This window comes from Quercus robur, chromosome 4 (assembly GCF_932294415.1).
Source record: "Quercus robur chromosome 4, dhQueRobu3.1, whole genome shotgun sequence".
Taxonomy (NCBI): domain Eukaryota; kingdom Viridiplantae; phylum Streptophyta; class Magnoliopsida; order Fagales; family Fagaceae; genus Quercus; species Quercus robur.
Window position 1 is genome coordinate 44,027,716 of NC_065537.1, and position 72,089 is coordinate 44,099,804.

Sequence of the window (72,089 nt, forward strand, 5' to 3'; positions counted from 1 at the left end):
TAAGAACTCTAATTTAACATTGAAACAACTTACAATGATCACAAGGTAAACTAGGCAAAATCATACACACATAAAAGATATGGTACAGACTACACAGTACACAGCCATACACATAAAATACAACACTTAGTTTACTATGCAGCGTCATAGACTCATGGCATAGCTACATGCATACAAGGCATAGCTACATGCATACAAGAAACAATTTATTAAAAACAAAGCCAGATTAGGCAAAAGCATAACATCTGGTAACTAGTCCAACAAGATGATGCGTCCCAATTTGCATCTTATTTATTCAAGATACATAGTTTCATGGATTTATTCATTTCCTTTCCATTGAAATTACGATGTTGAAATTCTTTGTCTTCTCCATGGAAAGATGCTCACTGATACATTCTGCGTACCTCTCAAATAAATCATCTATAATTGCCTCTCCAAAGTGATCAACAAGCAAGGATTCTAAAACCGCTTTATAGCAACGTGACACATTTTGTCCACATGTAAACTTGTCGAACCCGTAATTTTTGTTTTCCTCGTTGTTATTGGCATCCAAATTGACTTCAAATGTTTCCAGTTGATCAATAACAAAGGATCCCTCTTTTTCAACAATGGTTTTTACTTCTTCGATGAAAGGTGTGTAGTGAGGCAAATTGAACGTGTCGATATCAGCCTCTTCAATTAGCCCCTATACACATAAAATTGTGGCCATTATTTTACTTTTTAAGTGAGATAACAAAACAAAAAATTATCACTTAATTAGAAGAATTAATTTTAAATTTTAATTATCAAAAGGTTAAAGAACTAACTTCAGCAGCCATGTCAAGGAGACACTTTGCTAGCAGCTCCAAAACGAGGCAACAATCTCTACTAGTGGGATCTTTGATACTCCTACCAATAAAGGTTAGAATCATTTGCCCTCCAAGTTTTATTTCATCAGCACGAGAGCGAAGTAAAAGAGAGAAATCACTCTAAAATTGCTCCAAGTATGCCTCGAATACATTGTGAGGGCTTGTCTTCCCCATGTATATGTTCCCCTTATTATTGTTTATCCCTTGAGGTACCTAATAATTACAAAATAAAAATAAATTTAAAGAAAAGCGAGAAAATGCCATTACCAAAATGAATTATGAAAATTTGAGTATGAATTTTCTCACCTGTACATTTTGTGTGCTTTATGAAATTGATAATTATTTGTTTAAATGTGACAATTTATTCACATATTCTAGAAATAGTAAAAATTACTTTGCACTTCGTATGAGCGTCGCAAATCAAATCAAAATCCTCTCCTTTTCATGTAAAATGGAAGGGAAAATGAAGGAATGATTTATTTATTTTTTTCTGGATGAAATGAACAATAGAATACAGTCTGATTTTTGCCGAAATTATCCATTAAACAAAGAAATATTACCTTTTCTTTTCTACTTAATAAGTACATAACCACTGCGCACCCTTAGTGCAGTGGTTGCTTTATAAGTATTAGTGCTTGTGAGGTGTAGGGGGTAAGAATTGGGGTTCAAGTTTTCAGGAGGGAGTTTCACACACATATACCTTTAGATTAGGTTAGAGTAGAATTCTATCTTGTATTAAAAATAAAAAGTACATAATATAACCCCAAGAGGTTAGTTTAGTGGTTCTTAAAGCTCCATGATATCCATGAGATCTTGAGTTTGAAACCTCTTGCCAGCACCTTGAGGTCACCTCCAAGAAATTCCTCCCGATATACTTGAAAAGGTTTAGATATTCTCATTTGTAAAAAAGAAAAAAAAAGTACATAATATAAAATAGTAATTATGTTTTATTTTTCATTTATTTATAACATCCCTAATACAATCAAGGGGGAATATCACAATCCTTAATGTGCCACCATTTGCTGAAACCCTTTTGCATGATAGTATTTTAACCTATGATGTTTGCTGCATGCTAATTGTTATTTATTATTAGGTTAAGACGTTAATTGGATTTTGGTGAAAGCAAAAGTTGAACCCTAAATCTTTTGTTTAACAACAATGAACTTTACTAGTTGAACTAACTGAAATTCACAACTAGACTACTATGGTAGCGTTTGGATTCAGCGTTTATGAGCTGTGTTTGAGTTTTGGTTTTTTTTTTTTTTTTTTTTTTTTTTTTTTTTTTTTTTTGGGAGTCGTGATTGTTGACTTTTCTTTATGAACAGTGCACACCAGTGGATCCCGTGCACTATTCACGAGGCCCACAACTCTCACTTTTCAGTAACTTTTTCATTAAAAATGGGTCTCACGATACTATTCACACATTTAAAAATTATTTTGCTACAGTGTTTTTAATTTTCAGCTATATCTAAACGAATCTATATTGAATGAATTACCTGCTGGATGTAAACTCAGTAAGAAGTGTAGAGGGTGTTGTACAATAAAAACCAAGGTGGCTAAATATTGTTATTGTTAGTGCTCAAGGATGTGGAGCCTATTTTGAACCGTATCTTTTTGAAGCACGGCTTTTTTAAGCCACATTTTGTTAAGGTACATCTTTTCCTAACTAATCATTTTTGAAAAGTTAAAAAAAAAAAAAAAAAAAAAAAAAAAAAAGAGCCAAAATTGTACCAAACAAACACGTAATCCCATAAATGTTACTCAAGCATGGCAATTTGTGAATAAGTGGATCACTACGGGCTTATTTGGTTTGTGTTAAGATTGTATTCATTTTCTATTTATATTTTCTGTACTCATTTTCTATACTAAAATCTTGTACTCATATCTCCATAATAATATTGTGGATTATATAATTGAGTTAAATTAGTAATTAATCAATGCAATGTTTTTAGTTTTTGAAAAGTTTTTGATATATTTCAAGCGGGAAAGGGGATTCAATCTTTTGGATATCTCCATTGAACCTAAAGGTCATTGACCAATTGCAATGCAACGATATTTTTTAGTGTAAAGATGCTGACCTTAGAGAGCCAATGCACACCATAAGAAGAATGAACAAAATCCAGGCTTTTGCTAGGAAAGAGCCTGCCATAGAAGGACCCTGGCATTCCCGCTATGAAACATGGCACTACATCGTTGCCTTTCTCCCTCTTCAACATAGCATAAAAGTCTGGCAGTAATTTGAAATCAGTGTTGAAATCATTACTTGGAAGGTCATTTAGAAACACTGTGAGCTCAGGAGGAGACTGTCCAGTTTCTCGGCACAGTCCGACTATGGCATCAATCATTTCGTAGGTAACTATAAGTGTGTTGGGTCCTGAAGAGCAACCCAAGTCTGCTACAGAAAAATAACGAGGAAAGTTTTCCTTGCTATATAAAGCTCTGACAGTGCCCTCCAACACTGGTCTTACCTTGGATATCACTGTTTTCTGAGAGATATGCAAGATGGAAAATCATTTTTTTAACTACTACATAAACATAAAATCATAAATGTGAACATTTTTTTTCAGCTTTGGAAACAAGTTTCTGTTGTGTGTGTTGAAAAATGCTAGTAACACAACAAAACTCACAACTTGCTTACTTGGTGAATTGTGACAAAGGTTATGGATTTTGTTGTGATACTAGCATTCTTCTTAATGGTACGTACACTATAAATAATGATCATAATGGCTAGCTTTAACATGGATGGCTACATAGGAAACTCTCTCTAAATAGTTGATTCCATAAAAAGAGAGAGGTAAATTAAGTGAGAGTGAGAGAATTACTTGAAGTGCTGAGTTATGGGAATAGCTATTTTCTCCTACTCCCGATGTCATGTGAAAAACCTTCTCCACTTGCAAGACATGGCCATGTCCATGTTCATGGATTGAATTATGGGTGTTGCTATCCATGTCTTCCTTGGTGTAGTAATTGCTCTATTCAACCTGTATTTATAGGTGTAATACTTGGAAAAAAAAAAAATAAAATAAAAGGAGGGGTATTTAAGTAAGTCTATTTATGGGGTTAATTTTATAATTAATAATATTAAGGGGATGTTTAGAAAATAAGGTTGAAATATATATAAGTTAATTAAGTCAGCGTATAATGATAGATATTTTGAGAGAGGAGACTATCCAAAATACTCAAGTAGAGAAGGTTTTATTGCACACTTGATGTAGGAGCCTAAAAATCTCTTTCTTGTCAAATCTAAACTTTATTTGGAATTAAAGTATTTTTTTATGTGGATATTTTGGCCAATAGTGAAACTATTTAAATATTTATTTAAGAGTTTTAATGATGCAAACGAAGAAAAGTTTAGATTTATATTTCGGTTAGATTTATATTTCGGTAAATTGGACGCTAGGGACCTATAGATTTTTCTATGCTCAGTATTTTAATCAATTTTTAATATACACTTTGTTATGATAAGTGTAGTTCGAAGCTGCAAATTTTAGGCATAACGGGTCAAGGGTCATGTTTTTGCACAGTTTTTGTTTAAGAAACTGTACACGAATTGATAGAATTGGTGAAAAACTAAGGAAGTCAATACTGTATCGAAGGCTGTACCAATTTGACTAGTGGTACGATATGTTTCGAGCACCGGTCTATATCGATGTATCGTTTCGGATTTACCGCTATTTTATATATTTAATATATATATATATATATATATATATACACACACATAAAATCTCTATTTATTATAAAACATTACCTCAAAAATCCCCGTTTACCGTAAAACATTACTTCAATTGTTTATTGTATAAAAAAAAACACAATATAAAAAACATAAAACTTATTTATTTATTACATACAAAGAAAACTAAAAAATTGCTACTAAAAATTCCGGCCCATATAAAAAACATAAAACTTAATTATTTATCACATACAAAGAAAACTAAAAAATTGCTACTAAAAAAAAAACTAAAAATTGTTTTTTATTATTTAATACTCAAAAATCCCTGACTCTGTTCCACCTCGGCTCAAATTCCGGCCCATTTTGCCCAATTTCGGGTAATTTCAGCCCGAATGAATGAATTTTGTTCTCTTTTATTGTTACATGCAGCAATGTTTTGACTCTTCTGAGTTCCACCGTTTCTATTCTACCTCACGGCATCAAATATGATAATAAAAAAATTCTACAACAATGAGCAAAGAGAGAGAGGGGTAAAGAACAGAAAGTGACCTTTGATGATTCTTCTGACTTCTGAGGTGGATTACTCATGAAACTTCAACCTTCACACATTTGCATTTTGCACTTTGCAGCACAAAGCCACAAAGAGAGAGGCAGGGAGAGTAACAAGTTAAAATTTTAAAACACAGAGATTTGAGAAGAATTTGAAAGGATTTATACTTGTATTCCGGTAGAGGAGATGGTGTTCGGTGGGGGAGGTGGAATGAATAAATGTGCATGCAATGTAGAGTGCCACGTTTTTGGCCATTATTGCAAATAGTGCCACGTGACCATATTTTTTGGAAAATTTTTTAAATTATATATATATATATATATATATATTTATGGTAAACCGGTAACCCCTAAAACGGTATCCAAAAACAGGCCGGTACCGAAATATTTCATTCCAATAGACAAACTGAAATAGGGTCTGAAACGGTATTCATAACATTGTGACATAGTACTAGGAGTTATAGCCTTATAGCTAGGGCATTAATGGTGGGAGAAATATATATATATATATATATATATACACACACATATAAATATTATGATTATGTAGAATTTTGGTGTGAGATCACAGTGGACAGTTATCAGATTTTTTTGTAGTCTCTTTTTTGGTCGGGCACCATTATAAGTTTTTCTTGAATTATTTGATTATTGAGTAAATGGTGCTTGTAAATTATTTAGGTGTTATCTAAGGATTTTAGAGGAAGTGTTAGGGAGAAATTTTTTTGTTGTAAGCTAGCTGAGGTAAGCAATCTTATCCTAATTGATTTTATTTTTTTTATACTACTGTATTTTAACTACTGAATTTTGTTTATAATTGTTACAATTTTATTTAATTATTTTAGCTAAATTGATTTAAAGTAAAAAATAAAGAATTATCACAAATATATTTGATTAATGAATATATGATTTTATATATATATGTGTGTGTGTGTGTGTGTGTGTGTGTGTGTATTTGGATGAAATATATTTTTATTTGAATTTTGATTTAATATATATAATTTTAGACAATCTGACTATGTTTTGACTTTGATACACAGCCAATGGGGGTTATTCATTGGTATTCTGATACCCAGCCAATTGGGGTTATTCATTGGTACTAAAACTAGTTCTATCTGAGGCATCACGAGCCTATTGTGTTTCTGGACCCAACTAATGGGGGATATACATTAGCACGGGACTAGTTTCATTTGAATCTGATGCCTAGTCATGGAGATATAACGCGACCATAGTTATAAAGATTGTTAAGAATATGAATCATGTTTGAATATTTGAACTGTTTTAAGTCCTTGAAACTACTTATGTGTTTTTATAACCTATTATAAATTATAGCTTTCATATATGGAAAATTGATTATTTTCTAATCAATCTATGATATATTTTTAAGATTAAAATATTTGATCTATGTGCAACTTATTATTTTACAAATCTATTTGCTTGATAGAACTTCTTAGGACTTTGGTTACTTATTGAGTTGTCAACTCACTCTCCTCTTTCTCCTTTCAGATTCTGATCAGGAAGAGTAGCATGTGTTTGGGCTTCCGCTGGGATATGCGTATGAGTGAAGTTTAGGAATCATTGGAATCAAATTTGGACTTTTATGTTTAATATTATCTTTTGTTTAGACTTTAGTCTCAAAGATTTAGTTTATTTTCTTTATGATGTTGGAAGATTATTATTTTGGATGTCCTTTGAGATTTGCATTATTGAAGATATTTTTGGATTTATTGGTGAAATTTTCCTTGAGGATAATTCTTTAGTTGTTAAAAAAGTCTTTCACACTTGTAGAGTATAAACTTTATAAGTGTGTGGTTGTTGTCATCTGCCCTCTTACTGGGTTTGAGGCATAACAATAGGAGTTAGCAATGCTTCCATGGATTAAAATATATTTATATTAAAAAATAAAGTTCATTTTGCACGATTTCATTACAAAATGCATGTGCATAATATCTGGACAAACCCAAGAAGTGACCCAAAGGGGACCCGGCCCCCCTGGGCCTAATGGAAAAATACTCCGAAGTACTTATTGTTGTTGTTGTTGTTGCATTATCTAGTCCTTACCCAGACTATGGTATCATAACATGTTAGATATTGGAAGGCTTTGGGGCTGCACCATGTTCAACCCAGGGGTTCAAATGAACTCACGAGAACTGGCAATATATATATATATATATATATATATGTATATGTATATATAAAATTTCTTTTTACCCTTTAAAATAAAAATTTGAACACTCTTAACTCTAAATTATTTTCTAGGGGGTTAGTAAGAAACATAAATTATACAAAATCTATTGGAAAAATAGTATGCGGTGAATAAGAAATTGACATTTAATATGTTCAATTGAAGATGTTATTAAAAGTGATGAAAATTCTGAGTCTTACATAGGAAAGGAAAGAGATAGTATATGAGTTTATATGCTCATGGGCTAGACATTGAGTTGAGTTTTGGCATATGTGGACTAGGCCCTCTTGTTTAAATAATAATTATTTTATTATTTTATTTTTTATTTAGTCAGTTTGTGCATAGTAGTTATTATTTGAACCGTGTGTCTGTTCACTAACGTATATAAATTCATAGTCTCTTATTCATGAAAACTAACTTTTCTAGAAAAAACTTTTTCAAAAAGAGAAAATATTTTGTGCATTCATTTGAGTCAAAGAGAGAGAAAGAGACAGAGTACTTCGTAGAGCACGGACCCTGTGTGTTTCTTTATATGCTGTAGATCATTTTATCCTAGGAGGTAGACGTCTGTGAGTCTCAAAGTACCACAGATTGTGTGAGGAGCGAAATCTGCTTTAAAGAAATTGTGTCAAATACAAGACTTGATCTGAATCATTCATCTTTCACGCATTTAGTCTATGAGTTATTAATTATTTACAAATTTTTTTTATATATGTACCATATTTATTTATTATTTTTGCTATTACATCTATTTGTATTGTTATTTATTCTTAGATATGTACATTGTTCTTTTTTGTTAATTATAAAAGTAAATTGTTGAGATTTATCCAATAAATTTAAAGCAAATTTTATATATTTTAATTTATTTTTGTATTTGCTGTGTGAGTCGGTGTAAACGGTATGATCTGTTTGTAAACTTTCACGTGAACCTACAATCTCTTTTTTCGTGTTAACATCGTTTCACGCAATTTTCTGTCTATTCTATAAAAGCAATTTGCCGACCTTGGCTTGATTGTACGTTTTAATCTTTGTCTGAGTTTCTCTTCTTATTTGATTTTTTCTGCAGCATTCTGTGTTTTTACTGTGGGTGGAGTCTTGTCTAATAAGACTTCTAGACGGGGCCGTGGGCCTACTCAAGTGCTTGAGTTGTGGCTGGGGCCGCTGGAACTTGAAGTTTTAGTTTTAAATTCTTGCTTTTTTTTTTTTTTTTTTTGGTTATATGCAATAGGATCTATTTTGTTTTTTTGTGGGTGAGTCTTATCTAATAAGACTTGTGTGGCTAAGGGTGGAGTTGTACACTTGTACTTCTGGTTTGCTTGGGAATTTTTTTTTTTTTTTTTTTTAATTTAATTTTAGTCTTGCATTTATATATATATTGTTATTATCTATATTAGTATTTAAGGGGCTTTCTCTATTTAGATAAATTTTTTTTGGTTTTAAAATACTCTTACACTTCTAAGTTCAAGTAGAGACAAAACTAAAGGATAATTTGATAAAATTACGTTTTTTAACTCTCACTAAACCATTACCAACAAAATAGGACTACTTTTTTTTTTTGGTTATAAATAGGACCACTCTCTTGGTTAAAAGTTATCAATTTTTTTTTTTAGTAAAATTCTTTTTCCTTACTCCATGATCTCACGTTTGTTTGTTTTTTTTTTTTTTTTTTTTTTTTTTTTTTTTTTTTTTTTTTTCAAATATCTTCTTATTTATTTTGAATTTAAAGGAAAAAAAAAATCTCCTATTAATAAACTATTACTATAACTTCCCATTTATCTCTTTAAATTTAGCAAATTATTAACATATACCTCTCCTTATCTTTATCTTCGGTTACCACTTTTATTATTATTATTTTTTTGGTGGTAAATATTACCACTCTCTTGGTTAAACATTTTCAATTTTTTTTAATAGAATTTGTTTCCTTACTCCATGATTTTACTTTTTTTTTTTTTTTCCAAATATCTTCTTATTTATTTTTAATTTAAAGGAAAAAAAAAAAAAAAAAAAAAAAAAAAAAAAAAAAAAAACTCCTATTAAGAAACTATATTACTATAACTTCCCATCCATCTCCTTAAATTTAGCAAATTATTAACATATACCTCTCCTTCTCTTTATCTTTGGTTACCGTTTTTTTTTTTTCTTTTTTTGGAAGGGAATTATGTATGGTTAGCTGGTTACTTTAAAGAAAAGAAGCAAACTCTCCTAACAAAATCAAGAAAGTTTTATTATAAAAAAAAAAAAAAAATCAAACAAACGTGAGATCATGGAGTAAAAGGAGAGGACGGCTACCGCATTACCCAAAAAAGTGTGGGGAAAGAAAAGTGAAGTAAAAGGAGTTTTAATCAGATTTGATGGTTGGCAGAAAAATAAAGCACATTTTGTTATTTAAAAAAAAAAATCAAGCATTTGTTTTTGTGTTTTTAATCTCAAACAAAAAGAATCAAATTTAAAACAAAGTGATAAACTTCAAACTAAACAATTTTTAACAGTCTCCATCATGCACGCCTTTTACTAACTCACGTTCAATATTAAAACAACACAAACTTCTCCTCCCTCAAACCGTTTCCAACAACACAAAGCAGATGCTAATTGTAAATCCTTATCAACATCTCCCTTTGTTTACGTTTATTTACTTTTATCTCTATTTTTACTTAAATTTTTTTGCTTTTTCAACAGGAATCAACGAATCGTATTAGGATTTTCATACCAGTAGATCGAGCCTTGGCGTCTTCATCCACTCCATCAATGACTTAGTAGTCGACAACGTTAGAGAGAAGAAGCACTGACATGTTCATGCAAACCTCTTTCACACTTCAAAGTGGAGAAGAATCCTTCCCATCAAAAAGTAATAGTTTTTCTTCATAAATTTCAAGCCTAAAATAGGCATTCTTAATAAATACTAGCCTCTGAGCTATTTTTTTGGGTAAGGGTTAATTTAGAGCATTTGTTATACTTTGGGATTACTACATTTTCCAATCACAAAAAAAAATCTAAGAGTGTGATGAGTATTATGTGTGGTGAAATAATTTTTCATCACATCCCTAGGTTTTTTTTGTGATTGGAAAATGTAGTAATCACAAAGTATAATAAATGCTCTAAATTAACCTTTACTCAAAAAATAGAAGAGCCTCTGAGCACACGCGTGAGTGCGTGCTCAGCGGCTAGTAGGTAATATAATGAATATGTATTTATTTATATAGGTTGAGATTGCTAGACACTTGTTATCATTCGGTGAAACTACAATAGTACTTTTTATATACATTAGGTTCATTGTTTTACATTTAAAAGTTATTTTTTATTCCAATTATTATTAATATATTGTTTGATTAGAAATGTCTACTAGAAAATATGCATTTCATTTTTCAGTTTTCAGTTTCAGCAAAAATAAGTTCAATCTAAAGAAAATATGCATTTCTGTTTTCAGTTTCAGCAAAAATAAATTCAATCTAAACAGACCCTTTGTGTCCCTACCATCACCTTCATCCACACCTCATAGACTAGTTGTCCATCATTTATTTTTGTATTGCCACTTTGGGTAAATGGAAATTATGGAATTCTTAGGGGCTTTCTTATTTATTTTTTATTTTTAATAATCTTAGAGGCCATGTGTAATTTTAGGGGGGCAAAACTTTAAATGTTGATATAAATATATATCTTATAAAAAGTAAATTTGAGTGAGGGGGTTGTTGGGACACATAGGTCCCTACTTAAGCTGGCAATAAAAGTATGCCCTGGTATAGATTTGGAAACCAATTGAGCTCCGCTAAAGTTAATTTAGTATGACTAATGACTATGACACAAAAATGAAACTAAATTTTTTTTGCCAAAAGTACTATAGAAAAAAAATTTAAAGCTAGCTGAATAATAGTGGGACTCATGAATAATACAAAAATGTAATAAGACCCATAAAAAATAGCAAAAATAAGCTAAAAATTATTATAAGCTAAGAAATTCATGGTCAATGCCACTGTTTTCTACTTATTTCTGCATAAAATATTTTTTGAAATATAATTTTCCTATCTTTGATGTTTTTGGCAATAAAAAATTCATGGTCAGCAGAAACATATACATAAAATCATTTTTGTTCTACTATGAGATTGTGTTTGGTGCAATCATTTTTGCCAACAAAAACATGTTTGGTGGAATAAAAGATTCATCTTGTGTTTCATACACATTCTTGACCCCTTTCACTCCTCTGCATTTCCATTACTACCAATCTACCATAAACTCCCTCTCCCCAATGCTTCACTACTTTTATGCTGCTAATGCCACCTCCCTCCCCTTACTCCTTTGCATCGCTACTATACTCTTTGGTGTAAGTTGTATAGGTACATTGAAGCAGAATTAGTGTGGTTTGACTTGATGGCCTAGCTCCATAGCGAAAATCCCTAAGTGGCTACAACTTTGACATATAAAATTGTCTGTTTCAAGACCCCCATTGGGGGTATATATTGAGTGAGAGCCTAGGCTAATCATACACTAACCCTAGGATATTATACAAGTTAGAACGTGCAATATAAGTACTATTGTACATGTACAACTTGTAAATGGACATTGAACTTGGACTGATATCTCATACATTCTTAATTGTGATGCAAGTCTATCATAGATAAAGTATCACTTATTCCAAAAGGTTAAATTGATAGGAAATAATGAATTTAATCACTTAATTATTATTCTTAAACTTCCCTTTATGTGTGTGCGCTGACTATCAATCAGGCTGGGACTAGGCTTTTACATATTAAATAAAAATGTCGGACATTAAGGTAAAGAAACAAAAAAGAAAAGAAATTATCCATGTAACTGGATCAGGGATGCATTTTTTTAGTAGTTTTTAATTTGATTATGTGTTTTGCATCACTCATATGAACTATCATAATTCATTGCTCGGCATGATTTATTTGCAATATATTCATGCTAATATATCCTTTGTGTTCTTTTCAGCGTTGCCAATATCGTCTCTTTTTCCATTCCTTTATTTCATGGTGAGTCTATACATCTTACAATTTATTGTCGCCTTACAAATGGCTCTGAATGAAAATTTGGAGAAAATGTATGTTTGTTACATATTGGAGTTGCATGTTTAATTCTTTCCTAATGATTCTGAACATTGATGTATTTAATTCTACATACTCTATGGTTATGTCATTTCACTACTTTCAATCAAAATAGCAACGAAGATCTCTTCTAGAATGTCCTGAATAAATCATGGCCTTTCAGTTTTAAAGAGATGATGTTATCTCATTATCCTCAATGATTAATTGTAGGGAATTCCATATGTAAGAGATAATAAGGAACATCCTAAAGACATATCCTAACTATTGAAAGCCTCGCAACTCTTGAGGGCATTGGTAATTGTAAAGAATTACCAAAGAATTTAAGAAGATTTCTTCATCTATGAAGTAGATTTCTCATACCTATCAATTGAAGTTCCTAAGTATAGTTAACATTAAGACCCTTTAATGCAAAGTAAAGCTATAATATGCAAGTTTCATTCCTCTCCAACGAAATATTTGGCCTTTTATGCACTATTATCACTTTTCTTCCATGAGCTAATTACCTTACAACGACAAGTTCAAACTATATTTTATCTAATATTTCTTGTCATCTATTTCTTATTTGGTCTTTGTGATGGAAAATTTGGTTTTGCATCACATACAAAACACTGCGGAAGCAACAAACACGGATCTACTTCATTCATGAGAGATAACATGTAACTTTGAATTCTAGAACAAAGAATAGAAAGTGTACCTTGATGCAGTGAAATTCAAAAAAAAAAACTTGAGAATACCTTCAATCTTCATCCCAATTTCACATGGTGCCCAAGATGAGTGGTCTCTCAATCAGTTCTTGTGTACATTGATTTTCTTTTGAAAAAGTATATTTCCAAGATTCTGTAGAGAAAAACAGTTTTCTCTTCCTTTTAATCATATGTACGATTTGACTGCCTTGACGGTTACTTTATTTAATAACTCTTATTAAATAAATAACTGATTATCTAATTGGGTTAGCCTTTTTGGGCCAACCCAATTGGGCTTAAGGGTGTGGCTTGAGATGGAACCAAAGGGACTAATAAGACTCTAATTCCAATGGGCCTCAAACTTATTTGTCAACTCTTGATAAGTCCAAAGTTACTATTAATTATATAACGAGTACCAATATAGAAATATAATTGCACTCTAGGCCTTATTAATAAATTATTTCCCAAGACTCTAATATGATATTATTTGACCCCTCCATGAAATATCCATAGTGAACAAAGTCATAATAAACTGTCACTTTGTAAACAACTATTTTATTCCTTGAGTACCCAATTTAATCTCCTGTTATTCATATTTATGAAATCTAATTTCATAAATATAAACTTTAGTAACTCTTTACTAAAGTGGCTAGCCCTGAATAACCAGTTCCCATTAAACTTATCTCAAGGGGATATTTTGTGTCACTATAGAAAGAGATTATGGATTTCATCTTGAGAATATGTGTTCTCTCAACACTACGTGTAGCTACCCAACATACTGAGGTTTTGACCTTTAAACTAGATCTCACTCCTGATATATCAAAGTAATCTACATTTCATGATCAGGCCCACTATCTCTCAGGATTGAGAGTCTATGAAATTAGAAGTCGTGAGATTAATTATTCAGGTGACAGTTGTTGATTTAATAATTAATCTCATAGCGATCCAGTTCAATATGTCTTAACTCTTAAGACACATCAACTAGAAGTCTTTACTTCCATGATCAAGACAAATCATCTTAGTTGATGTGTTATAGTCTTCGCAGATGAAATGCCCAATTTCATCTCCGACTACAAACTACGTTTTGAGTTTACAAGGAACTTGTGATTTATATCTTGTGTGACTAAATCACATAAATTACATACAATGCATCTCAAGGACTATGACGATGTCCCATTAGTTCATTTATAAATAGTCTCATAAATTAAACAATTAATTATTTATGACATGCCAATAAATTGGATTTTAAGGCATAAACTCCAATACTTTGTTTTCATTTTTCTTCTCTAGAAATTTATCGAGTTGAATCTCTATGATTGTGTATTTGAAAGTCTGTCACAAATTTTGACCAAAAAAAAAGTCTGTCACAAATCAATCATAATTTGAGACGAAGAGAAAATAATTTTGTTTCAATCTTGTGTGCTTTTTCTTCCTCTATTTGGAACTCAAGAAATCAGACCTTTGATCATCAAAACTTGACAACCTTTTGAACTTCAATTGTTACACTCATTTGTATATGATAGAACTTCTTGAGCATTTTTATTTGTAATTTCTACTTGCAGATAAGGGATTTTAATATTGCAAAAACAGAGGAAGACATTGGCTACTATGCCGGTTATGTGGGTGAGAATAGTTTCATTACTTAATCTTCATTTGTAGTACATTAAAATCTTGATATTCTTGTGCCTCAAGAAGTAGTCCGAACAAACTGCTCAATATCTTGAAGGGTCTTCATTTATGCTTGGAAGAGCTTTGACATCTGTTCCCTGGGGAATGGTGGCTGATCGCTATGGTTGAAAACTTGTTATAATTATAGGGACTGTCGCAGTGTTAGTACACACCACTATTACCCAATTAATATATTTGCTAATAAAATTTGAATGTTTTCTCGAAAATGTCTAAAATGTCTGTTTCTTTGTTTTTTTTTTTTTTTTCCCTTATGGTAATTTTCAATTGGGATGCACGGACGCGGCTCCGGACCTAGCGCACCCGCGTCCGACGCGGCGACGCAGGAGGGACGCCGCAGACCGCGCGTCCGTGCCGCGTTGTGCCACATGGCTGTTCCCGACTCAGGCCGACGCGGCTGAAATCGACACTGACGCAGCTGAAATCGACGCCGACGCGACTGAAATCGGGCCGACTCGGTCCGTATCGGCCTGTATCGGCCGATACGACCGAGTCAGGCCGAAATTCAAAAAAAAAAAAAAAAGATGCAAAACGCACCGTTTGACTTAACCTAAATACCCAGACCCCCTCAGACCCTCACACTTCGTCCAAAACTCCCAAACACCCTCTCTCACTCCGTCTCTCATCTCCCTTCTCTGTGTGCTCCGTCCCTCATCTCTCTTCTCTGTGTTTTGAGCTCTCTGTGAGTGCTGTGTGCACACTGCACTGCTTCAGCCTTCAAGTGTGCTCTCTTTGCTCTTTTCTTGAATTTTTATTCTTTGTTCTTTACGATTTCTCTCTTTCAAATTGCTTAGAAATGAATTTGTGAATCTGAAAATTTGTGTGCTTGACTGCTTGCTGTGTTTTTTTTACTTTTTTTGCTTGTTTTTTCAATTCTTGTGGGAGTTAAAGGGTTTTGTTAACCTGTTATTTGTGATTTGTGGTTTGTGGGAGTTAAAGGGTTCTGTGTTTTTTTGCTGTGAACTTGGTTTGATTTATCATTAATTTATTTAGTTAGTTATTATTTGTAGGTTATTTGTGGGAGTTAAAGGGTTTTTTCGGTTCTGTGGTTTTGTGTTTTTTTGCTGTGAACCTGGCTGCTGTGTTTTGTTGCTGTGAACTTGGTTTGATTTATCATTAATTTATTTAGTTAATAGTTATTATTTGTAGGTTAAATTGAATCTATTGAATTTACAATGGACGAAGTTAATAGCATAGAAAGTTCACAAGAAGTGTCAAATGCTGAATCTCCTCTTTGGCAGTATGTGACTAAAGTAGAAAAACCAGCTGGTGCATCTGTTAAATCTGGTGGAAACACATATTTTAAGTGCAACTATTGTGATATAGTTTTTATGGGATCCTATTCTAGGGTTAAGGCTCATTTATTACAAATTTCTGGCAAAGGTATTAGAGCATGCCGTAATGTGTCAAAGAGCCATAGGTTGGAAATGCAGCGAATGCATGATCAAGTTGAGACTAATAAGTTAGAGCAAGAATAGAGAAGTCAAATTCCCTTACCCCCACCTCCCCCAGGCCGTGGGATACCTATTTCACCATTTCGGAGACAGGAAGGGAGTGATAGTAGTCATAGTACAAATCCGGTTGATGCTAAGAGAAGGAAGGTGACTATGAATACTACTTTGGAGAAAGCATTTCAGAATAATGCTAGACATGATTTGGATAGCAAAATTGCTAGGATGTTTTACACCGGTGGGCTTCCATTTAACTTTGCAAGGAACCCACATTATCGTAGTTCCTATGCATTTGCTGCTACTCATAGTATTCCGGGTTATCTTCCTCCTGGATACAATGCTTTGAGAACAACACTTTTGCAAAAGGAAAGAGCTCATGTTGAAAGACTTTTGAAACCAATTAAGGACTCTTGGCTTGAAAATGGTGTGAGTATAGTTTCTGATGGATGGTCAGATCCACAAAGGAGGCCTCTTATTAATATTATGGCTGTATCAGATGGGGGTCCAGTGTTTATAAAAGCAATTGATGGGTCAGGTGAGTTCAAAGACAAGCATTACATTGCTGGGGTGTTGAAGGATGCTATAAAAGAGATTGGACATGAAAAAGTTGTCCAAGTCATCACTGATAATGCTAACGTGATGAAGTCTACTGGAGCTCTTATTGAGGGTGAGTATCCTAAAATATTTTGGACACCTTGTGTTGTCCACACTCTCAATCTAGCTTTGAAGAATATTTGTGCAGCAAAAAACACTGAAAAGAATGAAGTTACATATGAGGAATGTAGTTGGATTACACGTGTTGCTGATGATGCATCCTTCATATGTGTTTTTATCATGAACCATTCTATGAGATTGGCAATGTTTAATGAATTTTGTCCATTAAAATTGCTCCAAGTTGCTGATACTAGATTTGCTTTGGTGGTTGTAACGTTGAAAAGGTTGAAGTTGATAAAAAGATGGCTTCAAGCCATGGCTATTAGTGACCAATGGGCTTCTTATAGGGAGGATGATGTTGGAAAAGCTCAAAAGGTGAAAGATATGATTCTAAGTGATCTTTGGTGGGATAATATTGATTATATCCTTGAATTCACAGCACCCATTTATGATATGCTACGAATAGCCGACACAAATAAGCCTTGTCTTCATCTTGTGTATGAGATGTGGGATTCCATGATAGAGAAGGTGAAAGCAGTGATATATCGACATGAAGGCTTGGAAGATGATCAATATAGCTCATTTTGGGGTGTGGTGTATGATATACTCATTGATCGATGGACTAAAAATTGTACACCACTACATTGCTTGGCTCATTCCTTAAATCCTAAGTAAGTAAATTTATTATCTATTTTCCTTAGTTCACCCTTTTAGTAAAACACACGTTTCATCTATATTTGTTTTTTAATCTTTAACTAGGTATTACTCCATTGAATGGCTTTCGGAGAATCCAAAACGCATCCCTCCACATCGGGATCATGAAATTTCTATGGAAAGAAGCAAGTGTTTGGAGCGATACTTTGAAGATGAGAATGACTTAATGGTGGTGAAGTTTGAGTTTGCTAAATTTTCAGGAGGGAGGTTTCCTTCACCAAGTGACTTGACGGATAGGTGGACCTTACTACCTTTGGTTTGGTGGCAATACCATGGCTCCACATTTCCAACTCTTCAAACCCTTGCCCTTAAACTTCTTGGACAACCTTGCTCATCCTCATGTGCTGAGAGAAATTGGAGCACGTACAAATTCATTCATTCCTTAAAAAGAAACAAAATGTCTCCTGCACGTGCTGAGGATTTGGTGTATGTGCATTCTAATCTTCGACTCTTGTCAAGGCACAATGAAGAGTACATACATACCGCAACAAAGATGTGGGATATTGCAGGAGACTCTTGGAATGAGAGCGACATGCATGGAGGAGCTGGAATTCTTGAGAATGCAGCTCTTACACTTGATGAGCCAGAGTTGGAGGCCATAGTTATTGGGAATGTTAACACTAGTGCTACTACTAGTGAAAGTGAAGTTCGAAGTGAAGCTATTGATCTTGAGGATGATGATATTTGTGTTTGATTGTCTTGTTGATTATCTTTTATTTTGTTTTAGTTTCAAACTTATGAGTTGTATTCTAATTTCCAAACATCATGGAATGTTTTAGTTTCAATCTTGTGGATTATATTTAATTTATGAACATCATGTTTTAGTTATTACCTACTATTGCTCTTAAATTTGGTATTTGTTTATATAATGTGAAAAAGTATGCTTAGCAATATATTAAACATATATTGTAAAAATATTTTTAATAATTTTTTAATCGCCGAGTCCTGCCGCACCCGCACCCACCTTTTTCAAAAATTGCCGAGTCCCGCTCCCGCACCCGCACCTGCACCCGAGTCTCGAAACGCACCCGTGCTTCATTGATTTTCAACGCTCTCTTTGGCCTTTGTGTAAATTTTTGGATGGCTGTTACTACAAAGTTTCTTCTTGGAAGTTTGAACGGCTTACTTGGACCAATAAAGGTACAATTTCAATATTGTATATTTCTTTCATGTGGTAAGGAAGTACTAGAAAGTTGATTGTGTTCTCAAATTTTAACTTTATTTGTTGGTTCGCTTAATTCAGTTTTCCAATATGTGCATACATTAACTTCCTTCATGTTACCAGGCATATGTAACAAAAATTTTCCGTGATGAATACCAAGCTTTAGGAGTATCAACAGTGAGTCTTACTTACGTGTATAATGTATGTTGAGTTCCTGAAAGTGGATCATATCAACAAAACTATGAATTATGACTAACTGCAGGTTAGTACAGCATGGGGCATAGGATTGATCATTGGCCAGCTTTGGGAGGATTTCTTGCATAGGTACGTTTATGTCTTGTGCTATTGTAGACGTCCCTTTTTTTCACCTAGTTACTATGCTGAATGAATAAATAAAGTTTTCATTTGACCAACAAGAAAGAGAGGTTTCTATTTTGTTTTGTTTTTTGTAACATGAAAACGAGTAAAATCAATGAGAATTAATAGCTTACCCTATCAGAAATCAAAGAAACTAGAGCAGTAAAGTGATCCAGATAGTTGCAGAGCTGAAGCAAAAAGTCCAGATCAATGAAATACTTTTCTTAGTAAATTTCATATGGTATCAGAGCCTTCCTTCTCTATTTTCCCCTAAAATTTCTAGGGTTTGTTCTTGAGAGCTTTGAAGCTTCTTCAAAGGTTGAAGCAACTAATACTTCATCTTCTTCCTCTGTGCAGGATCCTGCACTCGTAGAGGATATCTCAAATCCTCTATTTCTTCATCACACTAAAAATCCTGGAGCCATGCTTGTGTTTGAACCGTTGATTGGTGAGAATTACCATGCTTGGGTTCATTCAATGAAGAAAGCATTGGTTGCTAAGAATAAGTTTGGCTTTGTCAATGGTAGCATTACCCTCTCTTCACCATTGATAAAGACTCCAGCAGCAGTTGATGCTTGGATTCGCTGTGACAACATGGTAGGTTCTTGGTTGATGAAGGCTGTGTCACCTCAAATTCAAGTGAGTATTACCTACAGAGACATTGCTCTAGAAATCTGGAATGATCTCCAAGATACACATTTTCAAGGGAATGGACCTAGAGTTTTCCAGCTTCAGAAAGACATAGTTTCAATGTGTCAAGGTGAGTCTTCCGTTACCAATTATTTCACTCAGTTGAAGTTCTTTTAGGATCAACTTCAGAATTTTAGGCCTATTCCTACCTGTTCTTGTGGAAAGTGTACCTGTAATCTGTCTCAAAAGGTTGAAGATCTTTGTCTTCAAGAATCAGTGATGCAATTTCTAATGGGGCTCAATGAGTCATACTTTCAGATCAAAGGGCAGATCTTGTTAATAGAACCATTGCCAACCATTAACAAAGTCTATTCCTTGTTGATTTAAGAAGAGAGGCAAAGGAGTGTAGGGCTTGGCAATTCTGTCCACATAGAGTTTACTACTCTAGCAGTGAAGGGTTCTAATGTCAATTCCAATTCCAATTTTCCTGGATTCTTTGGTAATTCTGGTGTTTATGGAGGAACGAATTCCAAAGGCAAAGACAGACCTATATGTACTCACTGTGGGAAGCTTGGACATGTCATGGAGAAATGCTTCAAGCCACACGGTTTTCCTCCAGGCTTCAAACCTAAAGGCAAGAACTTTATGGTGAATCAAGTCAATGTTCAAGAAGCATGTGCAGACAATGGTCCTTCATCTGCTATTTTTCCTTTCACTCAAGAGCATTGTCAGCAGTTTTTGACCATGTTGGGGACTCAAATGCAAGTTGTTCATCTCAACTCTGGGGGCAAGGAGACTCAGTTCAATATGGGCAATAAGGAAGCACACATGGCCAATAATGTGATTAAGCCTAATCTAGTTGTTCCTTCTTCTTCTAGTACCACAGATGCTCTTACCATGGCAGGTATGTTAAGTTTTACTTGTCTTGATTTGAGGCATTCAATCTTTTCTGCCCAAATTGTGCATAGAACAGCTTTTGGTGGTAATACTTGGGTCATTGACACTGGTGCAACAGATCATATAGTGTATTTTGTTCATCTATTGACTGATTTTACTGCTGTTAATTGTGTGGTTGAACTTCCTAATGGTGAGACTGCTTTGGTAACTCATATTGGTTCTATATGTCTTTCTGAAAATCTGATCTTAACCAATGTGCTTTATGTTCCATCTTTCTCTTTCAACCTTTTATCAGTCAACCAACTCACCAAGAAAATGCATTGTTGTCTCATTTTCTTGTCTACCTTCTATTTCATTCAGGACCTCAATTGCTGGAGGATGATTGGTGTGGGTGAAGTTCATGATGGATTGTATCTCCTTCAACATAGCCCTTCTGATACTTGTGCCATTCCAACTCAGTCCCATGCTACTCCATCATTCCAATTTGTTTTTAATTTTTTTTTTCATTCCATTTTTAGTACAAATAAGTTTCATGTAATCAATAATGTCAAGATTCCAGCTTCTGTCTGGCATTCCAGACTTGGGCATCCCTCTGATGCTGAGATTTCTGTTTTGAAGAGTGTACTTCCTGATCTCACTTCTATCTCTAATGAAATTTGTGAAATTTTCCCTCTAGCTAAGCATAAAAGGCTTCCTTTTCCTTTTCATAATCATGTTTCTGAATTTCCTTTTGATTTGATACATTGTAACATTTGGGGGCCTTATGTGGTACCTACTGTTGTAGGACACAAGTATTTCCTTACCATTGTTGGTGATTGTACTAGATCAACTTGGGTTTATCTTATGAAATCTAAGTCTGAAACTAGATCTCTATTACAATCTTTTTATACCATGATTAAAAACTCAATTTGGTAAGTCTATTAAGGTCTTTAGGACAGACAATGGGCTTGAGTCTCAAATGATTGACTTCTTTAAGCTTCATGGCATCATTCATCAATATAGGTGTTGCCACTCCACAACAGAATTTTGTTGTGGAGAGGAAACATCAACATATACTTTGTGTTGTAAGAGCTTTAAGGCTTCAATCAAACATTCCTATTGCTTATTGGGGTGACTGTATTCTCACTGCTGTGCATCTTATAAACAGACTTCCTTACCCTCTTTTGAACAACAAATCTCCTTTTGAGCTTCTTTACAATCAAATTCCAGATTATTCACATCTCTAGGTGTTTGGTTGTCTATGTTTTGCTTCTACTCTTTCTCATAATAGAGGCAAGTTTGATCCTATTCCTGATCTTACTCCTTCTTCTTTGTCCATTGAATTTGACCATGCTTCTGATTCTCTTCCAGCTAGTCATGTTCTTTGTGATCCTCTCCCTAGGAGGTTTACTAGAGTTTCTAGACCACCTGCTTATCTTCAAGCCTATAAGTGCAATGCTACTTCCACAAAATACCCCATTGCCAATTATATTTCTAATCACAAACTCTCTCCTTCTTACTCTCATTTCTGCAATAGTATCTCTACTCTTCAGGAAACACAGTTTTACCATTAAGCAGTTGGTGATCCTAATTGGGATGCTACCATGGCAGTTGAACTTCAGGCTTTAGAACTTAATAACACTTGGTCTCTTGTTTGTTCATTGTAAGTGGGTCTTCAAAATCAAGTACAAGTCTGATGGTAGTGTAGAGAGATACAAAGCAAGGTTGGTTGCCAAAGGTTATACTCAACAGGAAGGTTTGGATTATACTGAGACCTTCTCTCTTGTTGCCAACATGGTGACTGTCAAGCTTTTCTTATCTTTGGTTGTTGTGCAAGGCTAGACTCTTCACCAATTGGATGTAAATAATGTGTTTCTTCATGGTGATTTGCATGAAGAAGTGTATATTTGTCTTCCTCCAGGCCTGTCCAGCAAGGGGGAGCTTGTGTGCAAATTGAATAAGTCCTTGTATGGCCTTAAACAAGCCTCAAGGCAATGGTATTCCAAGTTTTCAACCACTCTACTGCAACATGGTTTTCTACAGTCTAAGGTAGATTATTCTTTGTTCATCAAGCAATTCAGAGCTTCTTTCATGGCACTTTTGGTATATGTTGATGATATACTCATTGCTAGCAATGATGCTCAATCTGTTGCAGACTTGAAGGTTGTCTTAGATAAGCAATTCAAATTGAAGGATTTGGGCAGTTTGAAGTACTTCTTGGGTTTGGAAGTGGCTAGGTCTGAGAAAGGCATTTCATTATGCCAGAGAAAGTATGCCCTTGAAATTATCAATGATGTGGGAATGCTTGGATGTAAGCCTGTTAAAACTCTCATGGAGGTCAATCTTGAACTAAGCAAAGATGAAGGCAAGTTATTGGCTGAGGCTAGTATGTACAGAAGATTGATAGGGAGGTTGCTATTTCTTACTATTTCTAGGCCAAATATCACTTACTCGGTACATAGGTTGAGCCAATTTATGTCTAAGCCTAGAGAGCCTCACCTCAAGGCAGCCTATAGGGTAATTCAATATCTTAAAGGTACATCAGGGCAAGGCTTGTTCTTTTCAAGTCAATCCTCCTTACACATCAAAGCCTTTGCAGATGCAGATTGGGCTATATGCATTGATTCTAGGAGGTCCATCATAGATTACTGTGTATTTCTTGGTGACTCTTTGATTTCTTGGAAATCTAAGAAGCAAAACACAGTTTCAAGGTCCATGGCAGAAGCAGAGTACCGAGCAATGGCTGTTACGGTGTGTGAAGTGACATGGATTCTGTATTTACTTAAGGATTTGAATGTTAAACACAACCAAGCTGCCTTATTGTTCAGTGATTCTCAAGCAGCAATCCACATAGGTACTAATCCAGTATTCCATTAGCGTACAAAGCATATTGAGATAGACTGTCACATTGTGAGGGATAAGGTGCAAGCAGCAGTTATAAAGTTAATGGATATTAGAACTCAATATTAGTTAGCTGATTTACTGAAAAAAGCTTTAAGTTGGAATCAGTTTTATGGTCTTCTTACCAGGATGGGCATCTCCAACATTCATTCTCATGATGTCCATCCTGAGGGGGAGTATCAAAAATCAAAGAAACTAGAGCAGCAAAGTGATCCAGATAGTTGCAGAGCTGAAGTAGAGCTCAACGACAAGTAGCTTAAGCATAAAAACTACATGTAGTATAGTATTGGTTAGTGAACATGTGAGCTACACGTGATTGACTTAAGTTTACACCTCTGGTAGTTAGTTACAAAGTTTGTTAGATCAATTAAGTTAGTTTTTGGCTTGAGTTAGTTGCTTAGTGTTGTATATAAACACTTGTAATTATCTGTTTTTACTCAGATCAATGAAATACTTTTCTCAGTAAATTTCATATACCCAGTCGACATTGTGTAAAGAAGTGAGAGAGAGGACCAACTACATTTTCAATTTTTTTGTGTTCTAGTATTTATAAAAAAAAATCATTTGGGAAACAAAAAAAAAAAGACTGCCTTTAAATGGAAAAATGAGAATGGAAGTATAATGTATGAAAAATGGAAAAAACAATTCAAATATGTGGTTAAAGTTCCACAAATTTGGGTGTACATATCATATTAACACCCAGCTTGTAAGAAGATTCTTCAAAAAGATTGTTATATGCTAGAAGACTTTAATATACGTGATAGCTAGTTGTGTAATCAAATTTCTCTGTCTTCGAAGATAACTTATTTACTCCATTGTTGTTGTTACACAATTTTGTCATTCAGCTAGCACAGAAGTATCCCAACATATTTTCCAAAGAATCTTTTTTTGGGAGGTAAGTGTATTTTTTTCAGTTGAACATTTTAAAAAAGATGCAATTGAAACTTCTCACTTCAACATTTTTACTGTTCCTTGACGTTTTATTTATGTGGTTATGATGCAAATTTCCGTACTTCTTGCCTTGCCTTTGTATATCAGTTTGGCAAAAAAGAAAAAAAGAAAAAAGAAAAACAAGAGGCGAAAAAGAAGTGGTTTATGGTTAGCAAGGTATATCACCATTCATAGAAAAGAATCTTTTAAGTCACTTTGGATGGGTTCACGATACACACATTATTATTTTTACCGATATTACACCATTTGATAACTTTCTATTGGATGCAATATTTTGACTATCACTAAGCAACCGAGGAACAATTGAAGTTTCAATCTTATAGCATTCAATTTTAGTTCTCAACCCATGACCAATATGAGTTTGAAGTTTCCTTTTACTTATTCTTACAACTACCAAACTTGCAAAATTATCAAGTTGATTAGAGATAATTGAGTTTGTGAATCAAATAGTAAATAACATCTCATTAATATGAAATTTGGCATGACTTAATAAACAACAAAACATGGAATCAAATGGTGAGATTTCAAAATATTAATTATATAAAAAAAATTATTAATTGGTGCAACAGAGACAAAGAATTACATATGTGTAACTTCATTCTTTTTTCATTTGTACATTGCCATTTTATATTGATTTTTTTACTCCATAATCTCTTATGGAGGCATGATATTTTCTAATTACATCTTTCATTTGGATATCTTGGTCTGTAGATTTTCATGGGCACAAAAGCATCAAGATGCTGCTTTCCTCCCAGGTATTACTCAACTACAATTTTGATCCTTTTTTCTATACTTGTAAGCTGAACTGCAAATTTCAAAGGACAATTCTTTGTCTACACTTCACATTCTGAGGAGATTGTCATTAATTTCATAAGGATTTTAGAAAACTTATGCATGAATGCCCAAGGACGAGAGACTACAACTTTAGGAAGCATAGGGTTTATTTCCAAATGTAGACTCTCCTTTTAGAGGTAAATGATGGGGGTGGAGATGGGATTCAAACCACATACATGAGGCACCACAAAGGCTATCACTTGAACCCCAACTCCCCTTATTTATGCTCCAATAAATAAACATAGAAAAAAAAGATTTGGCATATTGAATATGTGAAAAGTTTAAGTGTGGAGTTCGATGAGAATAGTAATCATAGAGAGATCTTACTCGATCCTCACAATTTTTGATACTGAATAACTTCAAAATTTGTGTTGAAATATAGGTGACAATATGGTTTTCTTCGTTTTGAACGTGATTGAAGCAATTGGAGTGCTGATGACATTCAAACAATTTCTTATTGAAAGATGAATTCCATGATCAGAGAGAGATGGCTGTATTATATTTGAGAATAAGGGTAATCTTGAGCAATATCCATGTTCGGGCGGGGTTGGGGGGGGGGGGGGAGAATGAAAGAAACAACTCAATCCCCATTTATGTCATAGGTCACTGAAATATTTTAGACGTTTTCCTTCTACTATTTTTGTAATCTATGTATTGTAATTAAACAATTATATTATGATTTAATAAGAAATTGCAACATCAGATTTTTTTTATTGTTTTTTGATGCCTTGATCTCCAGTGGTTTCCTAAAGAAGTCATGAAGATAGTCTTGAAGTAGGGAAATGGTGACATAATTGCTGTCAATTAAAACACCAAGCAAAATGGTTTGACTAAAATTTGTGAGTCCATGTAGTAGTATCGATTATGAACATAGAACCAATCTAGGGTCCAGTCACTTAACAAAGGCACATGAGTTTTCGAGCTTTGGCGCAAATCACTTATGAGTTCCTTATAAATGGGTTCAAAAAATTAAGTAAATTTTATTTTCTTGATGTTGATGCTCATTTTGGAAGGTCCAGTAGAAGGAAGAAGCCCAGTAACATGGGCAGAAAAGAGTTAGTAAGTGGATAAAAAATTATTAGGCCCAAGTGGTAGGAATAATGGATCATAGGCCTATAAAATAAACAAATGGGCCTTGAGGAAGCAAACGGGCCTAAAGGAGCCCGGAGAGATAGAAGTAGCAAACCCATGGCCAGTATGTGATGTAGAAAAGTGAGAATGGGCTACAGCAAGCTTGAAGTAATGCAAGTAAAGAAAGTAAGGGGTTGATGGAAAGCCCATGAGCCCTAAGAATGAAGGATAAGGTAATTGGGCCAGAGAAGCCCAAAGGAGTTAGTAAAAGCCCATGGGAACACAGAATTAGAAAAAAGGTCTGAGGATGCCCAAGGAAAGCAAATGGGCCAAGGATGCCCAAGAGGAAAATAAATGGGATACAGGAACCCACAAGCAATGTAATAAAAAGCCCAATTATCATATTGAGTCATTGAAAGAAGAATAAGCAGCAGGCTCAAAGGGGCTCAGCAGGCTTGGGCCAAATAACATCACAGCCGGAATGATAGAGTGGCACGGTAGGAAATGGTAGCAAGAATGCAGAAATGAGCAAAAGAGTAGGTTGAAGGAAGAAGAGCCCATAATCAAGCAAAGCCCAGCCCCTAAAGGGAGCAAGCCATAATAGATGAAAAATCAGAAAATAGCTGACGCCGTAAGAAGTCAAAGAGGGGCGGCAAAATGTGCAGATGAGCCTCAAAACCACGGCAAACGCATGAATAGCAGGCAGGTTTTGGACATACACCGAAGTGGAGCACGCGTAAGGCTCAAATATCACCAGCTTGTACCTAGCCAATACAAGAGGTGGTGGGTCATGGGTCAGAGGTAAGAGAAGGCATGGTCTGGTGGTGTGGAGAGGGGAAAACCTATTCTAGGATTCCTGTTCAGGCTTTTTTGGGGGAAATGTCTTGCTGGGATGACATACCACCCAAAAGAAGTAAAGATAAGTTGGAACCACTAGGTGCATGCCATTAGGGATAAGGATGGAGAGAGCACCCACACCATAGCATGTAGGAATGCCACGACAAACAAAAAAAACAAAATAGTCTTCTTTGTCTGGTGATGGGGAGTGGCACAGCTAGCACAAGGGTGGCTGGACAACTGACAAACTAGTAGTGGCCGACAAGGACACCAAGACCAGACAAAAGCAGTTAAAGGCTAAAATGGTAAAAGTCAGTCAGGCAGGCATTATATAAAGGACTCTTGTCGTGCACAGCCAAGGGGATCACAGTAATGGTAACCTCTAGGAGAGAATCACAACATATAAGCAAGCACTAAGAAAGGGTAAAGGAAAAAGAAAAGAAAAGAAGAATTAGAAATAACAAAAAAACAGAGAGCATAGAATGGCAGACATGCACCAATAGGTTAATCCCCTCTCTCCCTCTAAAGCCCAGCTTTCTGTCAAAGGCAAAGGATTCTTCTGGGCACAGGCCATTTAGGCTCGTTCCCTTAAAGCAATTAATTTCTTTCTGGGGAGATTATTTGCATTGAGGAAATGGTTCCATTCTTGGTTTTGGTCCTGTAACATAACTTGGCATGACAGACTGGCATTTCCCTCTTTAATTCAACAACTCATTACTATTTCTTCCCCACTTATTTATGCTATTTCATGTACAGGGCGCTTCTTGTTGCTGCCCCTTATTTATTTTGTCTAAGTAGCGAGCGTATTTCTTTTGTTATTTTAATTACATCTGCCTGCCATAACTCTCCCACAGTAGCTTCACCTGTCATGGGCACGTGACCAAGGTTTTTTGGCAAACGGGACATAGTTTGTGCACAAGCCGGACTGAGGTGGGTTACAATTGGATCGGTCCCAACTCCCTCATCCAGAACACTTGGGCCCAGTACAGCAAGAGGCAACCCAGCCCAACACCACAAAAAGGCCCATCACACTTGATGCAAATGATGTGAGATCATTTTTAGACAAATTGAGATGAGCAAAAATATTGGATTTAGCAAGTTCCATAGTTAGTTCTTAGGATGTCCACCCATTGATACTATTGGAACTCGATAAAATTAAGATCAAGTTATGACTAAATCCACCTGACGTCAATGATTCCCCATCCCCTATTCCCTAGTCTACACCCGTTGGGTATTGATTACATCATAACTTTTTGCATGTGCAGCTGAAACTTCAGAAAATTATTTTCAAACAAACAACAAAACCAAATCATTTTTCTTGGAAATATTTTCTATTCCACCTAAACAAACAGAACCTAGAAGTGATTCCTAGGAACCTATAGGCATGGTGCTATAGTTATTTTGGGGAAAATGGGCTTTTACCCTTAATTTTTAAACTATGCAGTAATTTGTCCATGTTTTCAAACTATTTAGGTGTATGTCCCTGTTTTGGAACTTGATTTTCTGAAAATCGAGTTCCCCTTATAACTTGAGTTTTCTTATTACCGATTGGTATTTCGAGTTTTCTTATTAGTGCCGATCGGTATTAATTGGGAAATTATTAGTGCCGGTCAATATTAATTGGAACCTAAATAATACTGATCGGTATTAATATGATTTCCCTTTAGAAAATGCTCAAAAACCGTTACGATTTTTCAATAGCGACTTGAATCACATTTTTGTCCTTGCAAACATTTGCGATTAAGAAGTGCTAGCATACAAATGTATTTGAACATTGTTAAGGACTCGTTTTTCATGCCACATGGCATTACTTCATTGGCAACCCAAACCACATCAACATATTATTGATTTTTGGGTAAAACTCTTTAAATCCTAAAATAAGCTCATATTTTATTCAACTACATGGATTGGGTTCATATGGCCCACAAGATCATCACTTCAAGAGACAGATTCATGGTCCACATTTCCTCTTCATCAATTGGGCTTATGGCCCACGACATCATCAACATCAATATATGGATAGGGCTCAAGTAATGAATCAAAGCTCACGGCCCATATTACCTCTCTCATATTCATGGAAAGTGGCTTCTCCAACAAAAGCCCATACATACACAAAATGACAGCAAAGCCCAAGGTACATCATCTCATCTTTGGCTATGATCCAATCTCATGAGTCTCTTTGGGAAAACTTTGGAAGTCATGGTTTGGAGAGCCAAGAAGTATGTTTAGTAAAGTTCCAGCGGCTTAAAGTTGACAAAAGAAACATGTTGCTTGGCATGTCTTCTCCAACTCCTTGAACTTTGACAAGTCAATGTGTAGCACGTAACATTTGGTAAGCCTCTCTTATCACATGAACACTTAAAATGATAAAACTCCTCATTGTTCTTTGACAAAAACTTAATACTCATCGTATAACAAATACTCAAAAACTCTAGCCATCTAAATGCTAACCAAATAACTATTCATTCAATCTCCAGCTGTTCCTATATGAATTTGGAAACATAATCATATTATTTCGCATAAACTACATTTCTACTTTCAACTAAAATCCAACTCAAACACATGGCCAAATCTGATTGGCTATCTTTAAACTTCAAATATTCATAATATCTTTAAGGCCAAAACTCAAAACTCACCCTCTAAGTTGCACCACTTTTCATTTCAGTCTTCTAAGTTTGGTTTTTGTCATTTCAATCCTCTAAGTTTCATTTTTTCTCAATTAAGTCATCCATTAACAATCCGTTAGCTTTTGTTGTTATCCTACCCAAACAATGTTGTTTTTATCAATTATTTAATTTATTATTTATTTACTAATTTTAAGAAAAAGTTAATTTAATTAAAAAAAAACCAGAAATTGGATTAATCGACGTCATATTTGGTCCTTGGAGATAAAAATTGAAAGAACAAAGTTGAATCGCCAGCCCGACACTGAGAGACTAAGAGGGAGAAAGAATGGGAAAGCAAGAAAGAGAAAATAGCCTAGTCTAACACAACAAGAGTTAGATCTAGGCAACTACAAAACATGCAAGCTTTCTTGAGACTTGAGAGTTAAGAGTAAATAAGAAATTTAAATTACAATCACATATCATCATATCGCACAAATCATTAACCAAGCGATTGAAGGAGCAAAATCAACAATCAAATTGACAGCATTCCCAATAGCTCCACTTGAAATAAAATGTCAAATCTTCACTTCTAATGCCTAAAAGATACATAGATATTGTAGGGAATTTAATCAAAATCCCAACTTGTGAGAAACAAAACAAATAGAGAAAACACACATAAAAGAAAACAATCACACGCACAAGACAATATTTATGTGGTTCGGCAATTTGCCTACGTCCACGGAGTTGCAGGGATTTCACTATTATCAGGGAAAACACAATAGTGCATAAGAACACTCTCAAGAAACCCAAATCCCAATTACACCCTAGCACTCTCTCACAGAAAAAATAAGAATAGAAGCTGGCTGCCTCTCTTTTCTCTATTTTCTCTCATGCGGCTGCTAACTAGGTTAATTGGAATTTTTCTCTAAATCACTTCTCTTTTTCTAGCCGCATATATATAAAGCACATATATATATATATATATATATATATATTACTTTATAAAGTCAGCTGGATGGGATTCCTAATACAACTTGTATTAGGTCAATTTCTATGACCGGATTGGGCTTGTTGGGCCTTATGGGCTTGTGGCAAAATTCAAGCCACACTAACAAATCTCCACCTTGGCTTGAATTGATCAAGCTACACTAGCAAACTCCTCCATCAGCTCCACCTTAGCCCTTAAGGGCTTACAAGCTGCAAACATCAGCCACAATCCTCCATAACACAATCCCTCATCCCTGCAACTCATCCTCCTGTCCTCAAGCTAGAAGACCAGTTGAAGTTGCGCACAGCATCAACTTCTCAATAGTGACACCCTTAGTCAACATGTCTGCCGGGTTCTTAGATCCACAAATCTTCTCAAGCATTACTAGCTTATCTTCAACAAGGTAACGGATAAAGTGGTATTTTGTCTGTATGTGCTTCGACTTTGAATGAAAAGCTAAATTTTTGGCAAGAAATATTGCACTCTGACTGTCACTGTGTAGAATGCCCATCTCCTACTTCTTACCCAATTCATCTAAGAAACCATGTAGCCAAATCATCTCTTTTCCAGCTTTAGTTGCTGCAACATACTCAGCTTCTGTAGTAGACAAAGTGACAATCTTTTGCAGATTTGAAGCCCATGATATAGCTGTACCACCTAGAGTAAAAACAATCTCAGTAGTACTCTTTCTACTATCAATATCACCAGCAAAATCAGCATCTACATAAGCCTGCAGTTTCAAACTTGCACTTGTGAAGCAAAGACATGTATCTGATGAACCCTTCAGATATCTCAGAATCCACTTGACTGCCTCCCAATGCTGCTTTTCAGGCCTACTCATGAATCTGCTCACAACTCCCACTGCATGTGCAATGTCTGGCCTTGTACACACCATAGCGTAAATTAAGCTGCCAATAGCTGAGGCATAGGGCACCTTGCTCATGTGGTCCCTTTCTTCTTCTGTCTTCGGTGACTGTTCTTTGCTTAGTTTGAAATTACTACCCAAGGGTGTGCTCACTGGTTTAGCTTCATTCATGTTGAACCTGCTGAGAACTTTCTTCACATACTCTGACTGTGAAAGTTTCAATGTACCATTAGCCTTGTCTCTAATGATTCTCATACCAAGGATTTGCTTTGCAACTCCCAAATCCTTCATTGCAAACTATTTGGACAGTTGCTTCTTCAGATTATTAATCTCCTCAATGCTAGACCCTACAATAAGCATATCATCCACATACAACAGTAATATGATGTAAGAATTGTCAAAAGACTTAACATAGCAACAGTGATCAGCTTCACATCTCTTGAACCCAATTCTATGCATAAAACTGTCAAATTTCTTGTACCACTGTCTAGGAGCTTGTTTTAGGCCATACAAGCTCTTTCTCAGTTTGCAAACTAAATTCTCTTGTCCTTGAGCAATGAACCCTTCTGGCTGAATCATGTAAAGGTCTTCCTCCAAGTCACCATGAAGGAATGTTGTCTTCACATCTAACTGCTCAAGATGTAAGTTTTCTGCAGCCATCATTTCCAGTACCAGTCTGATTGTTGACATCTTCACAACTGGAGAAAATATCTCTGTGTAGTCAATGCCTTCCTTCTGCTGGAACCCTTTAACAACTAATCTGGCCTTGTAACGTTTGCTACCATCATGCTCATTCTTTATTCTGTATACCCACTTGTTGTGCAAAGCCTTCTTTCCTACTGGCAATTCAGTCAGTTCCCATGTCTGATTCCCCAACAAGGAATCCATCTCATCCTTCATGGCTAACTCCCACTTGCTTGAATTCTCATCTTGCAAAGCTTCATCATAACACTCTAGCTCACCACCATCAGTCAACAGGAGATAATTTAGAGTGGGTGAATAACGCTGTGGAGGTCTAATATTTCTGGAAGATTTGCGAACTTCAGCTACAGGTGTACTCAGATCTACCTGTGAATTTACATTCTCCTTATCTTCTTCACCCCTTTTTTGGACAATACCTTCAGTCAATTCATCTAAGTTGACAAACTCAGATTTCTTTTGATCTATCTCTGTAACATCTGACACTACAGTTGACCTGTCCTTATACATAACCTGTTCATTAAATATCACATTTCTACTTCTGATGATTTTCCTATTTTGTTCATCCCAAAACCTATAGCCAAATTTCTCATCACCATAGCCAATGAAAAAACATATTTTAGACTTTGCATCAAGTTTACTACGAACATCAAAATCAATATGAACATAAGAAACACAACCAAAAACTTTTAAGTGTGAAAACTTTACCTCTATACTGCTCCAAACCTCTTCAGGAAGTCTGAACTCCATGGGAACTGAGGGTCCTCAGTTTATCAGGTAAGCTGCAGTGTTAACAGCATCAGCCCAAAAAGTTTTTGGTAGTCCAGCATGCAACCTCATACTCCTAGCACGCTCATTGAGAGTTCTGTACATGCGCTCAGCCACACCATTCTGCTGTGGTGTCCCAGGAATGGTCTTCTCCATCCTAATTCCCTGTACAGCACAATACTCACTGAACCCTCCATCTATGTACTCTCCTCCATTATCTGACCTCAAACATTTTACTTTCAAACCTGTTTCTGTCTCAACCATGGCCTTCCACTTCTTAAAGGTTTCAAATACAACAGATTTATTTTTCAAAAAATAAACTCATACCTTTTTGCTTGAGTCATCAATGAAAGTGATGAAGTACCTTGAACCTCCAAGGGATGCAGCCGGGGAAGGCCCCCACAAATCAGTATGTACTAATTCCAATTTTTTAGCCTTCGGTGTCCTACCAGTTTTCAAGAAGCTCACATTTTTCTGCTTTCCTAAGATGCAACTTTCACACATGTCAAAATCAATGGACTTCAATTCTGGTAGTTTTTCTTTTGACAGCAGCATCTTCATCCCTTTCTCACTCATGTGACCAAGTCTGCGGTGCCATAGGCTTGTATCAGTACTTGCATCAGCAACTGCAATTGTGTCTCTTGGACTTGAGGTCATGTATAGAGTACCAGTTTTCTTTTCACGAGCTAATACCCTAGCTCTCTTTGTAACCTTCCAAGTACCACCAACAAATAGTATTGCATGTCCTTCATCATCAAGTTGTCCAACAGAAATCAGATTCCTCCTCAAGTCAGGAATATGTCGAACCTTCTCCAGTAACCAAACAGACCCATTGGGCAACAATATTCGGACATCTCCCATACCAACAACATCCAAGGCTGAACCATCAGCCAAATACACCTTACCAAAATCACCTGCAACATAATTTTGTATGATTTCTCGGTGTGGAGTGGTATGAAACGAAACTCCTGAATCCAAAACCCAATCATCAAGTGGACTGTCTACTGCAAGAAGTAATGCATCTTGTACCTCTTCTGTTACAGCATTAGTAGAATCATCTTCATTCTTCTTCTTAGGACTTTTGCATTGATTCCTAAAGTGACCTGTTTTCCCACAATTCCAGCATTGTACTTGTTGGCCTGATCTAGATTTACTTCTGTTCCGATTAGAATTTCTGGATTTTGATTTGCCCTGATTTGAATTTCTGTTATTAACTCTGCCTCTTGTCTCAAGGTTTAGGGCAGAACCAGATCCTGAGGTTTCACCTGCATCTCTTCTGCGAATCTCCTCAGCCAGAATTAAATCTTGTATATCATTGTACTTGAGTTTTTCCTTTCCTGTAGAATTACTTACTGCCATCCTCATTGCCTCCCAACTGTTTGGCAAAGAAGCCAAAACGATCAGTGCACGGATCTCATCATCAAAATTAATTTCTACAGACGACAATTGATTTATGATAGTGTTAAATTCATTCAGATGTTGTGCTACTGATGCATTCTCTGCCATCTTCAGATTGAACAGTTTCTTCATCAAGTGCACTTTATTGTTTGCTGACGGCTTTTCATACATACCAGACAAAGCCTTCATCAGATCTGCTGCGGTCTTCTCCTTTACAACATTGTGTGCAACAGACCTAGATAGAGTTAACCTGATAACTCCTAGTACCTGTCTGTCAAGAAGAGCCCATTCCTCAGCCTTTATAGCCTCAGGTTTTATCCCCAAAAGAGGCAGATGCAATTTCCTCCCATAAAGATAATCTTCAATCTGCATCCTCCAATACACAAAGTCTGTGCCGTCAAACTTTTCTATTCCAGACGCCTTTCTTGCTTCCTCTGCCATTGCTCCCACTCAAACCTAACCCTAGGCTCTGACACCAGTTGTAGGGAATTTAATCAAAATCCAAACCTATGAGAAACAAAACAAATAGAGAAAACACACGTCAAAGAAAACAATCACACGCACAAGACAATATTTACGTGGTTCGGCGATTTGCCTACGTCCACGGAGTTGCAGGGATTTCACTATTATCAGGGAAAACACAATAGTGCACAAGAACACTCTCAAGAAACCCAAATCCCAATTACACCCTAGCACTCTCTCACAGAAAAAATAAGAATAGAAGCTGGCTGCCTCTCTTTTCTCTATTTTCTCTCATGCGGCTGCTAACTAGGTTAATTGGAATTTTTCTCTAAATCACTTCTCTTTTTCTAGCCGCATATATATAAAGCACATATATATATATATATATATATTACTTTATAAAGTCGGCTGGATGGGATTCCTAATACAATTTGTATTAGGTCAATTTCTATGACCGGATTGGGCTTGTTGGGCCTTATGGGCTTGTGGCAAAATTCAAGCCACACTAACAGATACCACCTCACCGTGAGAAATTGCAACGTGAATCTGATGCCTAAGATACCGCCTCTACTACTACTAAATGAATTGAGAAAGCCATTTGAAACCATCTAGATACTGCTTAGAGTAGAATGATTCAGCCACAAAAACCTCAAGGGGACGGACATCTGCTGCCAGCTCTACATTACCCTTCTTGGTGGTGACAATGATCAGGTGGAGCAAGGAACAATAGTCGTTTTTTGAGCAAGTAGATACATCTCTTGTTGTGCCTAAAATAAGATGCCCTTTCTTCATCTAATTTTTGGGTTTTCTTAAAATTAAAGAATTAATTTTATTAATTTTTTTTTAATACAAGATAGAATTATACTCTAACCTAATCTAAATGTATATGTACGTGAAACTTCCTCCTAGAGACTTGAACCTCGGCCCTTACCTCCCACACCCCACAAGCATCTATACTTGTGAAGTGACTACCACACCAAGGGTGCATGGTGGTTTTTAATTTTAATTTTAATGGCAGTAGCTAACGGATAGTTAATGGAGGGCTTAATTAAGAAAAAATGAATCTTAGAGGACTGAAATGACGAAACCCAAATTTAGAGGACTGAAATGAAAAATTGTAAAACTTAGAGGGTGAGTTTTGCATTTTGGCCTATCTTTAATATCTATTTGCCATCTACCATAATCTGACCAAATATTCCCTTGTCAGCTGCTTGAGCAGAGCATTAAATGCTCTTCTTGCTCACCTAGATTAAGTCACAACATAATGAGACCTTGACTAGATCTCTAAAGCTTCATTAACTATCAACCAATCATTCTATTACTTACTAAAAATGTATGGCAATGAAATCTTGGACCAAAAATATAAATACCCAAAAGAGGAAACCTTTCCAGCAAAACACCAACAGTGTTTTTAACACTTGATACCTGGCTGAAAGTGACATTACTAGCCATTTAATGCTCAATCTTAGTAGCCAGCTGCTATATCCAAAACAGCAAGATATCCTTAAAAGAGATTTTACCACTTTCAGCTAAATCCAAGAAATAAATTTTGAATATTCTCTCCAGCAGCCTGACATCATTCAGTTGACCTCATCTACTTTAGCTCCAAGCAACAATTGTCTTATGACAGTTGTGACAGCTTTTTTCAGACAGTTGTTTCAGGACAAATGTGACAGTTGACTTAGCAGCCTTGGCATTACAGAATTTCCTTATTTGGATAAAAACCAAAACCAACTAAAGAAACTATATTTTTCTAACTAAAATCCCTTCCTTTTTTGCTGGTCTTTCCTACAGCTGAACTGATTTAGTTTTAGACTTGGTTCTATATAAAGAGGACCAAGCCACACATTATTATCACACCACAACAACACCACAACTCTTCCTACACACTATTACCCATCTTATACTCACTCCCTCACTCTCTAATTTTGAAACTTTATCATCTTGCTGCCCATATCTCCAAATACCTAAACACATCTCACTCTTCACATCTCTTATAAAACCTCTTCTCTTGGAAAGCAGCAAAGGCCATCACTATAATCTTTCTAGCAGCTATAATATCATTCCTTTACAATCTTACAAATCTCTCATACATCTTACAAGATACATCTCTCACAACTTATCCATACATATTTCTCATATATATTACAAACACATCTCTCACCAAGTATTCATACTTATTACCCATACATATTACAAATACTATATCCCACAAAACATCTATATCTTTTACCATCTCCATATATACTTCTCAAGAGATATCAAACGCTAATACTAAAAGCCCTTCTCATGGAAGGCATAAACTTCTAATACTAAAGCCCTTCTCATGGAAGGTATTGATTTCTAATACATAAAACCCTTCTTCTAGAAGGCACAAAGACCTTATACTAAAGCCCTTCTCATGGAAGACACAAACCTATCTTACAAAACCCCTTCTTATGGAAGGCAATACTATCCATAACTTCACAATAACTAAAAGAGCATTATCAAAGGAAAATTCATTTAAGTGCATGATAAAGGGAAAAAACTTCACCAGCCTCTACACACTGCTAGACATGCTCTCTCTCCCTCTAGTTGCACTCATTTTTTTCCCCTTCAATCTTGAAGGTATCATGGAAGGACATATCATGGCATATTATCTTTCCACCACTAGAGACATTCTGCCGGAATACTATCAACTCATTAATGCTATACAATTGGAGCTACAAACCATACAAAGATAAGTGACTGTTTCCATATCTCTAAATTTACATCATTGAGTACATGATTACTTCACCTTTAAATACAAATCACTTTACTATTACATTACTATACACTAATAATTTGATATGTCATTGCTGGACATATATCATTTCAACATAAACCTCTGCTGGATATATATTATTTGAACATAAACATCTGCTGGACATACTCCCTTGCTGAACATATCCTATTATCTTAAACATGAATCATACCACAGCTGGACATGGACTATCTTGGACCCATCCTATTGCTGGACATATGACAATTAATTATTCTCAAATATTGGACATCACCCAGTATACATCATTATAATCTTTAACTCATCATTCTATCAAAATATTTCATTAAATGGTAAATACATATTACTTTATTCAACTATTATTTCAACCATTATCATGATTCTTAGACTTTGGGTTTTACATATTTTGTAGGCCTAAAAATACGCCGGAAGCCATTGGACTACTTGGTCCAATGTTGAGTTCTGGACTCAACTCCCCAAAAAAATTCGGGTCTGACAAGGTCACCCTTTCAAAGGACAACACGTGGCTGCGCAACAAAAAAAAAAAGGCCACGAACAAACTCTAGGTTTTGTTGGAGTGTTCCATTCTCTTTTTCCTCTCTCCTTTACGCCCTTATTCTCATTCTCTCTCCTTTCTCCTCTAAGCAATTTGGCACAACTGTTGCTTCGTTTTACATCTCTCTTCATTTAGCTAAAAAACTCGGCACATGCACATAAAGTGTATAAATTCAGATTTTAGCAATATTTAGCCAAAGATTCAATTGGGCTTCCATAAGAATCCAGTAATATTCTAGGGACTCACATTGTCACCATTTACAACAAGAGAATCAGCAATCAGCAAGAGTTTGTGAAAGAGTATGAAGTTTGAACCACTGAATTGATATCAAGACACAACATTAAAGCCAAACCTCTCCCTTGACTTGATTTTGGCCCAACTAAACAATCCATAAAGGTCCAAACAATAATAAATGTGATCCATACAACTAGCTTTCTGTATAGTTTAAGTTTCAATTAAGAAAAAGATGCTGAGAACTTTGTTCTTCATAAGCTCATGAAGGGAACAATTTGACTGAGAGTTCCCAAGCCTGATAATTTTGAATCGTGGGCATTGACCTTTTCCTGGTGAGACAAAACGTTTTTATACAAGTATGTCACATTTTTGTGTGTGTATTTAGTTTTGTATGATTGAAGATGTTTATGTTTTACTAAGAGAGTCAATTTCGTATAGGAAGCTGTTTTGGTTTGGCAAGAGAAACAAAATATTTCGGTATTGGCTGATACCGATGTACAATTTCAGGATTATCGCTATTTATATATTTCTATGCATATGTATATGTTTGTATTTATTTATGTAAATATGAATTTATTAATAATTATGTTTATCAACATAAAATTTAAAATTCACATATTTTATAAGCCTAAAAATTAGCCTAAGTACATTAACCAATATATTAGGTTAAATAACATATCTTTTTTAATATAAACATTTAAAATTTTAGCCCTTTTTTTTAATTTTTATTTATTATAATTGTACTAGTTGAAAAACCTATACCAGCTAAAACACCTGAAATATGCCTGGTACAACTCGGTATATTTTTGGGTACATTTTAGAGGAGTATCATTATCGGTTTAATGGTCGGTATAGTATATTTTTCCGGTATGGCTGATACCAGTACAATATTGATTTCCATGTGTTTTATACTTTTGCTTATCTTAAAACATGTGTTAATGCTTTTAGATAGGGATAAGATATATAAATAATGAGTTGTTCAGATGGAAGTGAAAGAATGTCAAACTTTATTTAGCGTAGTAGGATGGAGTATTCCAATATGTTGTAGGTTCTAAGTCAAGCAATGTTTGTGGACTGTCTTAATCAACTTCAAAATTGACCCTTGGTGAGGTCTCGAGTTTAGAGGTGTGAGTTAAGTCTCTACCAATCATAAGATTTTTTGTGTGATTGGTCACCTAATATCTAATTGATTTTATTATTGACCGAGGTTTAGGTGATAAAGTAGCTATAAACCATTAAAGTCGGTTTCAGGATTCATTTATGCGCATGAAAAGTGTTAGGTACCTTGTAACATTCTTCTAACAATGATTACCGTATTAATATTTTTTAATTATTGATTATTCTAAGATCATTCGCATTAGTCTGTGCAAAAATTCATGATTATTTTAGTATAAGAACATACTTTAAAAAAAAAAAAAATTTACATAACCACTTTTCTAAAAAGCACTCACATCAGATTATTTATTTTATACTACATTTCATTATAATATTATTTCTTTATAATTTTTTTACTCTCTCAAATCATCTCTCTCTCTCTCTCTCTCTCTCTCTCTCTCTCTCTCTCTCTCTCTCTCTATATATATATATATATATATACACACACGGTTACTATAGCAACAATCTAAATTTACATGAACCAATGTTGGTTATTTTTGGAGTTAGATGTAAAAAATTTACCTTTTATGCTATTATACATTAACTGATATGAGTGCTCCAACAATCTATTACATAATGATAATAAAATCATCTATTTATGAATATTATTAAGATAGCATCATGTTCCTATCATGCCAATGTGATTTCGGTTAGGCGGGAGCCTCATCCAAGCCGAGGTCCAAAGTTCAAAAGGGTATAAAGATGTATTGGTGACTCAGATACATCTTTGGGCTAGAGTTTAGGAAATCTCCTTCTTGTAGCTTTTGAAAAGTTGGGAAACTCACTATAACTTTTTCTATAAAAAGAAAAAAAACATTCCATGTCTCTTTGGGAAGTTTCTTGGAGTTCTAGGTTGTATTCAAAATCTTATGAATGGTAACGAATGCTCTAAGAGCATTGGTTATGGTGCATTCAATACTTTATTAAATAATGTTTTTATACATTATTTCTATAAAAATAAAGTCAAACTATATAAATATATATATATATATATATATATGTATATCCAAAAAAGCACATACAAACACAATAAATTCGTGCCTATACAGGCCAATGATTTATTAACTCGCGTATTTTATTTTTTGAAAAGTGTGTGCACATTATAGCTCATAACTCAACATTTTTTAGTTTTTAACCTTCTTCCTTAGGACACTCGTTAACATGACCCATTTATTTATAGTATTTGTACATTTTGTTGTTTGCTTATTGTTCCAACAAAGCATCAAATGTAGGTGGCTCTAAGTAATGGTATAGGATTCCCTCCAATTGAATGTCCCAAATATAAGACGTGGTATTTTAAAATAAAATAAATAACACATGTCTCACATCCTTCTAAAAATGAGAAGTAATTAGAGGGGATACTTTCTCAGAAGTAATAATTATTTTTGCAAGCTTTTAACCTCAACAAATACTAACTAGTTGTTCAATAGACAAGTAAATTTATACTAGATTAGTCCACCCAACTATGCAAGATATTCAATGTTCTGATGTCCACAAGCTAGACTAATTTTGATTGAGTTGGGGAAAATGACCTCGGTTTGGTGACAGTTTTAAAAACCAGAATGTTCAAATAATAAAAAAATGGGTATAGTTCTCGATTTTTACTATTTTTACCAGATCGGTTGAGGGTTTGACTCCCAATTAAACCAATGAGTTTGATTCAATTTTAAAACCATGGACTCAGTGGATTCACTTTATTATTTAAAAAGCAAAAACTCTTCAATTTCTATATTTTGGTCATATTTTTAATTTGGCCTTTGATTTTCATACCTTTCATTTTGGTCCTTATATTTTAAACTTGCTATCATTTTAGTATCTGTTGTCATCTCACTTATAAAAAAGACTATCTTATATTAGTAATGTAGTACATTACTAATATAAGATTTTGTATAAATGAGATGGTAATAGAGACCAAAATGATAGCAAATTTAAAAATATAAGAACCAAAATGAATGTTATAGTCTCACTTCAACACTAAAGTTGATAATGTGTCGTCAATGTGTCTTTTCAAACGGTTTTTGTTTATTGTCCAACACTACAAAGATTCAGCATATTTATTATATGAAAAGTTTAAGAGTGGAGTTTGATGAGAATAGTAATCGTAGAGAGATCTTACTTGATCCTAACAAATTTTGAGACTAAACAACTTCAAATTTTAGGTTGAAATATAGGTGACAATTTGGTTTTCTTCATGAGGCAATTGGAGTGTTGATGACATTCAAACCATTTCTTACTGAAAGACGAATTCCATGGTCAGAGAGAGATGGCTGTATTATATTCGAGAGCAGGGGTAATCTTGATCAGCGTCAATATACTACTTGTCAATGTTTTTAGACAAAAAGAAAAAAAAAGAAAAAAGAATCATAGAAACCATTCAATCCCAATTTATGTCTTGGGTCACTGAAATATTGTAGATGATTTCCTTCTAATTGTTTGTAATCCATGCATTGTTATTAAACAATTATATTATAATTTATTAGAGCAATTGCAGCATCAAATTTTTGTGATGCCTCGATTTCCAGTGGTTTGCTGTCAATTAAAACACCAAGCAAAAAAACTTGTGAGTCCAAGTAGTAGTCAGATTATGTACATGGAACTAGTCCAGCCACTTATCAAAGGCACATGAGTTTTCGAGCTGTCGCACAGTTCACTTAAATGGGTTCATAAAATTACAAGTAAATATTATTTGCTTGATGCAAATGATGTGAGATCATTTTAAGTCAAATTGAGATGAGCTACAATATTGGATTTAGCAAGCTCCTTGGAAATATAGACTTTAACATGGTGAATGGTCCAAAGGCAAAGATTTATTCCCATGTGGTTTGGTTGATATCAATGCCCGGAGTTCGATCGAATCTACGGGAAGACAAAATTAGTTCTTAGGCCACCCGTTAATACTATTGGAACCCGATAAAACTAAGATCAGGTTATGACTAAACCTACCAAGTATTGTTATGGTCCTAAACTAGGCCCCTCAGGTATTGATTACTTACCAAGTATTGTCATGGTCATGTCCTCCATCTACCTCTCCTCTACTCCAAATCGCCACCGCTACCACCTTCCCCCAATTGTCTGATTCTCCCACCATCATCTATCAACTTTTTTTTTTTTTTTTTTTGGGGTTAATTGTAACTTCAGATTTTTCTGTGCAAATAAAAATTTAGAAAATTATTTTCTAGATCCCAACAAAACAACAAAACCACATAATTTTTCTTTAAAGTATTTTTATTCCACTGAACAAACTGAACCTAGAAGTGATTCCAAGGAACCTACTGGCATGGTGCTAGTAGTTATCTTATGCTTTTCATTTTGCTCTCTAGGAATTCCATCAAGTGCAACCAGTTCTGTTTGCAGTAGTTCCCAACCAATTTCATCAATTCCCCAATCTTTTACAATCCCTAGCCCTAATTCCAAAAACCCTAGAATCTTCTTCAACATACGACTGCTACATCAAAGACTAAGAAGTGCCAGCATACAAGTGTATTGGAATGCTAGGTTTCATTGGAGTGTTCCATTGTAGGAAACAATGATTAAACTCAATGTACTGGAATATGTTCCTCTGCAATGCTAGGGGGAGGACATGGAAGACACCAGAAAATCAAATACTTGAGAGGATTATAGTCCTTGGTATCTATAGAATGATTACAGAATCAATTGTATGTAGTGCATACAAAAAAAATAACTGGTTTCACTAATATCTACTAAAATTAAAAATATCTACTAAAATTAAACATGTGAGACTGCAAGAATCAGACAAAAGGCCATTCTTTTTTCTGATCTCAAAAGTACAAGCAGGAGCTCCAATCCTCACACACCGTTGCAATAAGCTTCCAAGAGCCTTTCAAATAGGAAAGCTACCAAGTAGAAACCACTAAATTTGAGGTATAATAAGTGTAAAGGAAGCATGGTGAGGCACGTAATTTGACAAGAGCCAACCCCAAGAGTGAAACATTGATTGCCTGCTTCTAAAACTTGGACCTCAGTGATTACAAATCAATCACCACTTCTTTTCGATGCATGGATCCTGTTAAGGCCAATTTAAAATTAATTCCATTAATTTTTGGGTCATAAGGCTCCTCAAGATGTCGATTCTAAAACCACAATTATAATAACATTTGAATGAAAAGTATATACTAAGAAAGCAATTCAGAATGCAACAACCATAACAAATGAGGCAATGTTTAGGAGCCTTAAAATACATCTGGAGTGCAAAGGTACCAAAGAGAACTGAAATTGCAGAGTTCTTGACTAAATGGAGCTAATAAAAGTATGATGAGTTTACTCAAACATACACAGAGAGAGAGAGAGAGAGAGAGAGAGAGAGTAACGAAATCAATTTCCATGCAGTTACACTGTAGAAATTGCTTGATACCCTTCATCCTCCAGAAGTTTTGCTATCGAACTGTCTCCCGTCCTCCTAAAAACCATGGATTGAAATAATTATATTGTGATTCATCGGGGATTTAGAAATAATTTCATAAGTTGTATAATATTTACAACCTTTTCAATTGCACAAGGAGTGCCTTGGCACAGGAACCAAAATCTGATTTGTGACCGTATCAATATATCCACTTTAGTGCATAATTTGGTGCATGTAAGTGATGAATCAATTTATAGATCAACAAAATCATAATAAAATTGAAAAGAAAGCGCTAATTTTTCAATTCTAATGGAAATCATTTCTTTCCATGGCACTTGAAGACAGTCCATATAGAATTCAACCATTAGTTTTATTGAGCCATGCCATCATCAAGGCTATAGCAAAAATCAAAGCTAGAGTTGCAGCTTTGAATGGTTGAGGCGTTGAGCCAACTTAGAGGCCAACCAAACCTCAACTTGAGGGATTCTGCCACTTATCCCAACCTTGCACAATTATCCAGACCATAGTTAGGCTCATTTTTAACAAAATTGTGCTAAATTTTCTTAGATACACGCAAGTCAAAGCTTCATATTGAATGCCATGTAAGATTTTATAACTCTTCTTCTTTTTTTACATAATAGTCCCATGCCCTACCCAATCCCCCACATCATGGCAAACCCTAAACCCAAAACAAAATTAAGTAATTCTTGAAGATCTTCGAATGACTTACCATAACATGTATATATGTAGGCTTTATGATATTCAAAAGTCTTGCATAATGAGTAATCATCAACACAGAATTCTTTGGAGTCAAAAGCCCATTCACTGCAGCTGCTACGTCTCGAAGTGCATCAACATCCAGTCCAGAATCAATTTCGTCCAAGATAGCCAAGTCTGCACCCAGAACCTGCATATAAAACAGCATATTAATATGAGAGAGATTGAGTAATTTATATAACTCAAGATATGCAACAAATCACAAGTTTAAAAAAAAAAAATTAACACAGATTTTATACTCCTGTGTACACCACGTGCACCTAGGTTCCTTCTCATAATTGCATCCACATCATTTTAGCCTTCCTGAGAATCCTGACCCTAATGTAGGGTCTTAATTTCAAACTACTTCAACTGTTATAAAAGGTAAAGTTGACTTCACTAAAGCCAGAACATACCATCTCCTAATTAATATAATGGCACCCAATACTTATTGTCAAAATGTTAAAAAGAGAACAAAAAAATCTAGTTTCCATCTTATAAGGTCAACTTTGCCTAACTAGATCACAAAAGAACAAATTTACAAGAAGAAATCCATAAGGTCCCATTTAGTTGGGGTGATTTTAAGGGGGATGGAAAAGGGGGAGGGAAAAATCGGTGAGAAAATGGGGGAGAGGTTTGTTTGGTTGGGAGAGGAAAGGGGACGGGATTTTGGTGGGGGCCGCAGTGATTTCTCCCTGGGCCCACCAAAATCCTCTCTCCCCAATTTGGGGAGATTTGAGGAGAGAAAATAGGGGAGGAGAGGGATCTTGAAAAAAAACACCAAAACTACAAACCCCACCCCTCCCCCCCCAAAAAAAAAATGTGCCTTTATTTATTTATATCAAGTGGTGGGTTTTCCTTTTTTAAATCAAACAGTGGGTTTTGGGTTTTTTTTTTAATCAAAATTTTCTTTTTAATTAAATGGTGTCTTTCACTTCAAATTTTTGCAATTTAAAATAATGCATAAAAGATGAGTTTATGGATCAAATGGTAAATAACATCCGATTGATATGAAAATTGGCATGCATGTTAAGAACATATAGAACATGTAATTCAACAGTTGAATTTTCAAAATATTAATTCAATAACAATTTATTAGGTGGTGTAACATTGCTTAGAGTTAATTACACCAGGTGTAACTTGAACCCAACTCTTATATATATATATATATATATATATATATTGTATAATGGAATTATGGAAAAGTATATTTATTTTTATTTAATGATTATGAAAAAATTATTTCTTATATTATGTAATAGAGAGGCATAGGAGTAACTTTATACAAACTATATTTTCTATCCTCTCATTTTTATTCTCAACTAAACAAAGGAGTTTTCCACCCCTTTACTTTTCCATCCTCCAACCAAACACACTAAAAGGGAAAATTAAAATCTTTTCTATCCCCCCACTTTTTCATCCCCAACCAAATGAAGCCTAAGAGAATTGGCCAAGTATGATTATCCTCCAAAAATAGGTCCCACATGGATTTAGAGAAAACAGATATTTTCTCTAACTTCCCATTGTGTCTTATATCAAAGACACAATGGGACGTTAATTCAAAAAATTAGTAGTCCGGATAATATGACACAGCAAGCATTAATATCCTGCATCAGATTCCCAAAATAATTTCACAAAGAACAAACTATAATGCCATTGTTGTAGCTTTTGTCCTAAGTATCATATATCACGCAAAGGAATTCATACTCATCTCCTTCCAGTTAAAATATTAGAAAATTTAATTCAACTAAACCTTAAATAAACTAGGGTTTAAGATATATCTTGTCAACTAATTGGGGTGGCTCACACGCAATACAAGCAATATATACTGATTTACAGGATTTAGTACAACCATCAGATTCTCAAGTCTCTGTAATAGCTTATTTAGAGCTTAAAAGTTAAAAGTACTTCAGTATTGTGAGGCAATGAGTTTAAACAAACTTAGTTCTGCAAAACAAACCTTAGATGTATTAAGTTGTTAAATATATTTTGAGTAACAACTAATAACCCAACTCACAGAATGATAGAAACACTTATTCTTATTATTTTTATTTTTATTTTTATAGAATACAATAGAATTAGAACCTATGGTTTCTACTTTATAGGTGATAATTAATTTGGTTTTTGGTGTAGCGGAATTCGAACTCAGTTCCCTTATTCGACGATGGGGGACTTTATCAGTTGATCTAACTAAAACCTACGATAATAGAAACATATTTGTAAGTGAAACAACATGTAATGCAAATGAAATATTTGAATTTTGGTGTATAACAATAAAACAAAGAAAAAGACAAAGATAAAGATGAAGATGAAGGCAGTTGATGATAACTAAACCTCAATAGGTCCAAGCTCAGGCAGACCAAGTTTTCTTCTCCGAGCATTATAAGTCATATTGAGAAAGTCAATATTGTTGAACCAAGTTTAGTGATGTAATCCAACAAGAAGTTAAAAAATGTGCAAGTTGTGGCAAATTGTATGGAAAAGTATGTGTCCTTAGAATAGTTGAGATTTAAGAGTGTGAGAAATCTCCTATCCTAAATTGGCAAACAAGTTTTTGCAAACCATTTAAGTAGGTTCAATGATTCATTTATGTGCATGGAAGGATGCTTTTGATGTCATTTTTATTATTCTAATAATCTATTACATAATGATGATATGATCATCTATTTATGAATATTATTTAGAAAAACATCGTGCTATTATCATATATCGTCTTCAGAAATTGGGTTTTAGTCATCAGTGGGTAAGTTTGATAATGCAATGTGTCAAAACGGTCTGTTATAGTATACTATTCAACAGTGCTCCAATGGAAAGATTCAATCCTACAAGAGAAATCAGATGAGGTGATCCGTTATCTCCTTATTATCCTCTACACAAATATTTTATTGTTCCCACAGAGCATCAAATGCTAGTGTTGGAAGTAATAATTTGTCTTTACAAGCTTTTAATTTGAACCAAATAATAAATTAGTTTTTCAATCATCAAGTAAATTTTTTACTAGATTAGTCAACCCAACTATGCAAACCAAACATCATATGTATGGGTGGGAAAGTTAATTTTGTTGTCATTCTTGCAAAGCGGCTACAAACGCTAGTTAAGAAGGCCAATAGCACTTGTGAGTCAGGGACTCATGGTTTATAGATTCAACCGTGGCTCCATGAATGCAACTAAACTAACACAAAATTACAGCACCTTAGTACCACTACCAATATGATCCATGAAGTATCGTTAAGCATTTTCAGATCATGAAGTTATCAATGTATCAATTACTACCAAGCTCTACAATCATAGTTTCAAATGCAAGCTTAAGAGGCTGCATTATGCGAATAATTAAAAAAGAAATATGAGTGTACATAATACATATCAATTTGAGTTGCAATTTGGCCTCATCCTCCATCATCCGAATGACAATATATGCTGTGCCAATTCATTCAAGGCATTGTATGTTGAACCATCCTCACTCAGGAAAAGCTCAGCTTTGTGCTTTAAATCCTTTGCTCTCTTTCCTATCTCCACCCCTTCAGTTTCCACCATTAGTCTTCTTATAGCTCTTTCTATTTTCCCTCTCTCCAAAACACCCTCCAATTCCAAGCCTACCTTCCATACACTACACACATACGTTGCACTCAAACCTTGGTCCTCAAAATAGGGTCGACATAGCATTGGAACTCCTTCACAAACACTTTCCAGTGTTGAATTCCAACCACAGTGGCTCCAAAACCCTCCCACTGCACCATGTGCCAAAACTTCCTTTTGAGGTGCCCATTTCACAATGCAACCTCTTCCTTCTACTCTTTCTTTGAAACTTTCTGGCAATAGCTCAATCCATTCCGACTTGCGAACTGAACCAGGTCTAACCACCCACAAGAAAGGTTGCTCACTGTTGGCTAAGCCCCAAGCTATCTCTACCAGCTCTTTCTCATCCATGCTTACCATGCTACCAAAGCTTATATAAATTACAGACTTGAGGGCTTGTTTGTCAAGCCAGGAAATGCAACTAGTATCTTCCTTCAGTTGTGAACTAGAGGCAGATGGAGCTAGTTTATGGAAAGGGCCTAAGGAAAAAACTGGAGATGGGAAATGTTCTTGAACCTTTGTCAGTGTTTGTTGTTCATGGAAGTGCACTGTGTTCACTACTATTGATGAGGCTTTTTTTGTTGCATCTGTCACTGTGGCTCTCAGCTCCAATATTGGAGTTGGGATTTCTATGGATCCTAGTAGGCCCTTCAGATCAAGGGACTGAAGCTCCGGCACTGGGGCTTGAGCCAGACTTTCTGTAACATAAAAAGAAAAAAAATATTAATGTCATGACATAATAATAAAAAACAATTATAAAAAAAAAAATTAAAAAAGGATGTTGTAAATTTAAATTATGTTATATCTACTACCAAAAAAGAGCATTTAATTTTTTTTTTTTTTTTTTATCTAGCAACATGAAAAAAGGGATTAGAAGCCCATATGGAATTGTTAGTTGACAATTCTACGTTTCATTAGAACGTGATCTATTACCTTGGATTATCTATGAACTTAAATAGTGAGCTCCACATAATCATACTAGTTAAATTAGAATCATATACAGAGTTAACAGTTAACCGTTTATCAAATGTTTATGTCAAGATAGAGGAATAATTTCTAATTCCCAATTAAAATTCCTTGTCAAAACTTTAGATCTCAAAGTGACTACCCCTATCCAAGATAAAATTTCTCACTCAAGTATTTCGATTTTCTTTTCCAATATTGTTCTGCTTCAAGTATACAATTAGTTAGAAATCTTAGCTAGCTATGACCATATGAGAAGAAAAAAAAAATTACAATAGCTTCAGAAAACCTATCTTTCTCATGTAAAGTACCAAATTAAATCATCAAGTTAATCAAGTCTAATATGTTGATTAAACTCATCAACTATTTGGTATAACCATGGATACCATGCTTTCAATTTTTGTTAGCTTTTTTCAACAGTACTGTATACTATGTTACCACAGTTCTTCCCTTAGCAGAATTGAGCATGCTCTGTACCATTGAAGAACCCAATTCAAATGCATTGTTGTATTGACTATTAAAATACAATATATATTTTCTAAAGACTATTAAATTCAATACTGCTATGTGTTTAAATTTAATTGAAGAACTTAATTAATGTACTTTCACCTAAGGAATTGTCTACCCCAAAATTAAAGCTTTCAAATTCACACGTACCTGGAAAGGAAATATAGCCTTTCTCATGATGAGCATCAGGAAAGACGGCAAACAAAAGCAAGGTGGCAGCTGCACTTGTACGCACATTAATCCCAGGAAGTTTCAAATTGTTAGCCACAGCTTGAGCAAAGTACATGAACCCATCATAAACAACACCGGCAACCCGATCATGTGGATCCTCTACTTTCATCATCTCCTCCATGTATTGCTGAAATGGAGCTTCACAATTACTATTAAGAGCCGATATCGCAGCCATGAAATTGGAAGGTGAGAAATTGGTTTTAGACAAGCCATCTGGTATTGATACAAAGTGAAATTCAGGATGATTTTCATGGTTAGGAGAGTTGAATTGAGGGTGTGCTATGGTGATTGAAAAGCCCTTGGAGTATAGGATTGTGGCAAGTTGAAGCATGGGATTTATGTGGCCTTGGAATGGATATACTACAAGCACCAACCGGTGGCCAAGCCTTTTAGCTTCTTGCTTCTCCATTGATGATCACCTTGCAGCTTGTGGGAAATTAAGGCAATCCTTTTGTTTTGTTTGCAAATTGCAATAGACTAGAAAATGGCCACGACTTGAAACCAATTAAGTCATTTGGATATTAATTTATACAAATGATTTTGGGTTGAATTGGCATGGTATATATCTTACGTACTAAGAAGTTTTCAAGAGTTGAGTTGAGTTTTCAAGAGTCAACTCAACAGTGCACTTCATATATTTTGATTTTTCTGCCTAAAGCTTGGAGAGAAGGGATTGAAGAAAGGGTTTTGCATGCATGATATATGATATAACAGTTTTCACAATCTTTCATGTCATGGTGTAAAATATGAATTCTTAATGTGAAGGTGTGGACATTCTATGAACTTCGATATTGTACATTTGTAAGTGTAAAACAATAAATAGTCTAAAAAAAATAAGGATAATTTCGTTACTGATATAAAGTTGGTGTGATTTTGCACCTAAAAATACTAAATTATTATAGAATACTTCAGAGTTATCAAATAATTTTTGCACTTAGCATCTTACCTATGATTCACAAAGCAACATCAATTTTATCTTTTCGAGGTTACCAATGATTTTATTTCTTTATTAAACTGAAAGTTCATCTTTAAAAAAGATTTTTACAATTACCCAAAGTTTCTTTAACATTTTCATATTCAATATTGTTAGCATACATGCCCATTTTATTGCACTTAAAAAAAAAAAATTACAATTCAATAGGTATAATGAAGGATATGAGGGGATTAGAACTCTAAACATCTCAGTTGGAAATATCAAAATTTACCAATTGAGTTACAAAACTCATAACTATTGTATTCATATTTGTCCAAAAATCATTTTAGTCCTTTATGATTGAAGTTGGTTATTTTGGGTGATTTTTGGCAAGGTTACCAGATTAAATGATTCTTTAGAGGAATAAAATGATTTTTGACAAGGTTACCAGAATAACATGCATGATCAAAAACTTGAGACTTAAATGACAAATAATTTTTGGGCAAAATTACAAGAATAAAATGATCAAATTCAAACTTAAAGGACCAAAATAATTTTTGGGCATAGTTAGTGGGCGTAAATTTGTTTTTTTACCTAAATTTTAATACATATCAATAAACAATGAATTCATTCTCAATTCTAACAACGACCATAATATCTTTTACTTATTCTTTCTATAACCTTTCCTCTCCTTATCTCATCTCTCTAATACCTCATACCCTTCCTCTTCTCTCCTCTCTTGTTTACTTTTATGTATGAAAGTGATAATATTGTAGCTTATTTCCAAAATCTTTAGTTCTTCATGTCTTGTCTCTTTCTACCTTTAAGTAGAAATCTTATTTAATAAGAAGGTTTTTTTTTTTTTTTTTTCTAAATTAAAAAAAAAATTATAAAAGGATTGGTTAATTGTACCACAGTTCTTGTGACTCTCCATTACTCACAATCGGTGGAAACTCAGCAAACATTTCCTTTCCATTTCTTCTCAAGACGGTGACCACTTTTTTTTAGAGTCCTTGCATGGAGATAAGCATTAAGAACACTAATTTAACATTGAAACAACTTACAATGATCACAAGGTAAACTAGGCAAAATCATACACATAAAATATATGGTACTGACCACACAGTACACAGCCATACACACATAAAATACAACACTTAGTCTACTATGTAGAGTCATAGACTCATGGCATAGCTACAAGCATACAAGAAACAATTTATTAAAAACAAAGCTAGACTAGGCAAAAGCATAACATCTGGTAACTAGTCCAACAAGATGATTCGTCCCAATTTGCATCTTATTTATTCAAGATACATAGTTTCATGGATTTATTCATTTCCTTTCCATTGAAATTAGGATGTTGAAATTCTTTGTCTTCTCCATGGAAAGATGCTCACCGATACGCTCTGCGAACCTCTCAAATAAATCATCTATAATTGCCTCTCCAAAGTGATCAGCAAGCAAGGATTCTGAAATCGCTCTATAGCAACGTGACACATTTTGTCCACATGTAAACTTGTCAAACACGTAATTTTTGTTTTCCTCGTTGTCATTGGCATACAAATTGACTTCAAATGTTTCCAGTCGATCAATAACAAAGGATCCCTCTTTTTCAACAATGGTTTTTACTTCTTCGATGAAAGGATTGTATTGAGGCAAATTGAACGTATCAATATCAGCCTCTTCAATTAGCCCCTATACATATAAAATTGTGGCCATTATTTCACTTTTTAAGTGAGATAACAAAACAAAAAATCCCTTAATTAGAAGAATTAATTTTAAATTTTAATTATCAAAAGGTTAAAGAACTAACTTCAGCAGCCATGTCAAGGAGACAGCAGCCATGTCAAGGAGACACTTTGCTAGCAGCTCCCAAACGAGGCAACAATCTCTACTAGTGGGATCTTTGATACTCCTACCAATAAAGGTTAGAATCATTTGGCCTCCAAGTTTTATTTCATCAGCACGAGAGCGAAGTAAAAGTGAGAAATCACTCTGAAATTGCTCCAAGTATGCCTCGAATACATTGTGAGGGCTTGTCTTCCCCATGTATATGTTCCCCTTATTATTGTTTATCCCTTGAGGTACCTAATAATTATAAAATAAAAATAAATTTAAAGAAAAGAGAGAAAATGCCATTACCAAAATGAATTATGAAAATTTGAGTATGAATTTTCTCACCTGTACATTTTGTGTGCTTTATGAAATTGATAATTATTTGTTTAAATGTGACAATTTATTCTCATATTCTACAAATAGTAAAAATTACTTTGCACTTCGTATGAGCATCGCAAATCTGATCAAAATCCTCTCCATTTCACGTAAAATGGAAGGGAAAATGAAGGAATGATTTATTTATTTTTTTGTGGATGAAATGAACAATAGAATGCAATCTGATTTTTGGTGGAATTATCCATTAAACAAAGAAAAATTACATTTTCTTTTACTTAATAAGTAAATAACCACTGTCCACTCTCAGTACAGTGGTCGCTCCATAAGTATAAGTACTTGTGAAGTGTAGAGGGTAAGAACTGGAGTTTAAGTTTTTACGAGAGAATTTCATACACATATATCTTCAGATTAGGTTAGAGTAGAATTTCTATTTTATATTAAAAATAAAAAGTACATAATATAACCCCAAGAGGTTAGCTTAGTGGTTTTTAAGGCCTCATGATATCCATGAGATCTTAGATTCGAAACCTCTTGCCAGCACCTTAAGGCCACCCCCAAGAAATTCCTCCCTATATACTTGAAAAGGTTTAGATATTCTTGTTTGTATTTTTTTTTTTTTTTTAAAAGTACATAATATAAAATAGTAATTATGTTTTATTTTTCATTTATTTATAACATCCCTAATACAAACAATCAAGGGGGGAATATCACAATCCTTAATGTGCCACCATTTGCTAAAACCCTTTTGCATGATAGTATTTCAACTTATGATGTTTGTTGCATGCTAATTGTTATTTATTATTATGTTAAGACATTAATCGAGTTTTGGTGTAAGCAAGAGTTGAACCCTAAATCTTTTGTTTAATAACAATGAACTTCACTAGTTGAATTAACTGAAATTCACAACTAAATTACTATGGTGGCATTTGGATCCGTGTACTGTTCACGAGACACACAACCCTCACTTTTCAATAAATTTTTCATTAAAAATGCGTCTCATAGTACCATTCACACATTTAAAAATTATTTTACCACAATATTTTCAATTTTCAACTGTATCCAAACGATTCTATATTAAATGGATTACCTGCTAGATGTATACTCAGTAAGAAGTGTAGAGGATGTTGTACAACAAAAACCAAGGCGACTAAATATTGTTATGGTTAGTGCACAAGGATATGGAGCCTATTTTGAACTGTATCTTTTTAAAGCACGGCTTATTTAAGCCACAATTTTTTAAGATACATCTATTCCTAACTTATCATTTTCAAAAAGTCAAAAATAAAATAAAATAAAATAAAAACAAATTGTACCAAACAAACACGTTATCCCGTAAATGTTTCTCGAGCATGGCCATTTGTGAATAAGTGGATCACTAAAGGCTTATTTGGTTTGTGTGGAGTTTGTATTCATTTTCTATTTTTATTTTTTGTACTTATTTTTTATACTCAAATCTTGTACTCATATTTCCATGATAATATTGTGGATCATATAATTGAGTTAAATTAGTAATTAATCAATGCAATGTTTTTTGTTTTTGATAAATTTCAAGTGGGAAAGGGGATTTCGATCTTTTGGATATCTCCATTGAACCAAAAGGTCATTGACCAATTGCAATGCAACGATATTTTTGAGTGTGAAGATGCTGACCTTAGAGAGCCAATGCACACTATAAGAAGAATGAACAAAATCCAGGCTTTTGCTAGGAAAGAGCCTGCCATAGAAGGACCCTGGCATTCCCGCTATGAAACATGGCCCTACATCGTTGCCTTTCTCCCTCTTCAACATAGCATAAAAGTCTGGCAGTAATTTGAAATCAGTGTTGAAATCATTACTTGGAAGGTCATTTAGAAACACTGTGAGCTCAGGAGGAGACTGTCCAGTTTCTCGGCACAGTCCGACTATGGCATCAATCATTTCGTAGGTAACTATAAGTGTGTTGGGTCCTGAAGAGCAACCCAAGTCTGCTACGGAAAAATAACGAGGAAAGTTTTCCTTGCTATATAAAGCTCTGACAGTGCCCTCCAACACTGGTCTTACCTTGGATATCACTGTTTTCTGAGAGATATGCAAGATGGAAAATCATTTTTTTAACTACTACATAAACATAAAATCATAAATGTGAACATTTTTTTTCAGCTTTGGAAACAAGTTTCTGTTGTGTTTTGTAAAATGCTAGTAACACAACAAAACTCACAACTTGCTTACTTGACAAAAGTTACAGATTTTGTTGTGATACTAACATTCTTCTTAACAGTACGTACACTATAAATAATGATCATCATGGCTAGCTTTAACATGTATGGCTACATAGGAAACTCTCTCTAAATAGTTGATTCCATAAAAAGAGAGGTAAATTAAGTGAGAGTGAGAGAATTGCTTGAAGTGCTGAGTTATGGGAGTAGCTATTTTCTCCTACTCCTGATGTCATGTGAAAAACCTTCTCCACTTGCAAGACATGGCCATGTCCATTTTCATGGATTGAATTATGGGCGTTGCTATCCATGTCTTCCTTGGTGTAGTAATTGGTCTATTCAGCCTGTATTTATGGGTGTAATACTTGAAAAAAAAAAAGAAAAAAAAAAAAAAAAGGAGGAGTGTTTAAGTAAATCTATTTATGAGATTAATTTTATAATTAATATTACTAAAGGGATTTTTAAAAAATAAAGTTAAAATCATATTATATATAAGTTAATTAAGTCAGCATATAATGATAGATATTTTGAGAAAGAAGATTACTCAAAATATTCAAGTAAAGAAGGATTTATTGCATACTTGAGATATGAACCTAAAAATCTTAAATCTAAACTTTATTTAAAATTAAAGTATTTTTTTATGTGAGCATTTTGACCAATAATAAAACTATTTAAATATTTAAGAATTTTAATAATACAAACTAATAAAAATTTAGATTTATATTTCAGTAAATTGGACGCCAGGGTCCTACAGATTTTTCTATGCTCAGTATTTTAATATTTTAATATTTTTTTAATATACACTTTGTTGTGAAGCTGCAAATTTTAGGCGTAACGAGTCCAGGGTCAGGTTTCTGCACAAGTTTTGTTTAAGAAACTGTACCCGAATTTATGGAATTGGGAAAAAACAAAAAGTCTAGTAAGTATAGGTTTAGGTTTGAGGTCTGACGTGGGTTCCAGTTAGCTCAACTGGTAAAGTCTCTGATGGTTGTATAAGAGATCTGGGGTTCAATCCCCGCCTACACCAAAAACTGATTGGTGTCTTGGTCTGATAATAAACAGCTATTATCAGGAGCGGACGCCATAGGTTAAAACTCTCTCAAAAAAAAAAAAAAAAAAGGTTTGAGGTCTGACAAGTTAGGAAAAAAAAAAAGAAAAAAAAAAAAAAAAAAAAAAAGGTGTAAATGTAAGTGTAGTACTTGAAGATGGCCCACCTGCCTTGTCTTTACTAGTGACTAGTGTGACATAGTACCGGGAGTTATAGCCTTTTAACTTGGGCATTAATGGTGGGATATATATATATATATATATATATATATATAAATATTATGATTGTGCAGGATTTTGGTGTGAGATCACATTCAACAGTTATTAGATATTTTTAGTAGTCTCTTTTCTAGTTTGGGTACCGTTAGAGCACCCATAGTAGGTGTGGTAAATGTGTCAAATGTCAAATATTTGGCACATTTACCACACCAAACTCAAAAAACACAAAATATCAGATGTGCTAAATCCCATCATTTTTACAACATGTGAACAGTACCGTTGCAAATTTGCAACGGTACGAAATGGTGTGGTATAAGTTTTATTCTTTTTCTCTCTCCTTTCTCTTCACTTTTCTTCCTCAAACTCAAACATCACGCTCACGTCTCTCCATTATTTTCTTCTTTCACTCATTTTTTCTTCTCAATCTCTTTGTTTTTCTCTCTCTCTCAGACATCATCCTTAGTTTTTTCTTCTCACCCTTTTCTTCTTTCACTCCGATCTCTGTTGCTGTGGTTTTTTTTTTTTTTTTTTTGGTTGCAGTGATTTGATACCCGGTTCGGCAATGGGTGGGTTGAGATGGTGGGTGGGTCGGCTGGTGATGGGCGAATCGGTGGTGGTGGGTTCTGTTATGCGAAATCGGTGGTGCGAAATCGGTGAATGGGTTCCGAATTGGTGAATCGGTGGTGCGAAATCGGTGAATGGGTTCCGAATTGGCGAAATCGGTGGTGCGAAATCAGTAAATCAGTGAATCGGTTGTGGCCGCAACAATTTTTCTGGTGTTGTGGGTGGGTGGGTTGTGGGTTCTGTTGTTTTTCTGGTGGTTGTGGCCGCAACAATTTTTCTGGTTGTGGTTTTTTTTTTTTTTTTTTTTATAAGGTGGTGTAGGGTGGCCGGTGGTTGTGGGTTGTGGCAGTTGATCTGCCATGTGGGTTGTTGATGTTGCTGTTGTTGGTTGTTGATGTTGATGTTGCTGTTGCTGTTGTTGATGATAATGGGGGAAGGGATAATATATTATTTTAATGTATAGTAAATATTATTTTAATGTATAGAGTTAAGTTATAAAACATCTGATAAATGAGATGTTGTAAAATGATGTGGTAAAATAATAAAGTAAGTATTTGGTGTTGTAAAATGGCATAATTTATACACCAGCTGCTACGGATGCTCTAAGTCTTTCTTAAATTATTTGATTATTGAGTAAATGGTACTTGTAAATTATTTATATGTTATCTAAGGATTTTAGAGAAAGTGTTAGGGAGAAGTTATTTTGTAGTAAGCTAGTTGAGGTAAGTAACCTTCTCCTAATTGATTTTATTTTATTTATATTACTGTATTTTAACTACTGAATTTTGTTTATAATTGTTACAATTTTATTCAATTATTTTAGTTACATTGATTTAAAGTAAAGAATAAAGAATTATCACAAATATATTTGATTAATGAATATATGATTATATATATATATATATATATGTATGTATGTATGTATGTATGTATTTGGATGAAATATATTTTTATTTGAAATATGATTTAATATATATGATTTTAGAAAATCTGACTATGTTTTGACTTTGATACTCAGCTAATGGGGGTTATTCATTGGTATTTTGCTACTCAGCCAATTGGAGTTATTCATTGGTACTAAAACTAGTTCTATCTGGGGTATCATGAACCTATCGTGTTTCTAGACCCAACTAATGGAGGATATACATTAGCACGAGACTAGTTTCATCTGAATCTGATGCCCAGTCATAGGGATATAAAGTGACCATAGTTGTAAAGATTGTTAAGAATATGAATTATGTTTGAATATTTGAACTGTTTTAAGTCCTTGAAACTGCTTATGTGTTTTTGGAACCTATTGTAAATTATAACTTTCATATATGGAAAATTGATTATTTTCTAATCAATCTAAGATATATTTTTAAGATTAAAATATTCGATCTATTTGCAACTTTATTATTTTACAAATCTATTTGCTTGATAGAACTTATTAGGACTTTGGTTACTTATTGAGTTATCAACTCACTCCCCTCTTTCCCCTTTCAGATTTTGATCAGGAAGAGTAGCATGTGTTTGGGCTTCCGCTGGGATGTGCGTATGAGTGAAGTTTAGGAATCATTGGAATCAAGTTTGGACTTTTATGTTTAATATTGTCTTTTGTTTAGACTTTAGTCTCAAAGATTTAGTTTATTTTCTTTATGATGTTGGAAGATTATTGTGAGTTCCAATTAGTTCAACTGGTAAAGTCTCTAATGGTTGTATAAGAGATCTTGGGTTCAATCCCCACCTATATCAAAAACTAATAGGTGTCTTAGTTTAATGATATAGAGCTATCACCAGGAGCAGACACCATAAGTTGAAATTATCTCTAAAACAAAATTGTAAACTTTAGTTGAAATTCTTTAGTTAAAATGTAAACTTTAGTGGAAATTCTTTAGTTATAAATATATATATATATATATATATATGTAAGGACTGAATTTGGATTAGACCTAGTATAAGATTGAGTTTTAGCTCAACAAGTCCAAACAATGAATTTGTGAAGCGTGGATGAAAGAACTAGTTCTACTCCAGAAGAAAGACAATAAAAGTTGCTGATTTAAGATCATTAAATACAAGTAAGATAAGAAAATATGTTCTCAATACGGCCTGAGGAGCTTATGTTATAATGTCTTGTTGATGAATAAAGTTACAAGAGTTCACAGTATTATTACAAAGATTTTTTTGATTTTTTCCGATTCCTTTTTTTAGGCCACCTTTTCATGCTATATATTACCATCTTGGTATCATCTCTACCATACACGTGTAGGTTAGATTCTAGGAACTCCTTATTGTCTCATTTAACACCTCCCAGAACCATCAATTAGTAGCTGTAAGGCTGTTTAACCACTGTTCAGGTATCACCTCCACATTAATGCGGCCAGAGAGTTAGTTGGGAGACATTTAATGTGGAGGTAGCGGCTTTTGAAGATATTTGTTGCCTCCCTTTGCTCATCCTTTATCCAATGTTCGACTCTTAGTTGTGATGCAACCTTAAAGGATGTCCGGGATGATAAGACATTCTTACTGATCTCAAATCTCCGTTTTCGATATGACTTTTCTCCTCGGATGTATTTTGGACTATCACGTACAATCTTTATTTCTTCTTCTTATACCATTCTCATTATAACCTTATTTGACCATCCTCAGATTGGATGATATTCTCGGATTGGGCCATAAGCCCAATTCATACAATTTTAATAGTACATTCTGGATAATTGGCCTCCACAATATATATAATTTCTTTTTACCCTTTAAAATAAAATTTTGAACACTCTTAACTCTAAATTATTTTCTAGGGGGTTAGTAAGAAATATAAATTATACAAAATCTGTTGGAAAAATAGTATGTGGTGAATAAGAAATTGACATTTAATATGTTCACTTGAAGATGTTATTAAAAGTGGTGAAAATCCTGCGTCTCACATAGGAAAGGAAAGAGATAGTATATGAGTTTATATACTCATGGGCTGGACATTGGGTTGGGTTTTGGCATATGTGAACTAGGCCCTCTTATACAAATAATAAATTTTTTATTATTTTATTTTTGAGTCAGTCAGTCTGTGCATAGTAGTTATTATTTGAACCGTGTGTCTGTTCACTAACGTATATAAATTCATAGTCTCTCATTCATAAAAACTAACTTTTCTGGAAATAACTTTTCCAGAGAGAAGATATTTTGTGCATTCATTTGAGTCAAAGAGAGAGAAAGAGTAGTTCGTAGAGCACGGACCTCGTGTGCTTCTTCTCCGTACTGTAGATCATCTTATCCTGAGAGGTAGACGTGAGTCTCAAAGTACCACAAATTGTGTAAGGAGTTATTAATTATTTGCAATTTTTTTTTTAATATATGTACCGCATTTATTTATTATTTTTGCTATTTGCTTATAGTTAGATATGTACATTGTTATTTTTGGTTAATCATAAAAGTAAATGGTTGATATATATATACAATAAATTTAAAGCAAATTTTATATATTTTAATTTATTTTTGTAATTACTGTTTGAATCGGTGTGAATTACTGTGCTCTATTTAATCTTTGCTTCTGGGCGCGAATTGATATTGACTGTGCGAACAGTTTTCTTTTCACGATATTACTTTGGCTTTCGTATTTAATTATTTTGTGTTTATGTTTATCACAAATACCTTCTTGTTAATATTATAAAATTAATCGGTGATATTTGTTTTTTTGATAAAGTTGATTTGTGTTTGACAGTTGGAAGTTTTGATTCAATGACTTCCACGTACTTTATCTATATTATATAATATTAGTTTTTTTTTTTTTTTTGGGTCTTTTTTGGATCATTGGTTGACTGGACATAGTGTAGATTCATTTGGATCTGTTTCTAACCTTTCACGTGAACCTGCAATCTATTTTTTCGTGTTGACATCGTTTCGCGCAGTTTTCTGTATATTCTATAAAAGCAATTTGCCGACCCTGGGAAATTCTAGCCTTTTGCCTTTAATTTTTAAAAAATTTAGCAATATGTCTCTATTTCGAAACTATATAGGAATATGCCCCTGTTTCGATACTCGATTAACTTAAAATCGAGTTTCAATGAAATACTCGATTCGTAGAAAATCAAGTTATGCCGAATAAAACTAAAAAAAAAAACATAGAACTCGATTTTAGGGAAGTCGAGTTCTAAAACGTCACTATAGGGTTTAAAAACGCCACTATAGGGCCCCTTGAACCTGGTATAGGGACTTATAAAAAAAATTTGCAGGAAAACGCCGCTATAGGGACTTAAAAACGCCACTATAGAGCTCCCAGAACAGGGTGATTACACTTATAAAAAAATGTTTGCAGAAAAACGCCGCTATAGGACTTTAAAACGTCACTATAGGGCTTAAAAACGCCACTATAGGGCACCCTGAATATGAGCCAATTACACTTAAAAAAAATTTGTAGGAAAACGCCGCTATAGGGGTTTAAAACGTCACTATAGGGTTTAGAAACGCCACTATAGGGCTCCCTGAATATGGGGCGATCACACTTATAAAAATTTTTTTTGCATGGAACTCGATTTCTTGAAACTCGAGTTCCATGCAATTTTTTTTTTTTAATATTTTTTTTTAAGTTTGATCGGGCATAACTCGATTTTCTACAAATCGAGTATTTAATTGAACTTGATTTTAAGATAATCGAGTATCGAAACAGGGGCACGCTCCTATATAGTTTGCAAACAGGGGTATATTGCCAATTTTTTTAAAAATTAAGGGTAAAAGGCCAGAATCTCCGCCGACCTTGGCTTGATATTGTACGTTTTAATCTTTCTTTGAGTTTCTCTTTCTTATTTGATTTTTTCTGCAGCATTCTGTATTTTTACTGTGGATGGAGTCTTGTCTAGGAGATTCTAGCCTTTTGCCCTTAATTTTTAAAAAATTTAGCAATATGCCCCTATTTCGAAACTATATAGGGATATGCCCCTGTTTCGATACTCGATTACCTTAAAATCGAGTTTCAATGAAATACTCGATTCGTAGAAAATCGAGTTATTCCGAATAAAACTAAAAAAAAAAAAAAAAAAAAAGCATGGAACTCAATTTTAGGGAAGTCGAGTTCCAAAACGCCGCTATAAGGCTTTAAAACGTCACTATAGGGCTTAAAAATGCCACTATAGGGCCCCTTGAACTTCGTATGGGGACTTATAAAATTTTTTTGCAGGAAAACGCCGCTATAGGGCTCCAAAACGTCACTATAGGGCTTAAAAACGTCACTATAGAGCCTAAAAACACCACTATAGGGCACCCAGAACAGAGGGATTACACTTATAAAAAATTTTGCAGAAAAACGCCGCTATAGGGCCTTAAAACGTTACTATAGGGCTTAAAAACGCCACTATAGGGCACCCTGAATATGAGCCAATCACACTTATAAAAAAAATTTGCAGGAAAACGCCGCTATAGGGTTTTAAAACGTCACTATAGGGCTTAAAAACGCCACTATAGGGCTCCCTGAATATAGGGCAATTACACTTGTAAAATTTTTTTTTTTGCATGGAACTCGATTTCCTGAAACTCGAGTTCCATGGAAATTTTTTTTTTTATATTTTTTTTTAAAGTCTGATCGGACATAACTCAATTATCTACAAATCGAGTATTTCATTGAACTCGATTTTAGGATAATCGAGTATCGAAATAGGGGCACGCTCCTATATAGTTTGCAAACAGGGGCATGTTGCTAATTTTTTTAAAAAATTAGGGGTAAAATGCCAGAATCCTCGTCTTGTCTAATAAGACTTCTAGATGGGGCCCGGTGCCTATTCGAGTGCTTGAGTTGTGGCTGGGGTGGCTGGGACTTGAAGTTTTTGTTTTAGATTCTTGCGTTTTTTTTTTGGGTTATGTGTAATAGGATCTAATAAGACTCGTGTGGCTTAGGGTGGAGTTGTACACTTGTACTTCTGGTTTGCTTTGGAAATTTTTTTTTTTAAATTTAATTTTAGTCTTGCATTTATATATATATATATATATATATATAATTTTTTTTTTGGGTTATAGGTAATATAATGAATATGTATTTATTTGTATAGGCTGAGATTGCTAGATGCTTGTTATTGTTTGGTGAAATTACAATAGTACTTTTTATATATATCAGGTTTATTGTTTTATATTTAAAGTTATTTTTTATTCCAATTATTATAAATATATTGTTTGATTAGAAATATCTACTAGAAAATATGTATTTAAATATGAAAAACTTAAAAAAGAAAAAAGAAAAATTAATCTTGAATCTTTTCTCAAACATGATGTTTTATTATGATATTGATGGTTTAGATTTTTTTTCAAAATTAAAAGTTTTAAAAGAAATTTTACAAATAAAAAAATATACTCCAATTGACATAATAAATTATAAATGCTAGATTTATTTTGAAATACATGCATTGCTTATCGAATTTTACAAACAATACATGTTATAGTTGCTTCTACCGAAAGATGTTTTTCAAAATTAAAATTAATAAAATCATATCTAAGATCGACAATATCCCAAAAAAGATTAAGTGGATTAGTTATATTATCGATTAAAAAGGAATTAGAAAAACTTGAATACAAAAATTTAATTAGTTAATTTACATATTAAAAAGTAAGAAAAATAGATTTTAAATGAAATATATTATAATATAAAAATATTAAATAAGTTTAATTTAATTAATACATAATTATAAAAAATGCTCCATTTTACTTCTCGCCTAAGACCCAAAATGTCTAGGCTGGCCTGGAGAAAAAGTCTAAGGTGCACGAGAAAGGGTTGTGTGAAGCTATTAACTTATAAAGCAACTCTGCCACCAAAGAGTGTTTCATAGATTGACTTTCAAAAAATTTGGTGGGTAGTGATGGTAGCTTTAAATTTGTACTTGGTATACCATATGTATATGTCTCAGAAAGACCACCATTATTCTAATTCTTAATTATATGCTCTTCTAGCTTACAGAGCGTTGTTCCAAATGCACCCCTCTAAATCACCAAGCCTTGATGGTATGTCCCCTTTCTTCTTTCAAAAGTATTGGCATATTGCTGGAAATGATGTTACGAGGGCTGTTCTTTCAGCATTAAACTCTGGTCATCTTTTGCATAAAATGAATTATACTTATATTGTGTTGATACCGAAGAAGAATGAACTACAGTCCATCTCTAACTTTCGCCCGATCAGCTTAGGTAATGTGGTATCTCGTATTTATTCCAAAGTCCTGTCTAATCGGCTTAAGCAACTCTTGCCTAATATTATATCTGATGCTCAAAGTGCTTTTGTCCCAAACCGGTTGATTACTAATAACACTTCTGTAGCTTTTGAGTTGTTACACAGGATGCAGAATAAGCGGAAAGGCAATAAGGGTCAAATGGCAGTTAAGTTAGATATCAGCAAAGCGTATGATCGTGTAGAATGACAATTTTTGCGTGGCATAATGCTTAAGCTGGGATTTGATGAAAGTTGGACACAGCTGGCCATGGAGACTGTTTGCACAGCCTCCTATTCAGTCCTTATCAATGGTGAACCACGGGGTCTTGTTAATCCTACCCGCGGAATCAAACAGGGCGACCCTCTCTCGCCATACTTATTCCTCCTTTGCGTCGAGGGGCTGTCAGCATTGCTCCGACAAGCTGAAGCAAACCGATCCCTGAGAGGTGTAGTCTCCTGTCATAATGGAGTAAGTATATCCCATTTGTTATTCGCTGACGATAGTTTATTATTCTGCCAAGCCACGGTCCAAGAATGCCATCAACTGCTCCACATATTAGCAAGGTATGAATCTGCATCTGGGCAAGCTATCAATCGGCAAAAAACATCCCTCTTCTTCAGTAAGAACACTAAACCAGAGGTTAAGGAAGCTATCCGAGCTATGTTGGGAGCAAGGATTATGAATGATTGTGAGAAGTACTTGGGTCTGCCTATGGTTGGGGGCAAATCTAAAGCCAATACCTTTAGGGAAATTCAGGAGCGTATTTCCAATCGAGTGCTCGGTTGGAAGGAAAAGTTTATTTCCAAGGCTGGTTGGGAAGTTCTCATCAAAACAGTAGCGCAAGCTATCCCTACATACTCCATGAACCTCTTCAAAATCCCTAAATCCCTCTGTGATAATATCAATTCAATCTTGGCTAGGTACTGGTGGGGGCAGCTGAAAGACGAGAGGAAGTTACACTGGATTAGTTGGCAAAAATTATGCACTGGTAAAGCTAGGGGAGGAATGGGCTTTAGAGACATTAATGCGTTCAATTCAGCGATGTTGGCAAAGCAAGCTTGGCGGTTGATCCAATGTACGCATTCCCTGTTTTACAAAGTCTATAAAACTAGGTACTTCCCAAACTGCTCTTTCTTGGAGGCACCACTGGGGAATAATCCATCGTTTGTTCGGAGAAGTTTGCTTTTGGCTAGGGATGTCATCACTACAGGTTCTAGATGGAAAGTGGGAGATGGATCTTTGATTGGGGTAACTACGCATAAATGGCTCTCACATGATCCTATCTTTGTGGGCCAACCGAATCCTGAATTAAGGGTGAGTGATTTAATAGATAATGATTCTCAGCAATGGGACAGAGGAAAAATCCATGCTCTGTTTTCTCAACATACAAGCAGAGAGATTCTAGCAATACCTCTTAACAACTTGCATACCAGGGATTCATTAATCTGGATGAAGAATAAGTCAAGAACATTCTCTGTTAAGTCGACTTACCAGGTGGCAGTCCGTCTCAAGCAACAGCACAATGAGGAGCACTCTGCTGCAAGGAGGGATCAGCCAATATGGAAGAAGATTTGGTCTCTAAATGTGCCACCAAAGGTTCGGACTTTCCTTTGGAGAGCCTGTTCAAACAGTCTGCCAACTAGAGCTAACCTGCATCGCCGAAAGGTTCAGATTGAGTCGCTGTGTGGTGTCTGCTGCCAAGAACCTGAGACAACGGGTCATATTTTATGGGAGTGTCCTCTAGCTAGGAATGTATGGGCCCTAGTTAAGGGGAAAACACAAAAATGCTCTAATGAGGCACGTGACTTCTTCCTATTATTTGGACATAAGGCTAGGACTTTGGACTCATGCGAGTTGGAGCGTTGGGCTATCCTGGCATGGTCGATCTGGAATGCTCGTAATAAGTTTTACTTTGAGTAGAAACAAATCCATCCTAGTTTGATTCTCAATAGGGCATACGGGCTTTTGGATGAATACCAACAGCTGATGCAGTCAAGAGTTTAGGGGGCTCATGGGTTTTTAGTAGTTGCTTTTTGTGTGGGGCATGGTGTAGTGTGTTTTCTTTAGTGCACTTGGAGCAGCTTTATTCCTTGGCTAACTGCATGTAGTTAAGCCTGGGGTTTATACTTTTTCTTTGTTTTTTCTTTTTTTGTACTCTTTTGGTTTCGCTTTTAATGACAGTTTCTAATCAGTTCTCAAAAAAAAATTATATGCTCTTCAAAACTTATTTATTTATTTATTTATTATCGGTATCCATGTATAATCCAGTTTATTTTTATTCCAAATATACTGGTTTAAGTTTGTCTACTGAATTCATGCATAATCTGTTTAGTTAGTCAATAACTAACCTTGAGACTATTTTTGTAAATGTGCATGCCTTTAATCATCTGTAACCAAGACAAGATATGACTGCTCCACGCCAAACCTTATCATTATAGCATCTTCAACCGGTATCTTCAAACGGCATCTTCAAATTATTCTATTTTACCATTTTAAAACTTACTTTATCATTTATACCCTATCATTTTACAACACTCCCAACATCCCTAAACTTTATATTTTTTTCTCATTTATTTAAATATTCTTTTTTTACTATTTCTCTTTCACCACCAAACAACTTCCAAATAGCAACACAATGAACACACTACCTCTCTCACCACCAAACAGCCTCCAAATAGCAACACAGTGAACACACTACCACCCTTATGTATCCCAGCACCACCACCAGACCATCAAACCAAAAGCAAAACCATGTTAAAAAAAAACCATCAAACCAAACTAGACTTTCATATATACCAGCAAACCTAGGAAAAAAAAAAACCCATTAATGGAGCCACATTGGAGCCAATCACAACGCCATACTGATCTGCCAAACCCCACCACCGATGTGCCACGATCTCTACCACTAACCCACCACAAACCCACTTGATCCTTCACGCCACACCGATCCTCGTGAGAGACCCATCACGATCCTCCACGCCGATCAGTGCCCATGCCACGCCAGGCCACCACCAAACCACCACACCCATGACCACCATGATCCACCATCGAAACTTAGCTCCAAACCCACAGCCAAAACCGATTAGTAAACCCATCACCACCCACAACCAAATCCGTGGAGCTCTGTTGGTGCTTACCCATAGGTTGATGATCATGGTGGAGCTCCGTTGATTGTAGAGAAGAGGGAGAAAGAGAGGAAAGTGAGTGAGAGATGGTGTGATGAGAGAGAAGGAGGAATAAAATAGAATATAATGTTATGATAAAGTGCTATAGTACCATCTTACCTTTGGGATGGTACTGTAGCATTATGCCAGAAAATTTTGGATTTTTACACTTTTCTACTTCCAGTTGCTGAGCATGTTTTGGGCCTAAATGCCAAATGTACCTTACATTTGGCATTTCGGCCTACGGATGCTCTTATTGTGAAATACATAAATTTAATAAGGTGATAATGTCACATGTCATATCCAAGGCCGAGGAGGCCAATACAATTCCGAGGAGCCTATACACTCGGATGGTAAAGTTGGAAAGGCGAGCCATAGCCACATCAAGGGCACATTACTAGAGGGAGGCCACACTGTAGAGGAAGAGTTTCAGAAAGGGGGTTAGCCTTGACGTGATTGAAGGGATGGTAGCTGGCACCACATTTATTGCACCTCACCAAACCCTCTGGTTGCATTTATGTGGAGAAGACTCTTGAACAGTGTTGTCTTTGTTGACACAACTCACAAAAGACTAAGGAGGGCGTCTGATGGAACAAACACTCAATAGTGGCCATGAGTCACGGGATTAAAATGGTTCATTTTATTTATTTTTAGGATACCTTGTTTGGGTGAATTGAATTCTTGGGGGTCCTTTCTTACAAATTTATTAAAAGAAATTCCTAAATTTTGCTAAAATTTCTCTGCCTATGCAATAGTTTTTTTTTTTTTTTTCTTGGTTTCAGGGTAAAATATTTTTAAATAAATAATATTTTGTATTTTATGATGTTTGGTACTTTGGTGCATTCGAAAATTTGTGGACAACAAACATTCATGCAAAATATTTTTTGACCAACTTATGCTTCTTGAGTTCCTAAATACAGTCTTACACCCTTCACTTTGTGTCCCTACCATCACCTTCATCCACACCTCAAAGACTAGTTATCCATCATTTATTTTTGTATTGCCTCTTTGTGTAAATCGAAATTATGGAATTCTTAGGGCCTTCTTAATTTTATTTTTTTTAATAATCTTAGGATCCATGTGTAATTTTAGGGGGGCTAAACTTTAAATGTTGATATAAATATATATCTTATAAAAAGTAAATTTGAGTGAGGGGGTTGTTGGGGACACATAGGTCCCTACTTAAGCTGGCAATAAAAGTATGCCCTGGTATAGATTTGGAGACCAATTGAGCTCCACTAAAGTTACTTTAGTATGACTAATAACTATGACACAAAAATGAAATTGAAATTTTTTTACTGAAAGTATGGTAAAAAAAACAAAAAGCTAGCTGAATAGTAGTGGAATTCATGAATAATGCAAAAAATGCAATAAGACCCATAAAGAATAGCAAAAATAAGCTAAAAATTCTTATAAGCTAAGAAATTCATGGTCAATGCCACTGTTTTCTACTTATTTCTGCATAAAATATTTTTTGAAATATAATTTTCCTATCTTTGATGTTTGGGGCAATAAAAAATTCATGGTTGGCAGAAACATATACATAAAATCATTTTTGTTCTACTATGAGATTGTGTTTGGTGCAATCATTTTTGCCAACAAAAACATGTTTGGTGCAATCATTTTTGTCAACAAAAACATGTTTGGTGCAATAAAAGATTCAGCTTGTGTTTCATACACATTATTGACCCCTTTCACTCCTCTGCATTTCCATTACTACCAATCTACCATGAACTCCCTCTCCCCAATGCTTCACTACTTTTATGCTGTTGTTGCCACCTCCCTCCCCTTACTCCTTTGCATCGCTACTATACTCTTTGGTGTAAGTTGTATAGGTACATTGAAGCAGAATTAGTGTGGTTTGACTTGATGGCCTAGCTCCATAGCGAAAATCCCTAAGTGGCTACAACTTTTACATATAAAATTGTCTGTTTCAAGACCCCCATTGGGGGTATATATTGAGTGAGAGCCTAGGCTAATCATACACTAACCCTAGGATATTATACAAGTTAGAACGTGCAATATAAGTACTATTGTACATTAGTACAACTTGTAAATGGACATTGAACTTGGACTGATATCTCATACATTCTTAATTGTGATGCAAGTCTATCAATGATAAAGTATCACTTATTTCAAAAGGTTAAATTGATAGGAAATAATGAATTTAATCATTTAATTATTATTCTTAAACTTCCCTTTATGTGTGTGCTCCGACTATCAATCAGGTTGGGACTAGGCTTTTACATATTAAATAAAAATGTCGGACATTAAGGTAAGGAAACAAAAAAGAAAAGAAATTATCCATGTAACTGGATAAGGGATGCATTTTTTTAGTAGTTTTTAATTTGATTATGTGTTTTGCATCACTCATATGAACTATAATAATTCATTGCTCGACATGATTTATTTGCAATATATTCATGCTAATATATCCTTTGTGTTCTTTTCAGCGTTGCCAATATCGTCTCTTTTTCCATTCCTTTATTTCATGGTGAGTCTATACATCTTACAGTTTATTGTCACCTTACAAATGGCTCTGAATGAAAATTTGGAGAATATGTATGTTTGTTACATATTGGAGTTGCATGTTTAATTCTTTCCTAATGATTCTGAACATTGATGTATTTAATTCTACATACTCTATAGTTATTTCATTTCACTACTTTCAATAAAAATAGCAATGGAGATCTCTTCTAGAATGTCCTAAATAAATCATGGCCTTTCAGTTTTAAAGAGATGATGTTATCTCATTATCCTCAATGATTAGTTGTAGGGAATTCCATATGTAAGAGATAATAAAAAAACATCCTAAAGACATATCCTAACTATTGAAAGCCTCGCAACTCTTGAGGGCATTGGTAATTGTAAAGAATTGCCAAAGAATTTAAGAAGATTTCATCATCTATGAAGTAGATTTCTCATACCTATCAATTGAATTTCCTAAGTATAGTTAACATTAAGACCCTTTAATGCAAAAAGCTATAATATGCAAGTTTCATTCCTCTCCAACGAAAAATTTGGCCATTTATGCACTATTATCACTTTTCTTCCATGAGCTAATTACCTTACAAAGACGAGTTCAAACTATATTTTATCTAATATTTCTTGTCATCTATTTCTTGTTAGGTCTTTGTGATGGAAAATCTAGTTTTACATCACATACAAAACATACAGCGGAAGCAAAAAACACGGATCTACTTCATTCATGAGAGATAACATGTAATCTTGAATTCTAAAACAAAGAATAGAAAGCGTATTATGATGCAGTGAAATTCAAAAACAAGACTTGAGAATACCTTCAATCTTCATCCCAATTTCACATGGTGCCCAAGATGAGTGGTCTCTTAATCAGTTCTTGTGTACGTTGATTTTCTTTTGGAAAAGTATATTTCCAAGATTTTGTAGAGAAAAACAGTTTTCTCTTCCTTTTAATCATACGTATGATTTAACTGCCTTGACGGTTACTTTATTTAATAACTCTTATTAAATAAATAACTGATTATCTAATTGGGTTAGCCTTTTTGGGCCAACCCAATTAGGCTTAAGTGTGTGGCTTGAGATGGGACCAAAGGGATTAATAAGGCTCTATCTCCAATGGGCCTCAAACTTATCTGTCAACTCTTGACAAGCCCAAAATTACCATTAATTATATAACGAGTACCACTATAGAAATATAATTGCACTTTAGGCTTTATTAATAAATTATTTCCCAAGACTCTAATATGATATCATTTGACCCCTCCATGAAATATCTATAGTGAACAAAGTCATAATAAACTGTCACTTTGTAAACAACTATTTTATCCCTTGAGTACCCAGTTTAATATTTTGTTATTCATATTTATGAAATCTAATTTCATAAATATAAACTTTAGTAACTCTTTACTAAAGTGGTTAGCCCTGAATAACCAGTTCCCATTAAACTTATCTCAATGGGATATTTCGTGTCTCTATAGAAAGAGATTATGGATTCCATCTTGAGAATATGTGTTCCCTCAACATTACGTGTAGTTACCCAACTTACTGAGGTTTTGACTGTTAAACTAGATCTCACTCCTGATATATTAAAGTAACCTACATTTCATGATCAGGTCCACTACCTTCTCAAGATTGAGAGTCTATGAAATTAGAAGTCGTGAAATTAATTATTCAGGTGACAGTTGTTGATTGAATAATTAATCTCACAACGGTCCAGTTTAATATGTCTTAACTCTTAAGACACATCAACACATCAACTAGAAATCTCTACTTCCATGATCAAGACGAATCATCTTAGTTGATGTGTTATAGTCTTCACAGATGAAACACCAAATTTCATCACCGACTACGAACTACGTTTTGAGTTTACAAGGAACTTTTGATTTATATTTTGTGTGACTATATCACATAAATCACATACAATTTGTCTCAAGGATTATTACAATGTCCCATTAGTTCATTTATAAATAATCTCATATAATTAAGCAATTAATTATTTATGGCATGCCAATAAATTGGATTTTAAGGCATAAACCCCAACACTTTGTTTTCATTTTTCTTCTCTAGAAATTTATCGAGTTGAATCTCTATGATTGTGTATTTGAGAGTCTGTCACAAATTAATCATAATTTGAGACGAAGAGAAAATAATTTTGTTTCAATCTTGTGTGCTTATT

General features: G+C 34.4%; 1 protein-coding gene and 1 pseudogene across 1 annotated transcript; both read right to left on the bottom strand.

The window, feature by feature from the left end:
• Window positions 1–294: 294 nt before the first annotated feature.
• Window positions 295–55,629, bottom strand: LOC126722054 (S-adenosyl-L-methionine:benzoic acid/salicylic acid carboxyl methyltransferase 2-like; annotated as a pseudogene).
• On the bottom strand, window positions 48,056–50,456 carry LOC126722052 (UDP-glucose iridoid glucosyltransferase-like). The gene is made up of 2 exons (XM_050425209.1): window positions 49,921–50,456; window positions 48,056–48,998 (listed from the first exon to the last, which is right to left on the bottom strand). Exons 1-2 carry the CDS (start codon window positions 50,408–50,410, stop codon window positions 48,121–48,123), a joined length of 1,368 nt encoding a protein of 455 aa, XP_050281166.1. The 5' UTR covers window positions 50,411–50,456; the 3' UTR covers window positions 48,056–48,120.
• Window positions 55,630–72,089: the final 16,460 nt, after the last annotated feature.

What these genes read in the sequence shown, in the direction of transcription:
- LOC126722052 (XM_050425209.1), bottom strand. Translation starts at nt 50,410, where the DNA reads ATGGAGAAGCAAGAAGCTAAAAGGCTTGGCCACCGGTTGGTGCTTGTA. An exon ending in AGGCTATATTTCCTTTCCAG is followed by an intron (nt 48,999 to 49,920) that starts GTACGTGTGAAT and finishes TTTATGTTACAG; the next exon opens with AAAGTCTGGCTCAAGCCCCA.